The 72,089-nt window shown below is 42.3% G+C and overlaps 1 protein-coding gene across 1 annotated transcript; it reads left to right on the plus strand.

Annotated features, from left to right (window-relative positions):
* The first annotated feature begins 3,870 nt into the window (after nt 1-3,870).
* On the plus strand, nt 3,871-59,018 carry LOC126484809 (cell surface glycoprotein 1-like). Its single transcript, XM_050108405.1, has 3 exons — nt 3,871-3,955; nt 4,860-5,044; nt 56,445-59,018. Exons 1-3 carry the CDS (start codon nt 3,871-3,873, stop codon nt 59,016-59,018), a joined length of 2,844 nt encoding a protein of 947 aa, XP_049964362.1.
* Nucleotides 59,019-72,089: the final 13,071 nt, after the last annotated feature.

Here is a 72,089-nt window from a genome sequence, read left to right on the forward strand (position 1 = left end):
CGTCTTGAACATTTGGTTCAGAGATGTTGCTCCTTTGAGTGTTTTACATTAGGGCTGCACTTACACTGTATAACACTCCCTACTCACAAGTGACTACTCGAATGCACATCTGTTGTTTACAGTTTTAATTTTAAGCTGCCACTGTGGTTCCTGCGCTGGCATCCCTTACACACCAGGAATACAACCAGCCTGAAACTTTTTGAACTTACGGTGCATTTGCCGAGAATATTTATAGCCTTTCCCTGTTCTCTAAACAGACAATCATCAAATCATGTCTTGCACTGAGAACATCGAAAATGTTTCCATAGTTTGAGGGAGCATTTAACTTATAACTAATCTAGAAAATAAAATCCCATACACATTCTTTCGGATTGCTTCGATTTTTAGTTATCTATTATTGAACCGAAATCTATCAATTACATGTTGCCTCCGTGTATTTACCAGCTTGTGCACATTGTTCATGATGCCATCACTTACAACTCGTGGAAAATTCTCTAGATTTCGAGTCCTTTAAATACATAAGCTCATCGCGTTTTCAAACTGTTACATTCCATCAAAGGATCTCAAACAAATATTCATCAATTCTGAAGAGGAGTGGGTTCTTATCCTTGATGCTAGTTTTGAATGAAGTCATTTTGCATTTGGCTCTCGAAGACATTATCTATTGCGATGGCAATTGTCAAGCGTTCTGAAGGGAAACAGTCACCATATGAAATACGGTAGGGTTAAAAAATTAAGCAACAAACGTTTAAAATCGTAACATGTTGCTACTTAAGTGGGATGCTAAAATCCACGTTACAACATTAAATACTCCCAGCAGTCTAAAATAAAATACATGTTGTGATATAAATATAGCCTCTGTTCCACAAACCATGCGACCACTCGTCACATAATCAGCACAATAACGGTAAACAGCTTGCGTCAGTGTAAATATCATATGCACTATATACGCCGAAGTATAATGCTCACTTTGGGTACCTGATTGATGGGTTACAACGGCGGAAAAATTGCAAAGACGTAAACATGCGAAGGGTGTGAGCTTGAGGGTACAAAGATATGTGAATCGGTACCACATGGTTTGCAGACTGTTCGTTCTCAAAGGAAAAATTTATAGAGGTATACACCGAACTTAAAGAAAATCGAAAATAAATTAAAAGTAGTAATACTTACGTACATAAAAACATATACATCTAATAGTAAGGGACAGGCCAGAAGTTAAAACTGATGGTACGCACATAGCCATTGGAAACAACATCGAAACACTAGTGCAACGTAGAGAACAATCCTAAGCGCAAATATAGAGGTTCACATACGTAAAGCATGCACACACAGACAAGACGAAGTCGTAATTATGTTAAAAATTAAGTGAGTATCTATAGTAAATTTCACATATAAAATATGAATAAAATATCAGGAGGTTAAAGGTTACAATAAGAGAGTATCAGACGCAGTAAGGTAAATGATCTTATTAATTTATTCTGCACAACCTTTCTGTATTTAAGCGGATTCTCTTGTACAATTTAATAGTATTTTGAATGAGAATGTAAGAAAATAAGTTAGCCATATCGCAAGATACAGACGGAATGGGATTTCTTTAATTTTGACTGTTAGTTCAAGATAACTTTTACCTGTATGGTGTCTTTTAAATACAAAATATTTTTAAGTAACATATCTAATTTTTTGCTGGCTATGTAAGAATGGCTAATTTTGTAGTTAAGGATGGGAAAAATCGGGATTCCATTTTTTGGATTTTTGGCTGTGCATGTAAGGAACGAGTCTATGAGTGCATAACAAAGACTTTTCTTGATTGTTTCTCAGAGGAAATGAAATTATACTTCTTTATGGCTTTTCTAACAAAGGTATTAAATCTGTTAGTTGGATCACTAATCTTATAATTCCAATGGCAGAAAATAGTATATTTGTTAACGTAATAATCTTGACGAACAGCAACTAAACCGTTTCCTTTATCAGCTAGCTTGTTAATTTCGCAAACTGCCTGGCTTTCTTTACTAGAGCATCTCTTAGCTTCTCCATGTCGGCCTGTCTGTTCAGCACTAAGAAGAACAGTAACTGAGCTGTGTGTAAGGCAATTCTCTAGTTGCCAAAAACATTCATAACTATATCTTCCTTCATAGGGGCTGCCACATTACATTTTAAACCATTATTTAAAATCTAGATCTCACTATTAATAAAAGCAGTGCTAGTCACATGTAATACTTTTAAAAATTTAAAATTTCATTCACCCTTCAGGTTTAGGTGTGAAGGTCTAGGTTCTTCTTACCTCTTCAGTTTAGTACTTTTATTCAGTTGTCTTAAACACATTTCTTTGCATGTTAAATGACTACAGTTTTGGCTGTGTGTATAAATTCAGTCGAACCAGTATAATGCACTTTCTCTTGGTAGAGCTATATGGGTCAAATACAGCGTCTTATTTAGCTCCTCTTTCTGGCTACACTGTAGGCCTATTTCACATGCAAATCAAAGACATTCATGACGTATTTTACAATTTTCAGCAACACGGGATATTGAACACATTATCCTATGGATACCTTGCAATCACTGTAGATCACTTTTAACCGTGCAGACCACCTAGTTTGTAAAAAGGTTTAGTTGCCCAGCAATTAAACGCACAAGCCAATAGAATATAAAATCACACACGCCCCCCCCCCCCCACACACACACACACTCATGCACATTCGCACACACAAAAGTGAAATTGAAAATGCCCCTTCACATATGTAGGTTCTCGAAGAGTCCATCAAGTGTTTCAGTGTAATTTTAGAAATTGCAAGAGTCTCCTGTTGAACAGTGACTCAGTAAGTGACGAATTGTGTTGTTTTCAAAATCTCGTCACATGAAGGTTGAACTAACGAGTTTTCTTCAGTGATTACATTTTTAAACTAGGTATTGAAACGGAACTTGTTGTCCCGTTCCATATTTTTCTCAATAAATTCTGGAGCAGGAGAATTATGGCGAGAGTGTTTTTACTCTGCAGAAGTAAGTGCAAACCGAAGTCAGTGAGGCTACTGGCAGGCAGGAAAATCGAGTGATAGTATTAGAAAACGAACCCTCTTCTCGTGAAGTCGTCATTCCCTCAGAGTCGCAAATAAAGGAAATCCTAGAAGACGTCCGCAAGGAGCAGAGAGAAGCTGTTGCTCGTGTGAGCGAACAAGTGGCTACTCAGACTGCGCACATTAAGACGCAAGCAGACGAGATTGAGGAAGTAATCAATCAGGGGGGCGCCCTAAGGAGTGCGGTAGAATAGATCACACTAACGAATGAGGCAGACTCGGACAGTACAAAGACAGCCGCAATTGCGGAATCCGAAGAAGTGCAATCACTGCTGCAGGTTAAAAGGGTGCAAGCAGACAAACACACGCAATCGAGGACCTGATAGCTGACTTGCATAACAAGATGCGGGAAAACTAAAGCGCAGAGGACAGTGCGACTATTAGTAACACGGTTAGAGGAGCGGAATGCACCAGTGGTAAGCGCAGGCGTGGAGAAGACGAGGAATATCGTGACTTAGAAGAGAGACTTTTTAATCGGTGAGGAAATTCGGCGACACCTCTGCGGACGGCAAACAGAGGTACGAATTTCGATAGTGAGGAGGAAGAATGCAGGAGACACTTTGTATCTGTAGAATCTTACTCTCTTTTGCGAGACCCAAATCAAGACATAGCGTCCTCAAAGTGGTTAAAAAAATTTGAGCCCTCGCCACCTCACTCATGGGGAGATGTGCTCAGAATAAAATTTGCGTGCAGTCACCTGAGAGGTGAAGCAGCTACCCTAATGCAAATAGTGCTTCAGGGCTGTCGAACGTACGAGGGTTTTTAAACTGCTTTCCTCAACGAGTTCTGGTCTCGGAGCATGCAAAAAGGTATCTTGATGCGAGAAAACTATGCTGACAGTGCATACAAGAACCCCGTGGAATTTTACAAAGAACTCGTGAAAAGTAATCAGTTTCTCGAGACACCGTATGATCCCATGAAACGTAATAGAATTTATCTGCCTAGGCTTCCGAATAAATTGCGCAAAAGAAACTGCAATTGAGGGAAGAGGTATAGATGACGTTAGTGGTTTTCAGAACTTGCTGCAAGAAATAGGCACTGAAAGCAATGTAAATGAGCAGCAAAACGTAGGTTTCGAAGGCAGTCATGATGGGGATAGCGGACAGAGGCACTACCAGAATTGGAGGCCCCAGTTGGCTCCCAATAACAATCATGCTCGTGGTAGTGACAAGCGTGAGCCTGGACCTTGCAGCCCACGGCGCAGTGATAGAGGTTGGAGACGCTTTAGGGAAGATCGTCCCCGGCCCGATAATGGCAATGTGTTGCACACAACGGACGGGAGGTCGGTGGAGCCACACGACATTTCTCAAGGCAACAATATAAACGATAGTGTGGACGCGTGACTAGCGGTGACAGGAGCGGGCACATCTGCGATGCAGAATAAGGAAACTTACCATGTCAACGCAATGTGCCTGGAATACGAAGACATCCGGGACGTATTATTAGAGGAAACAACACTAGTGAACACAGTCAAATGCCCTACAATCAAAATAACAATTAACGGAATTGCAATTCCCTGTCTACTTGACTCAGAAAGCGAGGCATTGGTGAAGACAGAAGATGTGTTGGCACGGTGTAGCGCGAAGAGTCTGTGGGCGACGCTTTCTTTGCATAAAACAAGAGTGCATCGTGTCGTCGGGAGTAAGAGCGTAGAGACGAAAGAGCAAGCGTACATCGATTTTACTTGTCAGTCGTGCGACCTTACGGCCGTGTTCCTGATAGTGCCGTCACTAGCAGTTAAGGCAGTGCTTGGCCTGGATTTTCTGAGACATTATACGGCCGTTCCAGATTTTGATGGTATGTGCGTCCATCTGCGCGTTCGTAAAACAAGAATGAGTGTTGCTTTCGATGAGGGACGCGTAAAAGGAGTGGAATGTGCGTCCCTTGGTATACCCGTGATCGGCGAAGATGACGACCCCGAAGTGTGCTATACAGAGGATGGAGATCGGGATAGCAAGAAAACAGTAGAGGAGGTAATACGCGAGTAAACGGGGCATGTAGGATCGACAGAGATGAGGGAACAACTACGCGGGATTTACAAAAAATACCAAAACGTCTTTTCATATTTGCCTGGGCCCATAGAAAATTTCAAAAAAAGGAAGCGGAAAGTAGGGAACGACGACAAAAGGGACGTACAAGACAATTACTCTTTGAAATTGGAGATAAAGTTATCGTTAAAGCTCATAGATTGTCCAGGACACACCAGTACATTAGCAGCAAATTCTTCAGCGTCTATTCTGGAGCCTTTAGGGTGAGGCGTGTCGCTCATCAGAACACGACTGAAATAGAAACGATCAGGTCTCGTAGGCCTAGAGGTTTGCATCACATATCTAATATGAAGAAATGGATCTAGGAGAATTAGGCGCAGAATTGTCGCCTCTCGTAAACAACAAATTAGATTTATATATAAAAAATAGTACTCTACAACGTCACTTCTAAAGGATTTGGTACTCCTTACTATCTTTGCCTGGTCATGAGTTAGGAATAATTATAACGAGTGTCGAAGGAAGATATTTGTACGTTATGGTCGTGATTTGCTCTGGAGGAGCGATGATCACTTGTAAGGGAAACAAGAATAAATTACACTTGGAAATGTTAACCTTTCGCAATGTATAATGATGGGGAAACGCGCCGTAGAGGCGCTTATGTGAAATAATGGCTTGCGCCGATGTAGCGACGGGACCAGTTGTCGGTTGCAAAAGGCACCGAATTTTGTGTGTTGTTGTATTTGTGCTATAGTGGTGTGCAGAGACACAGCGCGATGAAGTGTTATTGACTTACGCAGTGATGACTTTGAGAGACCCCGAGGGAGAGCTGAACTCTGTAAAGAGTGCATGACAGACCAAAGCGAGGAAAATCAGACGGAGGCAAGTTAAGAATCCTGGAGGTAAACCATCCAGAGGAATGAAGGCAGGACTACATGAAGAGAAGCCCATGGAGGTAACAGAAGAGAGTACTGGTCAGTCATTAATGACATCTATTTGGCGAAATATGATGCTTGTAGAATAAGAAGTAAATGTAAAGTGTGCCCTTAGTTTTAAACCAATTGTATGTGATATTCCGTATCTGTGCTTGATTCTTTGTTCACTGAGTATAAAAGGCACTAAAGAGGATGAGTGCTGATGACGATACATGGAGATGAATTGCTAGTTACAAGAAATGGTGCAATGACTAAAGTGGAGGTATAATGTTTCTATGAGACTTTAAGTGAGTATCGCCATAGTGGTTTCCTTAGCGAACTGAACTGGACAAGACGAGGAGCAAAATGTCCGAATTGGTAACACATTAGAGTGTTCTGAGAGGTAATAACACCCAGTGCTATCGTTCCAGTAAGCTTAGATTTTGTATATTATTCTCTTGTACTGTGTAATTCTCTGCTTAGCATTTGATGGTGTGTTATTCTGCTCATACCCTCATGGATGAGCAGATACGTCACCTGTTTTGACTGTTTGTGTGTGGTAAAAGAACAGTAATAAAACATCTAACCGGTTTTGGAAGTAGATTAGAGGAAAGGATGACAGGAAGACCATATTGCGATTTGTAATAGTCTTGGATAATGATAAGTATGTAACTTAGACCCAGAGAATGTGAGATGTGAGCATGTCGAATTGTAGGACATGGAGATTTAGATGGTGTAGTGAAATGCATACCGATCCTCACAACCCATGATACCTGTCCTGACTGCACAATTTGGTCCTTTATGGGCAATCAATTACATTTAAAAAATAAATAGGCTAGATTTTGTAGGACGTCTCCAACATTGTACGACTTCTAGAGACGTACTTCCTTTATTTAATTGTTATTCAGAGATCAAAAGACCCTTATTGTCATTTCATTTAGTAAGTGTAAAGTGCCTCACATATGAGAATGGACATATTAGAGGCCTATGTTTGTAAGCAAACACGTAATATGTAAGAGATTTAGTATTGTTCTACTCTATTAATAACTGTTCGCCATTTATTGTAAAGCTCTGACGAAATCTGTAGATAAAAAAGTTTCGATGTAGGTTAAGTGAAAAAGTGTACTTGGTACAAACAGAGGAACTAAGGACCCCTAAGGTTTAAGGAAGTGACAATTGTTCCATTTAAATGTTGCAAGGTGACAGCAAGGAGAAAAGGGCAGCCTGTTCGGTCCGGACGGCAAGGACACGGGACGACCTGTTGTGCCTGTCAAACAGCTGATCCCAGGGACGCGAGCAACAGGCCAGGACTCATGAATGGAGTGGGGCGCTACCCTTCCCTCATCCTCCAAGTGGCAGTGGCGGCGGCTGAAAGGGAGACAGCGGCCGTAGCAGCGAACTTTGACGCATGGCCCCGAGCTACGACATGCTGCTACCTGCAGAGGAGTAACGGCCGGTCAGAGCGGCTAAACTCTTTCCACTACAAAGGAGACCTCTGTTGTTATCTCTAAGAGCCATCTTTTTAGACAGAGGTCTCAATGTCGCTCCGCCGGGACTCAGGAGGTAGTGACTTTGGCAGAGGCTATTAGTGCTACTGAACCTGATAGTTGGTGACGGTGAACACTTTGGCTTTTGCAAAGGTCAAGGGATAATGGACAAAATACTAAGTACTATTAAGCTCATTAGTAACCCTTGCTGGATGCAGGAACACTGAGAATAGGGAGAACACGCTGTAGAACTTTCAATGCAAAGACAGCGGACTTTGAACTTAGAAAGAGGGGATCAATAAGCCGATATTTAACTGACGAAAGTGTGTGTGTCTAGTGGTGAGGGACTTCACTTACGTTTTGGTGATTCATGACGTTGAGGAGTAGGCACAAACAGCAGTGCCAGCCCAGAAACTATTCGAAACTGACCATAACAGAACTTAGGCCCGTCAACTGTGGCAAAATTTCTGTTAAAGAGTTCGGAAATAGACTCAGGATAGTGAAAAGGTCAACTTAAGGACACTTACGTGCAGTGCAGCTGTTCGACTTACGGTTTTATTTAGATCACTGGAACTGATGTGCCATTAGCACAGTACATTCCACTAGTCAAGTTGCTCTAAGGCTAATACAAAAGGGAAACTAGTTTCTGACAGTGTGTTCACTGAAAATGGACAACTAATTTGCTGCCGTAATTCGGCAGAAGGAAATTGTCTAAGAACTACAAATTTAAGGAAATAGCATGGACTGGAATTATTACAGAGTGTAAAAGGAGACCTCCAAATTCCCTTGGAAGGAAGCCTTCCCCGGCGATTACCGTCGATGGTGTGTGTGTGGGGGGGGGGGGGGTTCCATAGTGCCGTGTGACTACTCAAACGTAGGGCATGCCAAACAATAACCGAACTAATATGACAGCTGGTCCTTTGAGAATGTGGTTCAAATGGTTCAAATGGCTCTGAGCACTATGGGACTTAACAGCGATGGTCATCAGTCCCCTAGAACTTAGAACTACTTAAACCTAACTAACCTAAGGACAGCACACAACACCCAGCCATCACGAGGCAGAGAAAATCCCTGACCCCGCCGGGAATCGAACCCGGGAACCCGGGCGTGGGAAGCGAGAACGCTACCGCACGACCACGAGATGCGGGCTTTGAGAATGTGCATGGGGATCTTCGTCATCCTGTGTTTTTATTTACGACTTAGTTAAATATGTTTGGTAGGATATAAAATGTTTATTGTCTTAGGTTGGTCATTTCATTAGTGTTTCCCTTCGTTGATGAAACGTGCAACAGGTTAGTACCTTGTTTACTGAGTAACAATTTTGAGCAGAGAGGAAAGCGGGAATGTTTTGCTTTAATAAAAAGAGTTATTTCTAATCTTAGAAGCGTAAACGATGGTTTGTTGTTTTCTGTCATTTATCAGCCTGAAAATTGGGCAGTGAGATGGAAAAAGATTTGCTGGCTCAAGGCAAAATGTTGTCTAATAACTCAATTAGAAAGTAGATCGACGGTGTTTCCCTCATTCCGGTCTGACCAAAACTAGATTTGTGTACTGACAAGGAGGCCATAAGCATGAAAATAGTAGATATAACAAAGTAAAGGGGTATCTGTTCACAACGTTTAAAAGGACTCTCACTCTGTGAGTTGACTAGATCAGGATAGTTAATTACATTATTTGTGTGACAGACATTCCTTGATTGCTAGTTGGTAAAGAACAAGTTAGATAAAATTTAATATGTCATAATACAAAGTTGTTTTTCGACGAAATTTGTGGCCTACATAATGTACTATATAATTCTGTCTTGGTTTAATTCGAGATTTGGAGGTAATCAAAGATTACTTATTAAGAGTTTCATTACGAATAAATAGTGGGCAGTATATCAGTTTCAAACATGCATTTTCTTTGTCAGAGTTTATGATTTGTAATGAGATATACGCATAACCGTAAATGTTTATGGAGCCATTCAAGACTGGGTGTTTTGTGTTATTAGTAGTGAGAGGCACTCACATGCATTGCTCATACTGTGGAATCAAGCAGTTAGGCCTGCAAGATGAGTGGTCTGCCAAGCAAGTGGATTCATTCTTATTTATCAAGTAACATGAGCTCTAGTACTCACAATTAAGTTACAAATTATTCTCCTGTTTGAATATTACGCAACGGTTAACGCACATCTGACTGTTAGTAATTTACACAACTCTGACTGTTCACTACGCACTGGCAATACCTCATTTTCTTTCTTACCCAACGGCTTTGATCAACACGTGGCCATCGCACTGAATATGAAAGGCGCACACATTATAAATTCTGGATATCATGACAACATACTATTGGAAGGAAAAGGCCACCAATCTTTTTCTTTTCACTGTCTATTTTATTCCGATAAATTCTATAACCTAAACACACCATTACATTTTCTACAACAATTACACATGAGAATCTCTGCCCAGAGGGCATGGCTTTGGATTGGTGATTCTCTATCTTATGGTCTCGTAATTATCTAACACTACAGTGCACTTTCTGGATAGGATGGTGGATTTTTTTATATATATCTCACACTTCAACTCTCACACATATCATCGAAAATTTCCTCCAGACCGAGTGGTACAAAAGGAACATGCATAACCCACTGCCTCAGTACCTATCTTGCTACTCTCCCATGCAAACCACACATACTTATATTACATGAAATATATCACACTGGCAACATACAATACGACACCAAGAATAGTCACAACGTTATAATCACATCACTTTCAGCTTTCTCACTTCAATTAATATTCATCCCAGTATCACACGATACTGCCCCACTTCGTAAATTTTCTTTCCTACTACGAACTCTGGAGGATATATGCACGTCTTCCTGTGCAATGCAAACCAAGTGGCGTTGCTGAATAGACGGCTGACTCACCTTGTTTCTCTCTCAGAGTATTGGAGTTTGAATCCAGCGTCACACGGAAACATAACACGCAAAGTAATATTAAGAACATATTCGTCACACACGCGAGCCCTCAATTGATACCATGGACGAGTACTTCTCTTTATCCTTTGTCTCACACACAGATTGAGACTCACACAGTACTCACCACGTGGAAGTACTCGTCTCTAATTTCAAGTCCTGCACACGCCATTTCTTAAATATTTCCAACTTATAGTACACACGCCAGTAATTCAGCTTAACTTTAGCACTCGGAAGTATTTCAACTTATTGCTACACGTGGTTTCATTGTGACCGTTGGTCACTTTCGAAGATTACTACGATCCCCTTAAAATTACCTGCCTGACATTTCATTCTCCCCACAAAAGTTCCCGAAATAGAGAAATTATTATTCCAAACTACTCTTAAGTATTCCACTTGCATACCATTCTATCCACTCTTTTGTCTTTACGGAGCACACTTAAGACAGGTCTTACCAACACAAGATCCAGCGCCAGAGTGCTGAAAACATGGCCGTTCTTCAGGTCATCTTGCACCTCTGCCGAAGTGGGGGCGCACCATGTTACCGTATTGGTCAGCCACATTTCAGGCGCTCAAAGCTCAGGTAAATTTCATCTCTTTGGTTCCACCAAAGGTGACCAAAGGACCGTCTCAAAGATGATCATATATTGCACATTCACTATCTGTGGTTAGCACACGACCACACATTCATTCATTTCGCAGATCTCACCAAATCGGATATAGGGATTTATTTTGTGAGAGTGCACATGTGATCAATTAAATAAATAAATTCTCATTCTTTCCTACACTGGTATCTGGCTTCGGTGTATTAAGTGAAAATGAGTTATTATTACAAAAAATGTGTTGTTCTGACAAGAATAACCAAGACTGTAGTACCTATTTTCAATGTCGGGCGGTACTGTACCCTTTCAGTAGCATTGGAAGTTTATTCATTTTTTCTATGTTTTTTACAACTGATGAATAGGTAATGGACATAGCAGAAAATCTTTTGAAGCCAATTTAGGATGAGTGTTTTATATTATTGATTGTGTTGAATACTTACTACTTTTTCAATGCATTGCATAGAACATATTCTGTTTTTGTTGAGATGCATTAACAGTCATCCCTGTTATCAGTACTTGATTATTATATCTTAGGATATTTTAGCTTGTTTATATAATGAGTACCAACCTGTATTGGATATAAGTGTGATTAATTGATTAAGGTATTTCATTTACAGAATTTTTGTAATGTTATGAATATTTGTGGCAATGGCCACTGTGTCAGTGGTATTCTGTTGTTTGGTCTTGTATATTTAACCATGTCAAATGATGTATCTTGAACTTGCCAAGCACAGCAAGAAAATTAATAATAACGGATTGGTGTAGCGTGGAGATTAGGGACTCCTCCTCCTGGCAACAACTGAAAAATGTCCAGGATTGTAATTCCATCAGCCGGCCGGTGTGGCCGAGCGGTTCTAGGCGCTACAGTATGGAACCGCGTGACCGCTACGGTCGCAGGATCGAATCCTGTCTCGGGCATGAATGTGTGTGATGCCCTTGGGTTAGTTAGGTTTAAGTAGTTCCAAGTTCTAGAGGAGTGATGACCTCAGATGTTAAGGCCCATAGTGGTCAGAGCCATTTGAACCTTTTTTGTCATTCTTTCTGATAGACAGCCCTGAGTCCATTCCCTTCAAAGATACCCGAGAGTGATTGAATGGAATTTGTTGTCCCGTTCCATATTTTTGTCAATAAATTCTGATACATGAGAATTATGGCGAGAGTGAGTCTACTCTGCGGAGTTAAGTCTGTGAGTAACAAGCAGAAGAGGATGGACCAAGCAGTGTTTGTTTATTTATTTACTGATTTTTCAATTAGTGTGTGCTATTTTTCCCTGCATCCTTTCCCTTATGCGACCTTGGACTATATGAACGAGATATTATGTGAAGTAGTTGAAAGCTTAGGTCAGAGGTTGTAGCACTTCATGAATAGATTGGTTCTGTAGTAGGATCGTTCAACCCATAAAAGCCGACAGGTTTGTCAAAGATAGTGTGCAGATCAGGTCAGAGAGGTCACGAAAGCACTAGTATTGGCTCCAGGTTCGTTTCAGCAGTTGCCAGACAACAGGCTGTATTGCGCATGCGCAGCTACGTAGGCAGCCTGTGCTTCGTGCTTGCTCTGCTCATACGCTTTACGTCGCATTTCTGTGTGAAATTTCGTGCGTGGTGGGGCATCACGTGACCACGTGCAGCACTGCTGCATGTTCTCGAGTGGACCTAGGGAGTTGTACCTGGAGCAATTGTTTTATCAATTCTACCTTGATAAGGAATGCAAATAAGGAAGTAGTTCTTGGCGTATTATTTATTTCAAAACTACACTCCACAGCTCGAAGTACAGTAACGTTTCGCTATGTGGTGACTTTGACAGATTTTTTAAATTCTTACTCTGCTATATTGTTATGTAGCATTTCCAATCAGGTTCACATCTACACAGCACTGCAAAAGGTAGTAAAATGGAATACAAATTTCTTGCAAAGGAAAAGAAATTCTTGTGTAGCTTACACCAAAATAAAGGACAATAAACTTCATGACTATTTCAAAATGTGTAAAAAATTAAGAAGGTTGTCTGTGAGGCAAAGAAACTATACAACTGATAGTTTATATTCTACTCCACAAATATAAAGACATGTGGGGAGTTAAAACGATGAAACACAGTGTGCTGCCAGTGTACAATTCAGCATAAAATGGAATTCTATAAATTTAAGATGTGAACAAGAATTAAGAAATAACTTCAGGCCTAGAGGAAGTACAAGGCAAGTGCCTTGTGATCGAAAAACACTGTTTCACAGAAGGTAGATTTGTAAAATTCTGCTACAGCTGTGAACATAGTCGAAACAAAATATTTAGTTCAAAACTACTGAGCAAATTGGTCTACTTAGTCAGCTTCAAGTCAATGTTTACGTATGTTCGTACGTATATAGCATTAAGAGATCTTACAGTGTCATAAAAGGAACAGGCCATCAGATACTACTCCAGCAGCATCGGAATTTCGTAAACATGCTAAGCATTCATCATTCCGCTTTAATTGCACATTTCTATGTCCGGATGCACTCTGAAGTACCTGATATTCAGCTTTCCTATTTGGTTTTCGTGATACCAATTTTTTTGGAGGTCGAGTACTGTATTCTCATGTTTGGTTCATTATTATGGTATAATGTCATTCGTCCCAGAAAATGAAAATTTGCTCATGAAATTGAACGAAATTGAAAGTTGCCAATAGTGCAGAATGAAACACTTCGTTTCAAATAAACTAACTGCCTCAGCGGAAAAAATTAATAGAAGCAAATTTCTCTAAAAAGACTGATAGAAATAGCTCCTTTAAGACATTATTGGTTAATTGCTAATAACGTGCAAATCATATAAAATCAGAAAACTGAAAGTACTAACTAATTTTGGTCTTTCATGATCATGAGAATGTACAGGGCTATTACAAATGATTGAAACGATTTCATAAATTCACTGTAGCTCCATTCATTGACATATGGTCATGACATACTACAGATACGTAGATAAACTCATAAAGTTTTGTTCGGCTGAAGCCGCACTTCAGGTTTCTGCCGCCAGAGCGCTCGAGAGCGCAGTGAGACAAAATGGCGACAGGAGCCGAGAAAGCGTATGTCGTGCTTGAAATGCACTCACATCAGTCAGTCATAACAGTGCAACGACACTTCAAGACGAAGTTCAACAAAGATCCACCATCTGCTAACTCCATTCGGCGATGGTATGCGCAGTTTAAAGCTTCTGGGTGCCTCTGTAAGGGGAAATCAACAGGTCGGCCTGCAGTGAGCGAAGAAACGGCTGAACGCATGTGGGCAAGTTTCACGCGTAGCCCGCGGAAGTCGACGAATAAAGCAAGCAGGGAGCTAAACGTACCACAGTCGACGGTTTGGAAAATCTTACGGAAAAGGCTAAAGCAGAAGCCTTACCGTTTACAATTGCTATAAGCCCTGACACCCGAAGACAAAGTCAAACGCTTTGAATTTTCGGCGCGGTTGCAACAGCTCATGGAAGAGGATGCGTTCAGTGCGAAACTTGTTTTCAGTGATGAAGCAACATTTTTTCTTAATGGTGAAGTGAACAGACACAATGTGCGAATCTGGGCGGTAGAGAATCCTCACGCATTTGTGCAGCAAATTTGCAATTCACCGAAGGTTAACGTGTTTTGTGCAATCTCACGGTTTAAAGTTTACGGCCCCTTTTTCTTCTGCGAAAAAAACGTTACAGGACACGTGTATCAGGACATGCTGGAAAATTGGCTCATGCCACAACTGGAGACCGACAGCGCCGACTTCATCTTTCAACAGGATGGTGCTCCACCGCACTTCCATCATGATGTTCTGCATTTCTTAAACAGGAGATTGGAAAACCGATGGATCGGTCGTGGTGGAGATCATGATCAGCAATTCATGTCATGGCCTCCACGCTCTCCCGACTTAACCCCTGCGATTTCTTTCTGTGGGGTTATGTGAAAGATTCAGTGTTTAAACCTTCTCTACCAAGAAACGTGCCAGAACTGCGAGCTCGCATGAACGATGCTTTCGAACTCATTGATGGGGACATGCTGCGCCGAGTGTGGGAGGAACTTGATTATCGGCTTGATGTCTGCCGAATCACTAAAGGGGCACATACCGAACATTTGTGAATGCCTAAAAAAACTCTTTGAGTTTTTGTATGTGTGTGCAAATCATTGTGAAAATATCTCAAATAATAAAGTTATTGTAGAGCTGCGAAATCGCTTCAATCATTTGTAATAACCCTGTAAATTAATTCAGTTTATGACTCCCGGCCACAGAAGAGACCAGCACCATCACGAAACATAAACACGGGTCACTTGGCGAAGGACGACACCCCCCTCCCCCCACTAAACTTAGCTTGCCCTGCGCATGTGCGGATCTAGCAGCTTGGGCGCGCCTGAAAAATTTTTCCGCGTAGCATCTGGCTACTTGCTGCTACTGCTCATACTGCAAACAGCCACGCTTCAAGTGGCCAGAAGCGGGAGAAGGCACTGCTCGTACGCGAATTCAGCTCTGCGCATGCGCACGAGCGCGCTGGCAACTGCTCAAACGAACCTTCTGTCAGGTTGACGAACCACCCCGTCCATCACATTTTGAACGAACAACGGTTAGGCGACGTGTTTGCAGGCCCCACTTGTTCCTAGACAGCGGTGCTGGACGGACGTGGAGACGCAGCTCTCGATTTTGATAATGTTAACAAAGACATTCTGATGTTTCAAAACAGCTAATAATAAAGTCCAGATGTTGAAATCTGGTGTGGGATTACCACCAAACACCCATTATGGAGATTAATTTCATAATTTAGCCAGATTTGAGTAAGAACTTCGCGTTTCTGCCTTGGTCAGGCCACGCACCATGGACCTTAAGCTCACACTATGTATAACGGAAGTTCACTCATTTAATGTATTTTAGTGTGGTCTTTCCTTTGCAGTAATATTCTGAGGGATGTTTATTTATTTTTCTTATGTTCTCTTTGTGTACTTGCTTTCCCGCTACGTGGTTGGTTGAAGTAACCGCCACATTTGTGAAGTGCAGTTTCAGTCTGAAAATGTACAGGAGACGAGTAAATAACCAAACGGTAGTGGGCGAGTGTGAGATAGGGAGGGAATAATCTTGGGCCTCCGTATTTTTTGCATTTCTCTTGGCTAGATCTACTTGGCCATATGTGTGGAATAGTATTAATGTGATAGTTAGTTAATGTTTCTTGTGCCCCCATAACTACTTGAGTAGCTGGCAACATTGCGTGTTACATAAAATATATGGGTTAAACTCTTTATGAAACGTCCCCTTAGAAAAATTATAAAAGACTGTACTTAAACTGACACACAATGTTTTTAGCGCAACGCAATGTGACTTTCAAAAATCCCTACAAAAGAATGGCCCTGACTAACATTAACCTATACCTTTCAGAAATCACTTACCTCACAAAAATCTTCGTTACTCGAACTACTGCAATACAGCGAGCGCCATTACTGCCAGCTAAATAAAAGATTCAAACTACTGAAGGCACTAACTACTCATAGGCATAGCTAGCAAATGAAAGATTTTGATAGATAACAAACAATATATTAACCTTAATAGTGTTCAAAGATCATAATATATAGCAGTTCATGACATCCAGTCTTACAAATTTACTGTCTCTGTCCAAAACTCCCCACATCCACCACTGCTGGCGGCTCACCTCCGACTGCGCAACGCTACGCGCTGTTAACAGCCAACTGCCCAACACCACAATAGCAAATTCCAACAATGCCACCCAGCTACAGACTGCACACAGCACAGTCAGTGATTTTCATAGAGAACGCTACGTGGCGGTGGCGTTACCAATATAAGAACCTAAACAGCCTACTTACATCTTGTAACCAGAAAAGTTCAGATTTCGATGACTATTAATGGAATAAAGACTTGCAAAGTTTTCCCGCCATATGATAGTAAATGTTCTCCCCCCCGATCAGTTGCGAGATGCCTGGGAGGAGAAGAGTTTGTATCTCTTTAATTCAGACGAATTTTGCATGTGAACGACACATGCACTCGACCCCCCCCCCCCTAATCTACCAGCTAATTAATTATGAACGCAACGGTAACGGAAGGAAATGATGGTGGACCCTGCTAGTGCACACTCACAATAATTTAATAAAAATCGTAATCTACTCAGAAATAAACAACAGGAAATGGGATTCTGCCGATATCTATGCGGAATAAATATTACAGTGATATTTATTGCACATCAGAACATAAATGCACATGATTGTCGACACACATAGTAGGTTAAAGGACAGGGTATACTGAAATATTATGAGAATAAGGGTTGGGTCGAGAACAAGGCGCTCCTACTCTCTGTGATGCAATAGATTGACGATAATGACTGGAGGTCCTAATGAATCAACATGTAGAACAGGGGACTACCCGACGCGCCACTGTGGCTGTGCCTCGAGGCTAAAGCTACTTAACCTTGTCAATGATAAAACCTGTTCAAACGTAGTACCGCCAACTTCGATGCTCTCAGTGATTCGCTTTTCAATTGACCGTACACAGGACAGAAGCAAATCTGCGGAAATATCAGCACAAGCGGTTGAAGTCTTTACGGCCCGTTGGCACTTGCTCGTACACCTTATCTTTTTAAATATCCACACAGAAAAAAATCCGGCGACGTTAAATACGGCGACCTAGGGCACCAATTAATAGGACCGCCACTGTCCATCCACCGACCAGCGTAAACATGGTCTAATACCTAGTGTGCTTGAGTTCCGTATTAAGATGGGCAACCGTCGTACTAAAACCACATACATTGTTGAACTTAAAGAAGTACCGGTAGTTACTGTCCCAAAAACGTTCGATATTTGCGACCACACAGTGTTGTCGATTAAATACGGTCCAATCAATTTGTTCCCCATCATGCGACACCGAACGTTAACCGACCAAAGACGTCGGTTCGACTTGTCTACGCTCCAGTAATGCATGTTATTCCGGTTATCAAATGGTTCAAATGACTCTGAGCACTATGGGACTCAACTGCTGTGGTCATAAGTCCCCTAGAACTTATAACTACATAAACGTAACTAACCTAACGACATCACACACATCCATGCCCGAAGCAGGATTCGAACCTGCGACCGTAGCGGTCGCGCGGTTCCAGACTGGAGCGCCCAGAACTATTCCGGTTGTCGCTATTATTATTTGTATATGTAGACCTATCGGAAAATACTACCTCCGCAAAGAACGTGGGAATTGGTTGCATTTGTTGATGCACCCGTTCAAAAAACACATCACCATAAAGTTCTTAATGCTGTGACACGTGGTATGGACAATACTTTATAACGATGCAGTATTCTGGCAGTCCTACCTCCGGACATACCGCAATTGCGGTGTAACTGCCTGTTGCTTATTCGTGGGTTGTGGTGCACTGCCGCTAATATACCTATTTTATTAGCTTCTTTAGTAACACGTTCGATTCGTCTCCTTTTGACGGTCTGTACGCTGCCATCAGACATAAAGGCGTTCATAACCTTGTAAAAGAACGAACTAGAGCGAGCTTGCACTGGAAAACGCTCGGCGTACAAGGAAACAGCAGCCTTAACATATCTTCTACATTCCCTGTAAATCAGGATCATATCAGCTTTTTCATCCATGGTTGCAACAGTCATCGTCCACTTGCTCGTCTGTTATCCAAATGATAGATAGGTGTGCAGGCAATAAACACTGCGCAAGTGTTGTAATAACTAGAGCCGCTATCTGCTCTACGCCTCCGCGATACGTGAACTCCTGTCGCAGAGTACTACCTGTGATGTTACGTCGAAGGTCGCTACACGGCCGCAGTGGCGTAGAGTTTGCCGTAGCATCTTATTAATGCACAAAAACAATAACGGGGTTTCCAATTGAAGATTTCAAAGTTGCTTCCCCCTACGCCCCCCCCCCTCCACACCACCCCCACCATGGCACACGCATAGGTTGGGGTGACAGGTCGAGTGTTGGTATCGTTCGATGCCCCCTCCGAGACAAACCAATTGCAATCATAACTTTTTTATCCGATGTGTAGTTTTGGAGATATTCCAACGTCGTCAGGTAAAATGAAAACGCTATATTTTATTTAAGACGTTCTGAAAACTGGAGTGATGAATATAAAGTTTTGCATCACCCCTGTTCCCGGAACTCCTGAAGATAGACATTGACTGTGGATATTGTATCACAAACACAGTCCCTTTGACTGTTCAGAGATATCACTAAACCCGCCCAAAGACGTAAACAACCATACATGAGCAGTGCCTATTAGACAGAGGGAGTCCGACAGCCTATCAGTTCCAGTCATTCCACAAGGAAGGAGGTACACAGCTCGTGTTGTCTGTAGTTCAGCCATGCCTAGACGGTCAATACCGCGGTTCGATCGTGTCCACATTGTTACTTTGTGCCAGGAACGGCTCTCAATAAGTGAAGTGTGCAAGCGTTCGGACACGAAGAGATACAGCGTCCACATCTTGTGAATGAGTTCCATCAGGATAACGACATCGCTCGACTAGAGTGGCCAGCATGTTCTCCAGACATGAATCCTATCGGACATGCCTGGGATGGATTGAGAAGGGCTGTTTATGGACGACGTGACCCAGCAACCACTCTGTGATCTACGTCGAATCGCCGTCGAGGAGGGGACAATCTGGACCAACAGTGCCTTGATGAACTTGTGGATAGTATGCCACGACGAATACAGGCATGCATCAGTGCAAGAGGGCGTACTCTCGGTATGAGAGATACCGGTGTGTACAGCAGTCTGGACCATCACCTCTGAAGGTCTCGCTGTATGGTGGTACAACATGCAATGTGTGGTCTTCACGATCACTAGAAAAAGCGGAAATGATTTTAATGTTGATCTATATTCCAATTTTCTGTACAGGTTCAGAAACTCTCGGAACCAAGGTGATGAAAACTTTGTTTTGATATATAAACACAAAGGCTTAAACTACCTCACTCGTTGTAAATTTTTCAAAAAGCCAATCGTCATGCAAGTGTAAAAATTCTCCGTCTTCTTTTTTCATTACGAATCACAAAAATTATTACTAAGAAAGTTATGATCTTTGATAGCAATCTTCTTCCTTAAATGTGGTATATCCGTAGAACTACTTTAAGAGACACCCTATGGTCACATGCGATGTTTATTTTCGATTTTCATACATGTTTTGTTTTAGGAATGTGTTTTCTAAGTGTACTAAAAGCTTGGTTTTTACTAGCGCTCAATATCTCTCATGTTATATAACAACCTTCCTCAGTTGCGATTGCTTCAACAGGTCATAACAACATCCTCAAATGAATGCAGGTTTCACTATGAAATACGCATGGTAAAGATAAGTCTTGAAAACAAAAATGCAGTCGACGGACTTTTATTAAAATATACATTGCCTTGCATCCAGAAGACATGGTTATATATGAATGCAATTTTTTAGGCGTATACAACATCGGCGGGTATGTAACCAATAGAAGTTCTAGGTAGAAGAGGCATTACTATTGTTACCAAGCTTGGTATGTCTGTAAGAAGCGTGAACAGTGCCAGAAGTTGCGTGACCACTGTGAAGCACACATAAATAACGCGTACGCATGTAAGACAGCGTTATCAGCACCTAAAAGAATTTCAAAGGGGCTAATTGTGGGTAGGCTGGTCGAATTGTACAATCTTCTGTGGTGCTTTCGGATGTGTCAATGGCCTGATGCTGGACTATGTGGTTAAGCAGGAGAAGACATACATTATGGGTTCAAGAGTATCAGGACGCCCCCAAAAAGCATACGTTTTTCATGTTATGTGCTTCGTGCTGTCACCTGCTGCCCGGTACTCCATATCAGCGACTTCAGTAGAGCAGAATTTGGCGCTCCGCCGAACTCACGGACTTCGATCATCATCAGGTGATTGGGCGCCACTTGTGTCATACGCCTGTACCCGAGACTTCCACACTCCTTAACATCCCTAGGTCCACTGTTTCCGATGTGCAAGTGAAGTGCAAACATGAATGGACACGTACAGCACAAAGGCACACGCGCTGACCTCGTCTGTTGACTGACAGACCACCGACAGTTGAAGAGGGCCGTGATGTGTAATGGGCAAACATCTATCCAGACCATCACACAGGAATTCCAAACTGCATCAGGACCCACTGCAAGCACTATGACAGTTAGGCGGGAGGTGATAAAACTTTTCTTTCATGGTCGAGCGACTGCTCATAAGCCACACATCATGCCGGTAAATGCCAAACTACGCCTCGCTTGGGGCAAGTAGCGTAAACATTGGACGATTCAACAGGGGAGAAACGTTGTGTGGAGTGATGAATCACGGTACACAACGTGGTGATCCGATGGAAAGGTGTGGGTATGGCGAATACCTGGTGAACGTCATCTGCCAGCGTGTGTAGTGCCAATAGTAAAATTCGGAGGCGGTGGTGTTATAGTGTGGTCGTGTTTTTCATGGAGGGGGCTTGCCCCCTTGTTGTTTCGCGTGGCACTATCACAGCACAGACATGCATTGTGTTTTAAGTACTTTCTTGCCGCCCATTGGTGAAGAGCAATTCGGGATGGCGATTGCATTGAATGGGTACAGTACTGCCCGACATTGAAAATAGGTACTACATTCTTCGTTATTCTTGTCAGGACAACATATTTTTTGAAATAACAACTCAATTTCACTTAATACACCGAAGCCGGATACCACTGTAGGAAAGAATGACAAATTATTTATTTAATCGATCACCTGTGCACTCCCAAAAAATAAATCCCTCTATCCAATTTGGTGAGATCTGCGAAATGAATGAATGTATGGTCGTCTGCTAACCACAGATAGTGAATGTGCAATATATGATCTTCTTTGAGACGGTCCTTTGGTCACCTTTAGTGGAACCAAAGAGATGAAATTTACCTGAGCTTTGAGCGCCTGAAATGTGGCTGACCAATAGGGTAGCAAGGTGCTCCCCCACTTCGGCAGAGGTGCGAGATGACCTGAAGAATGGCCATATTTCAGCACTCTTGCGCTGGATCTTGTGTTGGTAAGACCTGTCTTAGGTGTGCTCCATAAAGACAAAAGAGTGGACAGAATGGTATGCATGTGGAGTATTCAAGAGTAGTTTGGAATAATAATTTCTCTATTTCGGGAACTTTTGTGGGGAGAATTAAATGTCAGGCTGGTAATATTAAGGGGGTCATAGTAATCTTCGGAAGTGACCAACGGTCACAATGAAACCACGTGTAGCAATAAGTTGAAATACTTCTGAGTGCTACAGTTAAGCTGAATTACTGGCGTGTGTACTATAAGTTGGAAATATTTAAGGAATGGCGTGTGCAGGACTTGAAATTAGAGACTAGTACTTCCATATGGTGAGTACTGTGTGAGTCTCAATCTGTGTATGTGACAAAGGATAAAGAGAGGTACTCGTCCATGGTATCGATTTTGGACTCGCGTGTGTGACGAATATGTTCTTAATATTACTCCGCATGTTATGTTTCCGTGTGACGCTGGACTCAAACTAATACTCTGAGCGAGAAGCAAGGTGAGTCAGCCGTCTATCCACCAACGCCACTTGGCTTGCATTGCACAGGAAGACGTGCATATATCCTCCAGAGTTTGTAGTAGGAAAGAAAAGTTACGAAGTGGGGCAGTGTTGTGTGAAACTGGGATGAGTATTAACTGAAGTGGGAAAGCTGAAAGTGATGTGATTATAACGTTGTGACTATTCTTGGTGTTTTATTGTATGTTGCCAGTGTGATGTATTTCATGTAATATAAGTATGTGTGCTTTGCATGTAGCAAGATAGGTTCAGAGGCAGTGTGGTTTGCTTGTAGCAAGATAGGTTCAGAGGCAGTGGGTTATGCAAGTTCCTTTTTGTACCGCTCGGTCTGGAGGAAATTTTCATGATGACGGGTGTGAGAGTCGAAGTCTGAGATATAGCAAAAGATCTACCATCCTATCCAGGATGTGCACTGTAGTGTTAGATAGTTACGAGACCACTGGGCGGAGTTTCTCATGTGTAATTGTTGTGGAAAATGTAATGGTGTGTTTAGGTTATAGAATTTATCGGAATAAAAAATATAGTGAAAAGAAAAAGATTGGTGGCCTTTTCCTTCGAATAGTATGTTGTCTTGATATCCAGAATATATAATGTGTGCGCCATTCATATTCAGTGCGATGGCCACGTGATGATCAAAGCCGTTGAGTAAGAAAGAAAATGTGGTATTGCCGGTGCGTAGTGAACAATCAGAGTTGTGTAAATTACTAATAGTCAGTTTGCGTTATCCGTTTCCTTTGCGTAATATTCAAACAGGAGAATAATTTGTAACTTAATTGTAAGTACTAGAGCTCATGTTACTCGATAAATAAGAATGAGTCCACTCGCTTGGCAGACCACTCATCTTGCAGGCCTGACTGCTTGATGCCACCACAGTATGAGGAAGGCATGTGGGTGCCTCTCAGCATCTTTCAACACGATTAGTCACCGGTTCATAATGCACGGAATGTGGCGGAGTGGCTGCACGACAATAACATCCCTGTAATGGACAGGCTTGAACAGAGTTCTGACCTGAATCCTATAGAATACCTTTGGGATGATTTGGAACGCCGAATTCGTGCCGTACTCAGTTGGACGACCCTGTTGGTATTGGTGACACACTCGGCCACTGGGGGTGGGGGACGTAAAGGTGCGTGCCGGTTGGGTTCCATGATGAAGAAGAGAAACACACAAAGAACAACGAATTTATTGCACGTTACGAGGCTGACCGTAACAATTTTTTGTCAAACATCGTTGCAGGCGATGAAAGATATGTTTACTTCGAAGCGGAAAGAAAACAGCAATCCATGGATTGGGTCCACAACAAAAGTTCAAAACCGCTCCCTTAGCCGGTAAAGTAATGGCGACAGTCTTCTGGGACTCTTTGGGAATTACTCTGTTTGATGTCCTCTCTCATGGTGCAACAAACTGTTCTGGGAATAATATGGTGTATTGGAATCCTGAATGAAACGAACCTACTTTCAGAAGAAATGTATTGGGTTACTTGTTGAATTCATCTCGTATTTCACAACTTTGAGGGCACTCAATATTTATCTATGACTTTTTTCGTGAATATCTGTGACGAAGAGGATGGCACTACAAAGGCTGCACCAACCAATTCAATAGATAACCAGCACGAAGAAATTATGATAGAAGAGAACAATAAATTACCTTGAGACGTTTACTAACAAAGTATCTCACGCTGTGTACGATGCCAAGCGGGAAGTTAGTGAGCAAAAGTTCTGGGGTTTTCTTTGTCCTAAATATGAGTAGCTAAAACCGAAGGAGTTTCATGGTATGCAGTAAATCACTTAGCAACCAAGCCGGCCACGGTGGCCGTGCGGTTCTGGCGCTGCAGTCCGGAACCCCGCGACTGCTACGGTCGCAGGTTCGAATCCTGCCTCGGGCATGGGTGTGTGTGATGTCCTTAGGTTGGTTAGGTTTAAGTAGTTCTAAGTTCTAGGGGACTTATGACCTAAGATGTTGAGTCCCATAGTGCTCAGAGCCATTTTTGAACTTAGCAACCAATTTATTCATATCAGTTAAGACTTTTGTCAGGTGGAATAAACCGCGTTCACTGTCGGTGATGTTTTCAATAAGGATGAAGTATATTTAAATAACCGTAAGGAAATTCGAAACGAACGAGTTAAACGCCGTTTCCAATTGACGCAATAGATTGTAGCAATCTTTAAATGCAGAAAAGTTCTCGATAAGAGCTTTAAAAAGAATACGAAGCTGTCATGTTAAAGCCTTAGTAATGTTTGTATCGTGCCTCATCATTCGAATGTTTTGTGACCACAGATACTATGAAATGAATCAAACTTGTGAAACTAATAGTATGGAAATCAGAAGGAAAGCATGGATTGTGAGCAAAATCCCCGAAATGTCGAGTGCATCTGATGGAATGAAGATGCCGAACCTAAATGGGAATCACTGGAAGTAAAGATCTTATTCTCGTATAATATGATTTGGTAAGTGTTCAAACTCTGTAGACTGCAAAAATTATCGCAAGCTCTATAACAGTCTTGATAGTTAAGATAGGAGGGATTAAGATGCATACGGAGCCGTGATAATAATCATTTTGTCCTCGCTCTAATATATGCAGATCGGGTACAACAGGGAGTCCTAAACTTGTTTCAAAGTACCCTCTAGAACATCTTGTCATATGTATTACTTCAGTATCGAAAAAAAGTTCAATACATCGGTCGGGGAAACGCAAGACGATATTGTGCTATGAACGAGGAACACGAGACGCTGTGATCGGAACTGGGGCGTTCGCCTTTAGGTCAGCAGCAATCCGGGAGAGCCGTCATTGAGCAGGCAGCTCAATAGGGGGTCGGGGCAGTGGCAGGGGTGAGCCTGCGGTATTACCTTAATCGCGGGGGTCGGGCACAGCAGACAGCGGACACGGTGCAGGTAACCGGAGACGCCGAACCCTGAAGCCCATTGTAACGTCCCACCCTCCTGCTCACTCAGCATCTTCTCCCTAGAAGATAGCGCCGCGTTTTGCTGCGTACGGTGGGAAAATACCGATTACCCCAGTAGAGCTCATCCTATTCTGAAATGTGAGCGTCTATAAATAGGGTCTCGACTTTATAAATCATGTTTTAGTACTTAATTTGAGACGCTTCAATGTGCCTCTACTTATTTATTTAGCGTATGGCTAATACAGACATATCATGAAATTACATATACATATGTACATATTGACACACAAGAAACTTAAGTTTGTCTTTACAACTGAATATCCAGTCCTTCAATCCAGCGCACTGCATCTGGAGTTGCTAGCAGGAAATCCTCTTTGGCGCCGTGATAGACTCGAATCCTGCATTCACTGACAATGTGGTGAACAGTCTGGTATGGAGCCCCGCAGTCACAAGCTGGATCAGGCAGCTTGTTCCACTTAAAGAGAGCATCCCTGCATCGCCCATGTCTGGTACGGATTCTGTTGAGAGTAGACCACGTCTTGCGTGGTAAGTCGAATCCACTTGGAAGTTTAGCACCTGAGAAGATGTTATGCAGGTGCACATTTGTCACTGCTTCCCACCGACCTTTCCATTCTTCAAGAGGTTTGAAATTCTTAGCAACCATGTCAGCAGCATCGCACAGAGTTGGATGAAGTGATTTCAGTCTCTTGCGATTTAAAAGTGGCAGGTCGCTATGCACGGGTAGGTTAGAATTCATGGAGATCTTGTGGAATTCTCTCATAAGGGCAGTACATCTGCGTAGATCAGGAGGCATTATACCGGTTAACAGTGGAAGCCAATAAACTGGAGTAGATCTGATTGTGCCAGATATTATGCGCATTGTCGTATTCAGCTGGGTATCAACAAGCCTTGTATGATGACTATTCATCCAAACAGGTGCACAATACTCAGCACTTGAGTATACCAAGCCCAGAGCTGAAGTTCGCAGGTTGGTTGCTGAAGATCCCCGGGTAGTTCCGCATAGCTTATGGAGGATGTTGTTTCGAGTCCTCAGCTTTTGAGCTAAGTTAAGAAGGTGTTGTTTGAAGCATAGTGTACGATCCAGGATGACACCAAGATATTTTGGGTTCCAGTTGTGATGAAGAATTCTGCCTCTGAAACTTACCTCCAGTTTTACGTTCGCCAACTGGTTATTTAGATGGAAGCAACACACTTCTGTTTTACTCACACTGGGTTGGAGTCTCCAGATTTTGAAGTAATTGTCTAATACAGACAGGTCATTGGCTAAAATCTCTTCTGTTGTCTTCATTTCCTGGTGTTTGACGGCTAGAGCCAGGTCATCGGCATAGCAGTATTTTCTGGACGAAGTGTCAGGTAGATCAGATAGATATAGGTTGAACAGTAAGGGTGAGAGAACTGATCCTTGAGGCAATCCGTTGTTCAGCTTCCTCTCCTTACTTATGTTGCTTCCAGTGATTACCTGGAACTTCCGATCACTTAGCATGCTGTTAATCAGTCGAGCCATTGTTCTGCAGGGTATGATGCGGAGAAATTTGTAGATAAGGCCTTCCCTCCACACAGTGTCGAAGGCGGCAGTTAGATCAACAAAAGCCACAGATGTTTTCTGCTTCATTTGGTATCCTGACTCTATGAAGGATGTGAGAGACAATACTTGGTCGCAGCAGCTACGCCCTGGTCTGAAGCCTGCCTGATCAACTGGAACGTTCTCTAAGATAGCGCTACTTATTCCGTTATATATTAGCCTTTCAAAAAGCTTGTAGCAGCAGCTGAGTAGGGAAATGGGGCGATAGTTTTCTACCCTGTTGCTGGGTTTGCCAGATTTCAGAACAGATATTATCTTCACCTTTTTAAACTCAGATGGAAGTTGACCAGTCAGCAGGATGTCAGTGAAGAATTCTGCCAGCCATTTCTTAGCTTTTCCTCCCATATGGATCAGGAATTCTGGGTGGATACCATCGAACCCAGGTGCCTTAAGAGGTTTGAGGTCCTTCAGTCCAGAGTCAATGTCTGAAACTGTGAAGGGATGGGTATACTCAGATGAGGGAGATGCCTTCTTTTTAAGGTCACGAAGCTGTCGTCTGATATGTCTTGTATGTTTCTTGTCAGGAGGTACTCTTGAGGTGGTAATGATGTGGGAAGCAATTTGGTCTGGTGTTACTTCGGAATTTTTTCTGCATGCTGGTGCACTTCCTCCCAGTTTTCTCAGAAGACTCCATGCTTTCCTGCTCGAGTGGGTAAAGTCCATAGTTTTGACTGTTTCTGCCCATTTCTGCCTCCGAGACATGTGCAAGCTGGACAATAGTTCCGTAGCTATCTCTGGGTCACCACTTTGCTGGAAGTATTGGTACAGTGTTTCACATTCCTCATTCCATCCTGGAACATATTCTTTTCGGTATCCTCTTGGCATACACTTTTTAGCTGTTGCTGTTACTGCACCAATGAAGCGTTGATAGTTATTATGTGATGGAGGTATCCATCGAATGGTCTTATCCAGTTCCGTTGAAAACTTCATCCAGTCGGCTTTCTGGAAATTCCATCGAGCATGCGGAGTTGATCGTATGACAGGAACAGTGCAGCCAATTTGTATTATTACAGGTCTGTGTTGGCTGTGAGGAAAGGCCTCTACTAGGGACAAGGAACGCCAGGTAAGTGGGGACTAAACATCATTCGTTGATGCACATTTGAACTACAACTTATTAAAATTACAAAATTCTTCACAATTCACCAAATTAGCAAACTTAAAATTCCAATTTCCGAATTGAGAGTACCTCAAAACTAAGACTTCCATACGATGAAATTTACGAAATATTCTTTGCACGATTGAGCATTTGAGCGTAAAATTACGTAATCTTAACCTTGTAGGCCATTAAATAAAATGAAATAACACTTAAAATCCTTTAGCAGTGCGTGAAATACACTGATGAGTCGAAAAATTAAGACCAGCCACTTAAAAGCTTGTTGGTCCACTTCTGGAACGTAATTCAGCTACGATTCTGAATGCCATGGATTCGACAAGTACTTGGTAGTTTTCCAGAAGTCTGTGGCACCGGATACCTACGCGTAGGTCGTACACGTCCCGTAATTTATGGGCGGTTGGTTTGCGAGTGCCGAGCTGGCACCCGATAGTGTCCAAGTTGGGTTTCATCAGATTAAAATAAGCAAAGTTTTATGACCAAGACATCAATGTGAGTTCATTATCCTGCTATTCCAACCTCTGCAGCACGATTCTGGCCTCGTGTCACGGGCAGTTATCCTGTGCGAAGGTGCCATTGCTGTTGAGGAAAAGATCAAGCTGTTAAGCTGCCGTCGATTACTACCACAGGTCTCATGGAAGCCCAGGTCAGTGTCCCCCATAACATAATACTGCTCCCAATGGCCTGTGTCCATGGTGCACTGCATTTTTCGAACAGTGATTCGCTTAACAATAAACGTAATTCATCCAATCGGGCGACACTATTCCATTGCCGTGAGGTCCAATCTCGAAGAAATCAAGCCCACTGCAATCATAATTCACGATGGTTTTGGGTCAACTTGGGAACACGTAGGGGTCCTCCGCTGCGGAACGACATACTCAACACTGAGTTGAACGGTTTGCTCCGAAACACTTGAGCCTGCGTCAGCACTGTGTTCTGCCGTCAGATCTGCCACAGATAGGCGCCAGTCCTACTATAGAGAGGGGGCAAGCCTCTGATCCCTATGTTATGTTGCGAGGTACGGACGTCCAACTTCTTGTCGCCTACTCGCGGTTTCAGCGTTCTTCAACGACGATGCTCACGACAGTAACACCCGAACAGACGACCAGCTTCGCCGCTTCCGATTTTCTGGCTACCAGACACTGAACCACAACAATCGGGCGCTTGTCAAAGTCACTGAAGTCGGCGGATTTCCGCATTTGCGCCACTAATCGTCGCTAAATGATTCCCCATTGCACGCTCCTCTGCTCATATGCTCCTACCATGTCACGTGCCCTCAGCGCCACCAGACAGCACACAATCTCGTGGTCGATACTGGTCATAAATTTTGGCTCATCGGTGTAATTTACATAAACTCACACTAACATCAAACTGAACTTTAACTGGGCAAATTCAATGACATTTAAATCAATCCAATAATGTTTGAAAAAAAAAGGAATAAGGATTGGGACAAAGGCGGTATGTGCACACCCTGCATTGTTACCAGATGTATCCAAGATGGTGGCGATGATGTCATCTAAGATCGCGGCATGTATACTTGGCAACAGTGTATGACATCATCCTAGATGGCGGATTTTTGCAGAAGTTTGTATTTTGGTGGGAAGATAGATCAATTGAGTTACCTCAAGTAACATAACCCCCTCCCCCACAAAATGGTGGGAAGTTCATATTCCAACAGCATAATGCAATACACCACAGTTACCTCTTTACTATTGTAACCTCCCCACCGAAATTTCGAAAGACAGAAATAATAAATGGGAGCCAAGTGTAACCTCCCTGCAATTAAATCTACTGACAAAGACAATTGAATGTGAAAAATCGCAATCTGTCTCCAGTATAAGCTCCCACAAAAATAATGAAAGATAATTCAATGACAATGAAATTTCAGCGATAATGATAACTCAATTAGACCGAAATGTCGGTCTTTGGCCCTGTGCAAAAATCAGAATTAATTTCTTACCTCAGTATAACTGCATGTCAAAGTTTTGCTCTTATTGTTGGCCGCGGCTTGGAGGAAATGCATTGCAAGTATTATTTTTTTTTTATTTTTTGAAATTTAACTGAAACTTTTCTTTAAAGGAAATGGAACGAGATCGTTCCTTCAATTAAATGGTTCTTTTATTAAAATTTGCTTTGAAATCAAAATTATTATTGGGGCACTTGTTGAAAATTAATTACAATAAATAAACTTTACATTATCTGATGTGCGCAATGCAGCTTGGTTACCTTAATTAACAATATACCTCTTTCAGCATCTTGACCAGAGACCCATGTCGACGCCTGCGACTGCGTCCCGCTCGCGACCGTACTCAACTACTAGTGCTAACAGACTGCCATTCGCAACTGAACTCGACTACTGCTACCGACAGAGCGCAACAGACAACTGCACTGCCGACAGACTACCCACAGACTACTGCTCGCAACTCTCGCGCGGTCAAGCACAGACTAGGAACGACAAATAGCTCTCTGGTCAGAGACTCTGCAATGCCTCGCCATCGCCGCCACACAACATACGTGTTTCACTATCCTAAGAGAATGGCAGGAGGACAGGTCACTTGGACTATCTCCACTAACCTAAGTCATCCAACAGCCACCTCCTCCTAGAAAATGGTGGGAATAGGAATCAGCCTGTGCTAAACATAAGTCTTTATTATTTTGCATGCACCAGTTTTTATTTAAACAATCTGATGCAGTACACCCATCCAGTATGTTCACCCTCCAACTGACCTAGTACACAGTACTGCCACCAAAGGGTGCTCTCATCTGTGATGTAATCCAAGATAGCTGCTATGATGTCAGCTGATATCATGAGTACCATTATCCAAGATGGCAGGGTCCGGTGTCTTCACCATGAGGTCTGGATCTAGTACACAGTACCACCACCAGAGCGTGCTGTCATCCATTCTGTGATGTAATCCAAGATGTCAGTGTCGGGTGGGGGAAAATGGTGATAACCTATAGGAGACCTTAACCCAGTCAAGTGTTACATTTCAGCCAGTAGGATGATAGTATCTGATGACATCATTGTACGGGGTATAGGGGAGACCCTGCAGCTTTGGGACATCGCTTTTGCTCGGTCAGTCAGCAGCAGGAGCAGCAGAAGAAGAAGAAGAAGAAAAAGAAGAAGAAGAACTGTGAAGCATCAACAGCAGTCACAATGCAACACAGCCCTGCAGAACAGGAAGCAATGGAAAAAGTTAGTATCTCATATCACATCTCTCTTTCTGCTGCTCGACTCGCTGCAGCTCGCACCGTTTACACCGTCGCTCGCCACTAGCCCATCGCCATGTCCGGACGTGGAAAGGGAGGCAAAGTCAAGGGCAAGTCAAAGTCCCGCTGAAGCAGGGCTGGCTCCAGTTCCCGGTCGGCACAATCCACCACCTCCTGCGCAAGGGAAACTACGCGGAGCGCGTCGGCGCCGGGGCGCCCGTCTACCTCGCCGCCGTCATGGAATACCTCGCGGCTGAGGTGCTCGAGCTGGCCGGGAACGCGGCCCGCGACAACAAGAAGACGCGCATCATCCCGCGCCACCTGCAGCTCGCCATCCGCAACCCGCAACGACGAGGAGCTCAACAAGCTCTTGTCAGGGGTCACCATCGCACAGGGTGGTGTCCTGCCCAACATCTAGGCCGTCCTGCTGCCAAAGAAGACCGAGAAGGAGGCCTAAAGAGCGCAATTGGCACGCAGCCCCGCCCAGCAGCACTGCGTGCTCCCCTGCACGCAACGCGCTTTGCCGGCTCGGCTCAAACCAATACATTATTCTTATTATTATTATTATTTCCTTTCTCAGTCGTTATGTCTGGTCAAAAATGGAAAGTGACGTGGACCTTGATCAAGCGTGACTTCCTTTTAACTGTACGGTATATGTTAAATTGCATTTAGGAACTTTTGGGTAATTGAACATGTATCAATAATTACGTATTTCTGTAGTTGTATATGTAAGTTTGGATGTAGCTGTATTGCATTGATGTACTGGTGGATACTGTGTGGTATGACTCCTGTAGTTGATAGTGTAATTGGTATAATGCCAACTTTATCCTGATGCCACATGTCCTTGACTTCCTCAGCCAGTTGGATGTATTTTTCAATTTTTTCTCCTGTTTTCTTCTGTATATTTGTTGTATTGGGTATGGATATTTCGATTCGTTGTGTTAATTTCATCTTTTTATTGGTGAGTATGATGACAGGTTTGTTATGTTGTGGTGTTTTATCTGTTATAATGGATCTGTTCCAGTATAATTTGTATTCATCATTCTCCAGCACATTTTGTGGTGCATACTTGTATGTGGGAACGTGTTGTTTTATTAGTTTATGTTTTATGGCAAGTTGTTGTTGTATTATTTTTGCTACATTGGCATTTCTTCTGGGGTATTCTGTATTTTCTAGTATTGTACATCCACTTGTGATGTGATCTACTGTTTCTATTTGTTGTTTGCAAAGTCTGCATTTATCTCCTGTGGTATTGGGATCTTTAATAATATGCTTGCTGTAATATCTGGTGTTTGTTTGATCCTGTATTGCAACCATGAATCCTTCCATCTCACTTTATATATTGCCTTTTCTTAGTCATGTGTTGGATGCATCTTGATCGATGTGTGGCTGTGTTAGATGATATGGGTGCTTGCCATGTAGTGTTTTCTTTGTCCAATTTACTTTCTTCGTATCTGTTGATGTTATGTGATCTAAAGGGTTGTAGAAGTGGTTATGAAATTGCAGTGGTGTAGCTGATGTATTTATATGAGTGATTGCTTTGTGTATTTTGCTAGGTTTCTGCTCGTTCTAGAAAGAATTTTCTTAAATCGTCTATCTGTCCATAATGTAGGTTTTTTATGTCGATGAATCCCCTTCCTCCTTCCTTTCTGCATAATGTGAATCTTTCTGTTGCTGAATGTATGTGATGTATTCTATATTAGTGGCATTGTGATCATGTAAGTGTATTGAGTGCTTCTAGGTCTGTGTTACTCCATTTCACTACTCCAAATGAGTAGGTCAATATTGGTATAGCATAAGTATATATAGCTTTTGTCTTGTTTCTTGCTGTCAATTCTGTTTTCAGTATTTTTGTTAGTCTTGGTCTATATTTTTCTTTTAGTTCTTTAATATTTGTATTATCTATTCCTGTTTTTTGTCTGTATCCTAGATATGTATAGGTATCTGTTTTTTCCATCGCTTCTATGCAGTTGCTGTTGTTATCCAATATGTAACCTTTTTATTTAGTGTGTTTTCTCTTGACAATGCTATTTTTCTTACATTTGTCTGTTCCAAAAGCCATATTTATATCATTGCTGAATACTTCTGTTATCTTTAGTAATTGGTTGAGTTGTTGATTTGTTGCTGCCAGTAGTTTTAGATCATCCAAGTATAGCAAATGTGTGATTTGTGTGGGTATGTTCCAGTAATATTGTATCCATAATTTGTATTATTTAGCTTGTTGGATAGTGGGTTCAGAGCAAGGCAGAACCAGAAAGGACTTAATGAGACCCCTTGGTATATTCCAAGCTTAATCTGTATTGGCTGTGATATGATATTATTTGAATTTGTTTGGATATTAAGTGTGGTTTTCCAATTTTTCATTACTAAGTTTAGGGACTGTATCAATTTAGGATCTACTTTGTATATTTCCAATATTTGTAGTAACCATGAGTGGTGTACACTATCAAAAGCTTTTTGGTAAACAATGTATGCATAGTGTAGCGACCTATGTTTAGTTTTAGCTTGATATGTCACCTCTGCATCTATTATCAGTTGCTCTTTACATCCTCTTGCTCCTTTGCAACAGCCTTTTTGTTCTTCATTTATAATTTTGTTCTGTGTTGTGTGTGTCATTAATTTCTGTGTAATGACTGAAGTTAATATTTTGTATATTGTTGGTAGGCATGTTATGGGGCGATATTTAGCTGGGTTTGCTGCGTCTGCTTGATCTTTGGGTTTCAGATAAGTTATTCCATGTGTAAGTGTATTGGGGAATGTGTATGGGTCTGCAATGTAACTGTCAAACAATTTAGTTAGATGTGAATGTGTTGAGGTGAACTACTTTAGCCAGAATTTTGCTGTTTTATATTTTCCAGGTTTTCCAATTGTGAGTAGAATTAATTGCTCGGGTGACTTTATGTTGCAAAATTATCACTTCAGGCATTTGTGGTATCATCTTGTATGTGTCTCTTTCTGCATGTATCCACCTTGGATGCCTGTTATGTTGTACAGGGTTTGACCATATGTTGCTTCAGAAGTGTTCCATGTCTAATGTTTGGTGGATTGTCTATTTTAATGTGTGTGTTATCTATTGTCTGGTAAAATTTCTTTTGGTTTGTGTTGAATGTTTGGTTTTGTTTCCTTCTATTTTCACTTTTTTTGTATCTTCTAAGTCGTTTGACCAATGCTTGTAATTTCTGCTTCTTTTCATCTAATTGCTCAATGGCTTCTTGTTGTGAAATTTTACCTAACCTTTTTCGTTTTTTTCTGACATTTCATTTCTTATAAATTGTGTTAGCTGTCCGATGTCTTTTCTCAGTTTTTCTATTCTGATCTTTAGCCGGTGTTGCCATGCTGGTTTTGTGGGTTTCTTCCGTGTCTTGGTTGGTTCTGATCTCTGCCTAGTGTATATATTTAGTGTAGTGAGTGCTCCTATATAAACCAGTAGTTGTAACTCTTCCAGTATTATTATTGTTATTATACAAATTTGGCCGTTAAAGACCGTGAAAACAGTTACTTCTTGCGCTTCTGGGAAGTCTTCTTTCTCTCAGTCCACACTTCTTTCATTCTTGCGCTGAAGGCGGATTTTCTCTCTTCAGACCATTTAGTTCCACAAGTCTTCTTAATTTTCACACCGAAACCCGTGAATGAATTCAGTTTTTTTTTTCTAAAAAGGTTTCTGTTAAATATTGTTTCCTGATCTATGTCCATTTCTTTTAGATCTCTTTCTGTGTTGATAAACCATAAATTTTTATTTTTTAGATTTGCGATGTACGAAAATATTTGTTTTGTAAGCCTATTCGGGTTCATCCTCATGATGTGAGCATAAAAGGAGCATCTTCTTTTTCTAATTTCGTCTGTAATTTGGCTGCACTTCGTATACACTTCTTTGTTGCTTTTTAGTCTGTGTACAGGCTTGCCTTGATCATCTGTTATTTTCCTGTGTCAAGAACTGTCCTCACAATTCTTCTTTCACGATTTTCTATCTGTTCTGCGTATGTAAAATTTGCCAGTGTTTCTGATGCATATGGTATCTGCGGTCTAATGACAGTCTGGTAGTGTCTGAGTTTAATGTTTTTGGATATACATTTTTTTTTAATACATTTGTCTGCAGTAGTGAGTTGCTGTCTCTAGTTTTTGTATTCTAGCCCTGCAGGCTGGATGACCTTTTGCCACAGGCTGAATTAGTTCACCAAGATATTTAAAATGTTTAGATACCTGTATTGTCCCGTATTTCGTAGTTATTTTCTTTGGTGGATTTTTCATATTTGTAATGATTTCTGTCTTTTCAAATGAAATTTGCAAGCCTGCTTTTTCAGCAGTTTCTTTAAGTAATTCTATTTGTTTTATTGTGTCTTTTTGTGTGTAAGCTAAACAGGCGAGATCGTCAGCGAAGGCAAATCAGTTGGTTTCAATGGCTTTGTAGCACTTCCCTCCAATTTGGACTTTCTCAACTCCATGTTTTTGCGTGAGTTTTCCCCATTCTGCTATGACTTTATCCAGAACACAGTTGAAGAGTACCGGGAACTCCGCATCTCCTTGTCTGACGGGGGTTTTGACCTCGAAATGCCGTGAAATTTCTCCTTGGAATTTTACCTTTGATGATGTATTTGTTAATGTTCCTTTGATTGTGGTGATTGTTGTTTCATCTATTTCATATTCTCGATGTGTTTTGATGAGTGTGTCCCTATCGATTGAGTCATAATCCTTTTTGAAATCAATGAATGTTATGAAATATTTCTTGCTCCTTGTAGATAAATAGTTCATTGTTGTTTTGAGGTTAAAAATTTGTTCGGCGCAGGATCTTCCTGGTCTGAAGCCAACTTGATATTCTCCAAGTTTTCCCTCTATAATTGGTGATACACGATTGAGCAGGGCTTTTGATAGAATTTTGTATGGGACTGGGAGAAGCGATATTCCATGACAGTTGTTAACATCCCTTTTGTCACCTTTTTTAAACAAAGGGTGAATTAGGGCAGTTTTCCAGTGACTTGGGATTTTCTTGGTTTCCCATACTTGTTCAAGTTCTTTGTGTAGTGCTTCTAATGATTTTTCTCCCCCAAGCTTGAGCATTTCTGCTGTAATTGTGTCTTCTCCACATGCTTTCCTGTTTTTGAGATTTTTGATTATGTTTGTGATTTCCTCTCGTGTCGGAGGTGTTGAATGTGTCGGTAATGTTTCTGGTTGCGTAAAACTGAGTGTCTGGATGGCTGTTTGGCAGTTTAGGAGTGTCTAAAAATATTCAGCCAGGATTTCACAGTTTTCAGTATTGTTGGTGGCGATAGTCTTATTATTTCTCATAAGGTTTAGGCAAGGGGACTGGTATCCTCGGAGTTTCTGGTTGAATGTTTTGTACCAAGCTGCCGTGTTGCATTTCTTGAAATTCTCTTCGATTGAGTCCAGTTGTTTTTCATATTGTATCTTGGTGTTGCGAATAGTTTTCGAGGCATTCTTTCTGGCTTGCTTAAATTCATCAAAGTTCTTTTCAGTTTTATGTGAGTTCCACTTTTTCCAGGCTTTAAGTCTTTCATGCAGAACTTCATTACAGTTGCTGTCCCACCACGGGTGTCTCGCTTTGCTCTTTTTTGGAAAGGTTGTTTCTGTTGCTCCAATCAAGTTCTGAAATTCTTGGAGGTTTTGTGAAGGGGAGAATGGCTTTAGTTTTTTCTGAAAATCCTTGAGGTTAGAGTTGTACTTAAGGTTGTAATTTCTCAGGGTTGTAAGATGAAAATTTGTTTTATTTCTGTTTTTATATTCACCGTTTCTGCTTTTCTGTTTGTTTTGTGGGATCAGTTTAGTTTTTATTTTCGAGAGATAGTGATCGGAGTCGAGGTTTAGAGATTTTCGGACACGTGTGTTCAATATTTCTTTTTCACATTTGGAGGAGATGGCAACGTGATCGATTTGAAATTCTCCGATACTCTTTATCGGAGATACACAGGTTTTTTGTTTTCTGGGAAGATGTTTAAAACGTGTTGACATTAGCTTGAGTTTAAACTGCTTACAGAGCATAATTAACCTTTCTCCATTTTTGTTGATTCGTTTGTGTGCGGGAAAGTTGCCGACAATATCGCGGAATTTCTTTTCTTTTCCAATCTGAGCGTTAAAATCTCCTAGAAGTATTTTTGCATTGTTTTCTGGGATTTCTGATATATGATCCTTAAGGTTTTCCCAGAATTCATCTGTTTCTTCCCTATTTTTAGCATTATTTTTGTCATTTGTGGGAGCGTGAACATTGATTGATGTGTATTTTTTATTTGCACATCGAAAAGTGAGGAAAGATGTTCTCGATGATGTTGACCAAAAATGTTCGACAGAGTTCAGAATTTTTGTGTTTACAGCAAAAGCTGTGCTAAGCTGAGGGCATTTCTTCTTTACAAATTTTCCAGGTTTTCCTTTAAATATTCTGAATTTGTTTGATTCAAATGTGTTTTCATCTGTGAAGCGAGTTTCTTGTAGCGCCACAATGTGTATGTCTTCCGTGTGTAACTGGTCTGTAAGGCGCTTAAGTTTTCCCACTTTGAGAAGGGAGTTTATGTTGAGAGTTGCTATGTTGATTTTTCTGCGTTTAATTTTGTTGGATTTCCATGGTGTTGCAGACTCCCCAGAATCCATGGGTCTGCTTGCGTCGTTGCCGTTATTATTTGTTCATTGTTTCCACTTATTGGTCCATGTCTAATACTTCATCTTTGTCCAGCTGTAGCCATCGATGCATCCAAGCCAGCAGGGTCGAGTGCCAACGTGCCAACCTCTTACACGTCCAGACCTGTAGTAACCTCACCTGCCATCCTGTCGAGACATGCAGCGACCTCTAGAACCATGGCTGTAACAACCTCCAGCACATCTGAACCTATAGCGGCCACGTGGGATCCTTTAGCACAATTAGCCCAATTGCTGGAGCAATACAAAGAGCTGCTGTTGCCGATCCCACTCGTCAATTTGAGTGATGAGGACATGCAGTCTGCCCCCGACACATCGAACGCTGCTGTTGGTGTTCCTAAACAACATCAAGATGGGGGGACAGTACTGGTTACCGACCATGACCCATCCCAGAAGAACATCCCTGTGATATCGCAACCACAGAGTGCAAATACTGTGGATAAGAAGGCGTCAAGAGCACCTGAGATTTTCACTTCAACATACAATTTAACTCCCAGCAGAACGAAATGTGTAAATGTTGGTATACAACCACATCATGTCTGGGGTTTGCATGCGAGAATCGAAATTGTAAATGTATTGAGGGGTGTTAAAGTGCCAATTGCCGACTTCGATGGGGATGAAATATGTCGTGCAGAGTGCTACATCCATCAGCAGATGACAACAGAGTACTATTCATCTCTCCCCCAAACATTCCTCTTACTGTTGTGACACTTTCTACTACAACTGTGTGTGCGCATTGTGTGTGAAATAGGGTGACAACTGTGTTTATCTAAGGTATGCCTCAGTTATGAGGTTATATGATGTGGATATTATATTACATCTTGCACTGGAGAGACTGAATCGTTGGCTGCCTAGCGTAGACTCTGCATGCAATGAAGTTGTGAACTCCCTAAGTGTGCGTCGTGTACATACTGATGATCTTAAGCAGCACCTTTGTTTGCTCATGGACACTGAGCCTAAAGAGAAACAGATTTTTTTTGTGTGTGTGTGTGTGTGTGTGTGTGTGTGTGTGTGTGTGTGTGTGTGTATGTGTGTGTAGCCTGAGTACTGTGAGGCATCTATCAGCTTGCGTGAGATACTTGCGGAATTTATTGCATGTGAAAGAGCTTTACTTGGCAAATATTGTACAGGTGCGAAGACACATACAGATTGTAATGATATTCCTGAAATACTACATCCTAAGTATGATATTTAAAGAAATAAATAATTGATGTATATATAATCTCAAACTGTATTTGAGTTTAGTTTCATACCTCTCTCATTATAGTCGAAGTACTACAATTATTAATTTTCTTTCAATGCTATACCAGTTATTGAGATGATTGATCAAATTACTCTTCATGGGTACAATATATAGCTGTTTTCTCAGTGTAGCCAATATAGCTCAGGTGGTTAAGTGATGGAACTATAGTGGCTACACATATTATTGTCCTTTCCAATGTACCTGTCTATATATGTCAACTACTTGTCTGTACCTGGCATAGTTAATATCGTGGCATTGTGGGTGAAACATACTCATCACAATGACTTTGTTGTCTGTGACTGGTTCAAATGGTTCAAACGGCTCTGAGCACTGTGGGACTTGACATCTGAGGTCATCAGTCTCCTTGAACTTAGAACTAGTTAAACCTAACTAACCTAAGGACACCACACATTCATGTCCGAAGCAGGATTCGAACCTGAGACCATAGCGGTCGCGCAGTTCCAGATCGAAGTGCCTAGAACCGCTTGGCCACGCCGGCTGGCTCGGTGACACGGCCTGTGAAGATGTGAAAGAAGATCTTAAGAACAAGAACAGAAGTCTCCTTCCTGATAATATATGAGCAATTATTGTAGGTCCATCCATCACTCGGCGAACATATGTAGATGCAGTCAGATTTGAGCATATTTGTGTATTCTCAAAAACACTATTTCAAACCAAGTATCAGCTATTGCAGAAGATATTGCACTGTGTAGATGGCGTTACATACACTACGTTCAGTGAAAGTTGTGATACCGCTCCACCTGAAAAAGCAAAGCCAAACACTGTCTTCATATTTGGCAATGTTGCTGTGTAAAACCAAGACCAAATTCTAAAATATTTCTGTCTCTGTTATCATATGGTGGGGCTGATGTATTTTATGTAAACCAAACATATTCCTGAATCCCGAAACAGTTGTTTAGGGATAATGCAACCTTCATTACAGCCTTCAAACAAGACAATCAGAATTTAAAACACATTTACCAGGCACATGTCGGAACGGACATGTCGTTCATTGATTTTGTAAAGGCGTGTGACTAATTCACAGTATGTGTTTCTCGTCGTTGATAAAACACGAAAACTGATTGACGGTAGTTACAGGCGAAACTTTCAAGCGTTTTTGCATACATAGCACGGTAAGAGTGGTTAGTACATCAGTATACGCTGCGCCATGGACAAATTCGCGAGTATGTCTAGCTCTCAACCTGAAGAATGTGTGTACACAGACAGAACATTTGCCTGTAGAGGGATGTGAAAATTCAGGCTATTGTCCATAAAGTTGGAGGTATGCGCAGGGAACTAGAAACATTACCTGACTCTTGAGAATGATGAATGCGTTAAATAACTTAGTTAATGAAGTCTGTAACAAAATAGCCGACTTAACTGAAAAGGTCGATGCTATTCAGGGGAAAATAGCTGTAGAGCTTCCTGTTGTTGAGAAGGAGGAGCAGGCACGTAGTAAAAGCAAGAAGAAAATGATCGTATATATAAAACTTCACGCTGTGGAGATCTCTGATTATTATACACTGAGATGTCGATCAAGCAGAAAGTGATTCAAGTACGGAAAGGAGTTCGGGAGGAATTGCGGTTTCTGAGGTTAGGGCATATGGAACGACAGCAAACACTAAGAGAGACCTTTAAGCCGGTCACTGCATCTCTCCCACAACTCTCACCAAAAACAAAAACACATGATAATGAGGATGTTGCCATTGACAAATTCATTATCCGTCACACCCCCGGACAGATAGATGGAACATTCAGCATTAGCAGGGGAAGACCGTACATGTTGGGTACGCATCCTGTATCTGTAACTGATGACAGTACAGGTTGGTGATAGACGGTTTGAGAGAACACCCGGCTTAATGAATCTTATTTTCCTAAGACCTACCAAAAAGCTATAAATTATTCAGTTAATGATAGGGAAACGTACTGTGAAATATTGCGCATGACTGGTGTAGATAAGATCATGAAAAGCCTGACCAACAAGAAATATAAAACCACTATAAAAACGGTACTTGAAGGCAACAACAACAACGGCAGGAGCTGTTCAAAAAGATTTTGGGCTTGCGGCCGGTCGTCGTAAACTTCATTGCACGATATTTCGGCTGGACAACTGCCAACCACCTTCAGGTGAGCCGAACGAGGACTGACGAAGACGTTCTCCGCTCCAGCTTATATAGTACGCTGATAGTACTGCCGCTCATGCGTTGCAATTGCGGAGAGGAAATAACTGCACGACGTCCCGTGTTTAATTTCACGGAGAAGATTTTAGACGATGCGACGCTGTCGGTTTTGGGCAAAGGTCTTAACTTTGCACCTACGCCAAGTGCAGTACCTCTTATAAGTTTCGTAAGTGGTGTTGAACCTTCCTATGGACGCGGCTGAAGAAATAAGAAGGGAAACTGGTCGGGTTCTTCTGAAAGCTCATCAACGCAGTAATATAACCGCTGAAGAAAAGGTTGCACTGCAGAACCTACGAGAAGATCCGGAAGTAGTGGTGCTTAAGGCTGATAAAGGTAACTCTAACGTTTTGTTACCTTGTGGGTTGTATTTGGAGAAGATGTATAGTCTACTTAGTGATACTATGTATCGGAGAATTGATCAAGATCCAACAGCACGTGTGCAACGGAAGACATGAGCACTTTTGAACTCTTCCTCGCTAGCTCCAGAGACCAAGCGGTTAAGACCATATAGCAGCGTACCACCGAGACTGTATGGTCTTCCTAAAGTGCATCGAGAAGGTCTGCCTTTACGGCCTATAGTGAGTAATATTGGCGCACCCACATATTTAGCCAAACATCTAGCTTCTTTGTTGAGACCATTTGTTGGCAAATGTTGACACCATACACGGAACTCTGCTGATTTTATTAAAAGACTGGGGTTCTCCACTTAAGTAGTTCGGATCTTCTAGTGAGTTTTGATGTAGTTTCGCTTTTCACAAAAAGTACCTCTTGCGGATTCCTTGATTTTGATTGGTCAACGGTTCGAATCGGACATTACTGTTCCGACATACTCTTTCCTCAACTTATTTAATTTTTAACCAGGAATATTTTGAACAGTCTGACGGTGTCGCCATGGACAGCCCTTTGTCTCCTCTGGTGGCTAACCTCTTTATGGAGGATTTTGAGGAGAGAGCACTTGAATCAGCGGTCTGTAAACCGTTTTTTGTAGATAAATCGATGTCACTTTCATAGTATGGCCCCACGGAGAAGAAAAGTTACTGGAGCTTTTTCATCATCTGAACTCCATCCACGAGAATATTGGATTTACTACGGAACCAGAGAAAGAATGCTGCCTTCCATTCCTGGATGTTTCGGTAAAACGGAAGAGTGACGGCACTGAGGGACATTTAGTCTATCGCAAGCCCACTCACACTGATTCGTATTTGCATTCTTCAAGTTGCCATCACCCAGACCATGAGTGTACTTAAAACCCTTGTACACAGGGCACAGTGTCGGATGCAGACAATTTGCCTAAGGAACTGACACATTTGAAAACAGTGTTCAGAGACAATGGGTACTCGGCCCAGCAATTTAACAGGGCCTTTTCAACTAGCCAGGAACCGGGAAGTGGATAAAGAGGAGGACGCGCCAACCAAGTCCCTAGCTTTTCTTCGCATTGTTGGAAATATCTCCTCCTAGATAGCAAGGATTCTTAATCATTTTAATGTGAAAGTGGTTTTTCGTCCGCCATCTAAGATTGCGGATTTGCTGGGATCGGTGAAGGATGATTTGTTACTGCGGAAGGCGGGAATTTACAAAATAACGTGTCAATGTGGTATGGCCTATATAGGACAGACAACGCTTACAGTGGAAGAGCTTTGTACAGCATATCAACGTTGCACTCGCCTACTGCAACCCAGTAAGTCTGCAGTTGCGGAACACTGTATTTCTAACGAACATTCAATGGAGTACGACAAAACTTCGATTTTGGCCACTGCAACAACTTTTTGGGACTCCATTATCAAAGGATCTGTTGAAATACGCATTGCGGGAAATCTAACGAACCGTGACAGTTGTTACCAATTGAATAGCGCATGGAATCCCATCATCTCCGAATTTGCTCGAGACGAAGACGCCAGAAGATTTAGATAGCTGCGGCCAGCGACAATACCGACGGCAGCTGAGTACTGCAGTTCCACCAGCGAGAGGGCTGCCGCCGGGCGGTGCGGCCCTTCTGTCTCCGCAATTGCAACGCATCCACGGCAGTACTATCAGCGCACTATATAAGCTGGAGAGGAGAACGTCTTCGTCAGTCCTCGTTCGACTCACCTGAAGATGGCTGGCAGTTGTCCAGCTGAAATATCGTGCAATGAAGTTTACGACGACCAGCTGCAAGCCCGAAATCTTTTTGAACAGTTGATTCGCCGGGAAAATTTCAAATTTTACAACGGCAGCAGCAGCGGTGATGGTACTGACATTGAACAATCGAATCCGCAGTATAATGACGATCCCAACGAGCTGATTGATCGACTACGGCTGCTCATGGTATAGCTGCTGCAGGTAACACAGCTCATTCGAATGAGGTTGTCTCAACTTTCAGGTATCATCGAATAAGTCTGGAGACAGTAGTTCGAAAACTACATAAACCAGCATGCAAAACATACCCTCGTAGACGTGTCGTGATTAAAGAGTTGGATGACTTATGCCAAGCTGATCTTGTAGATATGAAAGAATATTCACATGAGAATAATGGATTCAAATATATTTTAATGGTCATTGATACTCCAAATCTGCCTGGGCATTACCTGTCAAAACGAAAACGGGTAGAAATGTTGCCGATGTTTTTGAGCGTTTGCTACAACAGGGACGAATCGATGTCCAGACAAATTCCAAACACATCACGGTGGGGAGTTCTACAAGGGATATTTCAAGACCGTGATGCAATGGTACAGAATACATCAGTACTCAACATTCACTCATCTGTTGGCAAGTACTGTGGAGTGTGTGAACAGAACAATAAAAGGTCGAATGGCGATGCGTTTTAAACTTCGCGGCTCATACATATGGACAGATATCCTCTCAGAAATAATTGCTCAGTATGATCGAACCAAACATACCACGATGAAAATCAGACCCATCGATGTCCGTGGTAATGGACTCATGGATACGATGCACTATTGCATTAAAATGCTGGATCCACGCAGACAGATATTTAACGTAGGTGATTTGGTGCGTGTCTCAAAACACAAGCGGCATTTGGGAAATCATACCTTCCAAACTGGACAACTAAGAGGTGTTGCAGAAAAGCTCAGAACCGGATGTTCTCGTGGAGAGAGTCATAAGACATCGGGGGAATAAAGCACTAAACAAATGGCTTGGTTTCCCTGCTACACGAAAAAGCTGGATTGATGCTGACGATTTGCTATGTAATGGACGTGCATAAACCACCGCAGTAGCATAACATGCGCGCTAGGAGACGCTTTAGAGGAGGTGATGGCATTCTAGACAAACGCCAGTGGAATTACACATCCCTGGGTAGAACTACTGTGGACCTGAGGCAAAGCTTCAGAAACGCTTGGCATGAGGTGATAAGGGGATTAATCTGCTCGACGAAGCGTGTATGGAACACAACATTGCATATCCTGCAAATAAAGAGCTATCAAGTAGTCACATTGCATATAGGATTTTAGCTGATAAAGCTAAGGCGATACGGAGAGGAAAGGATATTAGTATAGGTCAACCCATCACAGCATTTGCAGTTGATAAAACCATGTGAGGAATAATGGAGTTGGGTTTGGGATGATGAATTTCAAGCGAGATATGAAAGCTGGACGTTGTGCACTAAACAAGGAGGAGGAGAAGGACGGGAAGCAGGGTATTTGAAGAACTGTATCCTGACATCGATCTATGCAGCTAAATACGCAATGAAGCAGGAAGATGCGGAAGGAGGAAGAAGGGTTAAAGCACCTCGAGTTCCAGTATTCGATCTGTGGGTATTATGGGTCTGGCAAACCCAGGTTCCCAGCTGTTAGTAGACGTGTTTCCGATTTTCTGCTATCAGTGCTATCTATTTATTACTATTCTATATCTGTCAGTATAAATGAGGATCTCTTACTGTAGTATGCGTGCTGTATGAATATTTTAAGATAGGAGAGCTCTGAGAAAGGAATGAGCAAGTTTGGAATCTTGAAAACAGGATGCGATAATACGATTGTTTAACCAATGGCTTCCCAATATACGCTAATATGTTAATATTGATGATATATGTCTTTCTTGTTCTTTATAGCTGAGTATGTAAAGTGCTGTCTGTGGATTTCGTAAGTAGATTGATTCCCTTCAAGGTGGAAGAAGAGTTGTGGTTTACGTAATTTACATGGCCCTGAAATAGTATTATGGCAGTCAAATGACGAGCAGTTTTTCAGCAAATGGAGAATGAAACAGAAATATGGATGATTATTAGTGTTTGAGGTCGCACAAAAACGAGGTTATCAGCGCCCGAGAAATATGGATCCTTTCTGTAGTCTTGATTGATGATGAGCCAAAGCCTGAAAAATTATTCTGCGTTAATACTTTTCCTAGAAAAGCGACGTTTGTGTGTTTTGCTGATGCTGTGAGCACTACAGCTTACTGTTTTCGCTGGTGCGGGATGCACTGCAGCCTATATGATTTGTACTGAGGAAATTTCCCTCTTGAAGGCAGAGGAAGATTAAATATTTTTGATTGTGGGACCGAAGGAAAGCTTGGTTTAAAGTAATAAGGATTCAGCAAAACATTTGACATTTAAACTACAGGAGGATTCGGATCTTTTGTGTCAGTTGTAAGTTCAATAGGATGTTAAGATGAAACTGTTTTACAGGATAGAGGAGACAATTTTGCCATTCATGAGAAATGAACCCAGAATAACCACCACAGGCGAAATATCTGATATGAAAGCGAAAGGTAACTTAAAGAAGGAACGAAATGGGTAAGAAAATGTGTAACCTGTATAATGAAAATAGTTTTACCCTTCTCAGAGTCATCTCTGTGATTAATTCTTGAGATAACGTAATTTTAGATGAAGTTTTCTTACTGTTTCATGTGTGAATATATGAGTATGATAGATGTATAATTGCGAGTCTCTTATCAGGTGTGTCAACTGGTATAAATGTTTTGCATGTAAATAACCATTGTTCTTTTTACTATGTATGTTTAAGCAAAGTTCTCCATATTTATCATGTGACACGACATATGCGGCGAGCGTCAAGAAGAGGACGAATTAGAACAATGTTGTAGTGGTGTAAACACTTTGTTGAAGTATCATTGAAGTAGCTTGTTGGATTAACTAGTGGTGGATTGAAGTAGAATTTTGAGTAATACATGTTTATGGGTAGTTTGTAGTATAGAGAACAGGTGTGTGTGTGTGTGTGTGTGTGTGTGTGTGTGTGTGTGTGTGTGTGTGTGTAAACATGTGAACCCTATGCTGCCCCCACCTATACTTGCACAAGGCATAATCCTATTCATTTTAGTGAATTAATAAGTAGCATTTGATTTATTAAAATACAAGTGAACCACGTTAGTGATGTGGATTTAGGTATTATATCGTCAGTTCATTTAATTTTTATTTTTGTACTGTCAAGTCATTTAACTTTTATTTTTATATTGTCGATTCATCTAACTTTTTATAAAAAAATTAAGTCTCACTTTTGCTCTTAAAAATTGTGAAAGGCAATACTAAGTGGCATTATGTATGACATTTTGTAATCACATAACTTGCATGGGGGCTTAATTAAATTATATATAATGCAAATAATTTTAATTTTAGTAGCTGAATGTCCGGCTATGAAGTCTCGTAAACGGTTGGCCCTGACTAGTATTTGTACGCAATCTGACTGCATAGAACAACAAAGAATGAAAGGGAATTTCCGTTAACAGAATTAATTAAGTCCCCAGCAACTATAAAACATACGAAACAACGAAACACAAGTGTAGCTGTTCTGTGTGTGGAAGTGTGATTCAACGTACACATCTGGCACGGTTCTTACTCAATAAGACCAGATATTTCAAACACCATTTATACTGAAGTAATTAAAAAACCAGAAATACTATAATTGCACATAGAAACCAGAAATACAGTCTAATGCAAGAACACGAGCCAGATGCTTTGTTGACTGAACCTGTGACCATGAGGCATTATTGTTTAAGACATTGAAATAAAAATTTTTTTTTACCTTATATATATTGACGAAAAGCACACTGATCATTACAGCAACCCCTATCCAACAACATCTGGAGTCTAGCCCATCAAAACAATGCTACAAGTTCTGAACAAGCACTTACTATCGCAACTTCTCAACTACGACTCGCTACTGCAACATCTCAACAAGCACTGCCTACTGCTACTTCTCAATAAGCACTCTCCACTACGACTTCTCGACAAGAACTGCCAGTGGAGGCGGCTGAATAATACTCTTTGGCGCAATCTCTGGCGCTGTGGCTCAGGGTAGCCACCTTTCATTTCCCCCTCCTCCACGGGCCAGAATTTGGTGGTATTTTTGCCAGCATTGGTGGTGAAAATACCACCAAATTCGTCCAAAAAAAATACAGACAAAAATAAAAGATAATAGTAATAAGTAAATATCACATAACCAATTAAATTTTGGCTTTAGACTGACCCTTCAATAACCTAATATATAAAATACAATAAGGAATACAAATGCTTTCATACATGTGATTTTACATAATAGTTTACGCAAGTATCATTCAATCAATGGCACCAGCAATGATAAATAGGTGTACGCAAAAGTCTCATAACATTTCTTGAACAGTAAATACGCAAAAAATTCTGTTTATACAAATATTCACATAAAATCTTGTCAATATATCAATAAACAAGAAGTTAACAGTTCCAGCAGTAGCACCCAGCAATGGTCAACAGGTGCAAATAGCAGTCTCATAACATTTCATCAGCATTAATTAAACAGCTCCAACAGTGGCACCCAGCAATGGCGAGCAGGCGCAGACACCAACAAGTGACATTTCAGTAGAAGCAGTCCATCAGTGGCACCCAGCATTGTTGAACAGGTGCAGGTAACAGTCCATAATATTCACTATCACTAATCTGACAGTTCATCAGCAGAAATTAAACATTTCTAAGTGCCGCCCATTAATGTTGAACAGGTGCAGGCATGAACAACATTTTGAATGCATACACAATTGCTTTTACAAATTTATTCTCAATGCTCTTACACTAAACATACAATTTGTAACAAACACACATATGATATCAGATAATTGTCATATTAACTATTACAATACACAAATATCGGTGAACCCCTAATATTTATGGGTGTCAGTGCAAGCCACAACAAACAAGTAAAATAATATTTAGGAGATAGGTCGGTACCAATTATTTGGGATTAGGAAAGGAAAACACACAAACACTCATCTTTCATCCACATTAAGTACTACGGTGTAATTGGATAGTGTTAACTGTGTAAATGCAATTCTGTCAAAGATTTAATGTTCGACATGTGTATCAAGTAATAGTGGCAGCAATGTACAACAGTCAATAATAGTTGCTCAACGTCATAGTCATCATGTCAAGACCAATGTTTGCCAAGCCAAATCAAAATATACGGTTGCTGAATAACTGTCAGTGTGCCAAGATATGCAAATACTTCCTCTCAAAAAAAAAAAAAAAAAAAATAAAAAATAAAAAAAAAAAATAAATTATATACTGTTTAGTGATTCAACAAAGTTTGTGTGTAGACAATCTTCCTTCTACTTGAATGTTCTAGCCTGCCATCTTAATCCTCCTTGTTCCATATAAACCAAAAAAAAAAAAAAAATGCTCCTCACTCACTTTACCTCTTATCCACCAAAACTCCATCAACTTCACACAATCTCAATACCTCAATAATACCTCTTCAATACGTCGATACACATAAACCTTATCACCAATATCATTTCACTTCCATAACAACTCTTTCCTCTAGTCAGTCTCCTCTAACAAGTACAGATAAAAACCTAGTGCAAACCTCAGTTCATCATCCCATACAATCCGAAGACACAATGTCCACACACAACCTCTGTGTAGTCCACCTGAGCCAAATCTTCTACTCATTATGAATTATAAAATACATTTTGGTTACCTCATCCATCATAAAATAAAAGAAATGCATACATGACATGTAACAGCCTTCATTTTGAATAACTTTCAGTAAGTAGTTGCGAGTACGTAGTATGAAAGATCACAAAAGACTTTGAATGAATAAATCTTAATATTTCACAGTGTGTACACAACTTCAAGAATCATGGCAAATCAGAAGCAAACATGTGGAGTATTTCTTGTGTGAAGTGTCACTTGCTATTTCAATTGCTCACTAAGAATGCAGTGTAATAACTGTCAATGGTCTAAACCTAGTGTTGGTATGTCATGTCGTTAGCTTCCTTCCTATTAGCATAAATTTATACAGCTTCCATAAAACCTCCAGCTCATGTGACTTCAATGAAGTTTCTTGTACTAATGTCGTTCGTCGAATTATAGCAGTTCATTTTCTTATCTTAAAAATATAAGGCACTGAGCGTAAGCAAAACATGCAATAGCGAGTAAATATACCAGTAGAGAACAGAATGTCAAGGACAATCCCTACAACGAGGCTCTGCCAAGCAAACAGTCTATAATTAATACCATAGTGCGACCTAAGCTCCATGTTTGTACACCGTATATCAGCATTTCTATATACCAAATTAAAGAGTAGTTATGACAACAAACCTAAATGTGTAAATATGCAATCCATACACAAAGCAGCAAATATGTATCTTACATAATAAACAGGTCATTAGCATCATATCAGCATAAGCAAATAAATGTACATATGTAATCTTAATAAGTAAACATGAAGGCGCAAGCAGATAAATCACAAAGTATAACTTACATACATAACCATATCAGCACCACTAATCAGGTGACAATTATAATGTAAATAAATAAGCACAGCTGGTACATAATAAAAAAAATATGACATCAGTGAAAAAGCAGTGCAGCCAAGCGATGCATAATATACGCAAGTAACAACCCTGTTCATTAATCAAACATTGACAAAAATCAGCAAATGTACGCAAGCACGTCGCTTCACAAGTAAATTCATAGAACATGAAATAGCACAAAGTATGAATCACGTAATCGCGAGCAACAAATTACGTCTAAACTAAGTACGTAAGTGGAAATACGTTACCTGAAAAATAAACTCAATAGTTACCTTTTTAGTTTATAAGTTTCTTCTTCGAAATTACATTCTTCCTGAAAATTTCTCGATACCAAGTCCTCTTAACGTCGGACACACAGAATTTACCTGAAGTTCTTAAATATTTTATACAATCGTATCCTGAAAAATACTGAACGTTAATAACATAATTTATCAAGTCACTATAGCTTTATACTGAATTTATTCGGAGAAATTATACTGGGTATTTGCTTACGGCTGTCAGTGCATTCGCACTGAGTGCTCGATCAGCTGTAGGTACGCGTGACGTAGGAAGTAATTGTTTGCGGTCAACGACTGCCTTGTGCGGCGCGCAGACCTGACTGTTGCTTTGAGTATGTGCCGCCGCCGGAACACGGCGCGGTATCCTTGTACTCTCCGTGTGTGTACGTATAACTGTCAGTTTCTCAGAAGTATGTCATTCCACAAAAATTTTAACGTTATATACACTCCTGGAAATGGAAAAAAGAACACATTCACTCCGGTGTGTCAGACCCACCATACTTGCTCCGGACACTGCGAGAGGGCTGTACAAGCAATGATCACACGCACGGCACAGCGGACACACTAGGAACCGCGGTGTTGGCCGTCGAATGGCGCTAGCTGCGCAGCATTTGTGCACCGCCGCCGTCAGTGTCAGCCAGTTTGCCGTGGCATACGGAGCTCCATCGCAGTCTTTAACACTGGTAGCATGCAGCGACAGCGTGGACGTGAACCGTATGTGCAGTTGACGGACTTTGAGCGAGGGCGTATAGTGGGCATGCGGGTGGCCGGGTGGACGTACCGCCGAATTGCTCAACTTGTGGGGCGTGAGGTCTCCACAGTACATCGATGTTGTCGCCAGTGGTCGGCGGAAGGTGCACGTGCCCGTCGACCTGGGACCGGACCGCAGCGACGCACGGATGCACGCCAAGACCGTACGATCCTACGCAGTGCCGTAGGGGACCGCACCGCCACTTCGCAGCAAATTAGGGACACTGTTGCTCCTGGGGTATCGGCGAGGACCATTCGCAACCGTCTCCATGAAGCTGGGCTACGGTCCCGCACACCGTTAGGCCGTTTTCCGCTCACGCACCAACATCGTGCAGCCCGCCTCCAGTGGTGTCGCGACAGGCGTGAATGGAGGGACGAATGGAGACGTGTCGTCTTCAACGATGAGAGTCGCTTCTGCCTTGGTGCCAATGATGGTCGTATGCGTGTTTGGCGCCGTGCAGGTGAGCGCCACAGTCAGGACTGCATACGACCGAGGCACACAGGGCCAACACCCGGCATCATGGTGTGGGGAGCGATCTCCTACACTGGCCGTACACCACTGGTGATCGTAGAGGGGACACTGAATAGTGCACGGTACATCCAAACCGTCATCGAACCCATCGTTCTACCATTCCTAGACCGGCAAGGGAACTTGCTGTTCCAACAGGACAATGCACGTCCGCATGTATCCCGTGCCACCCAACGTGCTCTAGAAGGTGTAAGTCAACTACCCTGGCCAGCAAGATCTCCGGATCTGTCCCCCATTGAGCATGTTTGGGACTGGATGAAGCGTCGTCTCACGCGGTCTGCACGTCCAGCACGAACGCTGGTCCAACTGAGGCGCCAGGTGGAAATGGCATGGCAAGCCGTTCCACAGGACTACATCCAGCATCTCTACGATCGTCTCCATGGGAGAATAGCAGCCTGCATTGCTGCGAAAGGTGGATATACACTGTACTAGTGCCGACATTGTGCATGCTCTGTTGCCTGTGTCTATGTGCCTGTGGTTCTGTCAGTGTGATCATGTGATTTATCTGACCCCAGGAATGTGTCAATAAAGTTTCCCCTTCCTGGGTCAATGAATTCACGGTGTTCTTATTTCAATTTCCAGGAGTGTATATATGATGCATTCCCTTAGAGCGCCGAGATTTAAGAGTTTCTACTTCGACAGTGTTATCATGAATAATTTTGTAAATCCTATATGGACCGTTATAAAGCAAAAAAAAATTTGTGACAAGCCTTTTCCATTGTGAGACAAACGGTGAGAATTAACACCTTTTGACCAACTTACAAGGTTTTTAAACGAGCAGGACGTTTAGCTGATTTCTCTCTTCTAGAAGCCGCAGATGCAATATTTTGTAGAGCCAGGTTCACAACTTCAGAATGCCGCAGTTTCCGTGTAGGCAGAAAAGGAACGATTTCAAAAATGCGATTTGTCGGTGCTTTATTTTTTAATATCAATATAGGCGGTAAAGAAGTTGAATCATTAGGGAGTTCATTCAGAATGTTTTGAAAAATATGAAGATACTGATCCCAAGTTCTGTGATTCTGATGACAAAGTCGACACAGTTTATTGATTTCCTTCATCCATCTCTCTGAAGCGTTAGATTGAGGGTGAAAAAGTGAAATGAAAATTGGTTTAATCGTACGACGCCGTAGAGTACGAAGCCAAATTTTAGAGCGAAACTGTGATCCATTATCTGATATAACCTTATCAACATGACCGACTTCTTTAAGAAAATGTTTGATGAAAGCATTGGATCCTGAACGAGCTGTTGCTTTGCGTAAAGGTGTAAAACACACATTTTGATGTCAATTCCACTGCTACCAAAATGTACGTAAAACCACTAGTAGAACGAACCACTGGACCGAACAAATCGACTGCAGCCATCTCCTTTAATTTCGCTGGAATGATAGGAAACAACGGTGCTCTGTGAGAAATAGTTGGCTGCGTAGCCTTTTGACATAATTTGTATTTGGCAAGAACAGATCGAATACGTTTTTCCATATTACTGAAGTAGCAATTTTCTCGTAATTTATGAAAACATTTTCTGGGACCAAAATGTGCATAAATGAAATGTGTATACCAAATCAATTTATTGACCCACTCATCAGGAATACAAACTAACCAAACAGAGTTGTCGACCGATTTTCGTTAAAAAAGAATATCATTACGAACTAAATAATACTGTCTAATCTCTACGCTTTCCTTTCTCCTCCACTTCTCCTTAATGTCCTTCCAGATTGGATCCTTGTTTTGCTCCTTAGCGATGTCCTGGAGCGAAGACGAAATAAAATTTTCAAACGCAACACCTTGAATATACATCAAACAATAATTGTTTTCTTTCCAGTCCCCTTCAGCACTGTTTCAAACGCATAGGTGCACGTGATAAAGCATCAGCAATAATATTCGATGAAATCTGTATGTAAACAATACTAAAGTCAAATTCCTGTAGATACAGCGCCCATCGTGACAATCTTACATGAGTTAATTTTGTTGACATAAGAAATTCCAGAGCTCGATGATCGGTGTAAACCTTAGTATGTCTGCCATACAAAAATATGCGAAATTTTGTGGAAGCCCAAACAACAGCCAAGGCTTCAAGTACCGTAATCGAATAATTCTTTTCTGATTTAGAGAGAACACTACTTCCAAATGCAATAGTTTTCTGTACTACAACGTCGTTTTCTTCTATCTCTTGAAATATGTGTGCACCTTGGTCTTTGTATGATGAGTCCGTCGCCAAACAAAATTGTTTAGTTAAATCCGGGTGTGAAAGAAGTGGAGCAGCAACTAAAGCATCACGAAGTTGTTCGAATTCTGATTGAGCTTCCTCATCCCAACACCAGTTAGAATTCTTTCCAGACAGTTCACTTAAACGAGGTGTGGCCAAATCGTCCAATCTAACAAAGAGTCTAAGAAAATTACAAACACCAAGGATACTAAGAACGTCACGTTTTGTAGTAGGAACAGCATAATTACGAATTGCGTCTAGTTTCTCTGGAACAGGAAGAATACCTTCTGTAGGAATAATGTGACCAAGAAATTTCACCTGAGAACGACCAAATTCAGATTTTTCCAAATTCACTGTAATGCCTACTCTTGCAAAAATACGTAATAATGAATCCAAAATTTTGTTATGCACACTCCAAGAACGTTTAGCAATAAGAATATCGTGAACATATGAAGTAATATTGCCACGAAGATAAACAGGTAAAATTTCGTTTAAACTACGAATGAATGCTGCTGAAGATACAGTAAGTCCAAACGGCAATTTCCGAAAGTGGTAACAGCTACCTAAGGCTAAAAAGGCAGTGTATTTTCTACAACCAGGGTGGAGTTCTATTTGCCAAAAACTTGCGCGCATATCAATCGTGGATAAAACTAATTCCATAGAAATGTTGAAGTTCATCTAAATTTTGTGGACGGTCAGTTTCAGGAATGATATTATTTATCCGTCTGGAATGCAGAACCAAACGAATTGACCCATCCTTTTTAAGAACGACATGTAATGGGCTGGTATAAGGACTGACTGCTGGCTCATTAATGCTTTGATCTAATATGTATTGAAGTTCACTCTTAACCTTGTCTCTATACGCCAAAGGAATAGCGTACGTTTTCCCCCGAAATGGTGTGTGTTCTTTTACTTTAAATAAATATTGTAAGCCTTGTATAGTTCCTGTGTGATGACTAAATACTGTAGCATGTGAAGTCAAAATTTGGTACAGTTTTCTTGCAACGTCATCTGGCACTTCAGCTTTCTTAACCTTTTCATTAATTAATTCTTCGCTATTAATAATATCATCCATCGCGTCTCTGTATCTATTGTTATCAGGAATGAACACATTGTCGTTATAATGCTCAACGAAAACATCAGAAGTAAGAACCCTTAAACATTTTGTATCTGATTCAGATCTTGTTAAACACTCAAAAAATTTCAAACATTTCGGCATTCCGGCAACAGTCAAATTCACACTTCCTTCTTTAAAGTTTAAAATTGCCTTGTGTGTGTTATGAAACTCCATACCTAAGACAATTTGTGTATTGAGTAGTGGAACAATAATAAAATTAGCAGAAAATTCGTATCCTTGACAAATGAAATTTAGGTTGGTCTGTTGTTTGACTTTCACACTTTTTCCAGAAATAGCGCCTCGAATTGTAGTTTTAGAAACAGGTAACACAGGACAAGCAATAGTTCTTACACATATACGAAAAACTGATTCACTGATGACATTCAATGGGCTCCCAGAATCAAACTGCAGTGAACTTATTCTTACCCACACATACTTCAATAACACGATGTAAAAATGCGTCTACATTATTTTCCTTTTCCTCTAGCAAAATGTCACGTGTCTTCCAGGCGTACGTAGTGTAAAGTCATAGTGTCATTACTTTCTGAACCGTCTATATTGCTGCCAGAAGCCGAAGCTACAAGTCATTGTCGATTGCCTGCGTCACGTCTTTGATTATTCGTGTCATTTCGCGGATCAATTTCTACGATTTGCACTTGTCTCTCTGAAGTTCTGTCACGTGGAGGATGCCAATTAGGTCCTTCTTGTCTGTTGGATACAAATTCTTGGTTGTGTCCGTTATTAAAATTTCTATTTTCCTGTCTGTCTGCATGACTACATGTGTAATTTCGACTGTCACTTCTGAAATTACTGTTATATCTACTACCCTGGTTATTTCTGTAGTAAGAATATCCCTTATTGTATGAATAATTTCTGTCTTGATGATACCGATTACTGTTTCCGTATGATTGATCATTCCAGTAGGAATTTCCGTTATTATAATTGTCTCTGTAATTTCTGTTAGAACGTTTGTTGTTGTCATAAGGCTGGTATCTATTGTCCTGTGTTTCGTCTGTCATTCCCAAAATTACCCATATAACGTCCGTTCCGATCACTATCCCTTTTCTCTGAAAATCTATTGTAATTACTGTTACTGAAAAAATTACAAGAAGTCCCGTCGTCGTTGTCATACTCAAGTTCTTGTAGCAACGTCTTAAAAGTCTCAATGTCGTCTTTACATCTTCCAGCTAAAGCAATTTTTCTTATCGATTGTGGCAGCTCCCGAGAAGCATCCCGAGAAGCATCCCGAGAAGCATCAATACCCCAAATGAGATGCGATATATTGTCCCATCGAGAATTAACGATTAACTGAAAGAACTGTATATGGGAATATTTCGACTTAGCAAAGATAATTCGTTTTTCGAGAAGTCGATCTATTGAAGAAAACCACCTGTTGGAAAAGTCAGTCCATCGAAAAAATAGATCTACCGAAAATATGTATCTTAGAATAAGGTCGACCTATTGAAAAATAACACCATATCGTTGAGACCGACGACCCAGCCGGAAGACTTACCGACGACCCAGCCGGAAGACTTACCGACGACCCAGCCGGAAGACTTACCGACGACCCAGCCGGAAGACTTACCGACGACCCAGCCGGAAGACTTACCGACGACCCAGCCGGAAGACTTACCGACGACCCAGCCGGAAGACTTACCGACGACCCAGCCGGAAGACTTACCGACGACCCAGCCGGAAGACTTACCGGCGACCCAGCCGGAAGACTTACCGGCGACCCAGCCGGAAGACTTACCGGCGACCCAGCCGGAAGACTTACCGGCGACCCAGCCGGAAGACTTACCGGCGACCCAGCCGGAAGACTTACCGGCGACCCAGCCGGAAGACTTACCGGCGACCCAGCCGGAAGACTTACCGGCGACCCAGCCGGAAGACTTACCGGCGACCCAGCCGGAAGACTTACCGGCGACCCAGCCGGAAGACTTACCGGCGACCCAGCCGGAAGACTTACCGGCGACCCAGCCGGAAGACTTACCGGCGACCCAGCCGGAAGACTTACCGGCGACCCAGCCGGAAGACTTACCGGCGACCCAGCCGGAAGACTTACCGGCGACCCAGCCGGAAGACTTACCGGCGACCCAGCCGGAAGACTTACCGGCGACCCAGCCGGAAGACTTACCGGCGACCCAGCCGGAAGACTTACCGGCGACCCAGCCGGAAGACTTACCGGCGACCCAGCCGGAAGACTTACCGGCGACCCAGCCGGAAGACTTACCGGCGACCCAGCCGGAAGACTTACCGGCGACCCAGCCGGAAGACTTACCGGCGACCCAGCCGGAAGACTTACCGGCGACCCAGCCGGAAGACTTACCGGCGACCCAGCCGGAAGACTTACCGGCGACCCAGCCGGAAGACTTACCGGCGACCCAGCCGGAAGACTTACCGACGACCCAGCCGGAAGACTTACCGACGACCCAGCCGGAAGACTTACCGACGACCCAGCCGGAAGACTTACCGACGACCCAGCCGGAAGACTTACCGACGACCCAGCCGGAAGACTTACCGACGACCCAGCCGGAAGACTTACCGACGACCCAGCCGGAAGACTTACCGACGACCCAGCCGGAAGACTTACCGACGACCCAGCCGGAAGACTTACCGACGACCCAGCCGGAAGACTTACCGACGACCCAGCCGGAAGACTTACCGACGACCCAGCCGGAAGACTTACCGACGACCCAGCCGGAAGACTTACCGACGACCCAGCCGGAAGACTTACCGACGACCCAGCCGGAAGACTTACCGACGACCCAGCCGGAAGACTTACCGACGACCCAGCCGGAAGACTTACCGACGACCCAGCCGGAAGACTTACCGACGACCCAGCCGGAAGACTTACCGACGACCCAGCCGGAAGACTTACCGACGACCCAGCCGGAAGACTTACCGACGACCCAGCCGGAAGACTTACCGACGACCCAGCCGGAAGACTTACCGACGACCCAGCCGGAAGACTTACCGACGACCCAGCCGGAAGACTTACCGACGACCCAGCCGGAAGACTTACCGACGACCCAGCCGGAAGACTTACCGACGACCCAGCCGGAAGACTTACCGACGACCCAGCCGGAAGACTTACCGACGACCCAGCCGGAAGACTTACCGACGACCCAGCCGGAAGACTTACCGACGACCCAGCCGGAAGACTTACCGACGACCCAGCCGGAAGACTTACCGACGACCCAGCCGGAAGACTTACCGACGACCCAGCCGGAAGACTTACCGACGACCCAGCCGGAAGACTTACCGACGACCCAGCCGGAAGACTTACCGACGACCCAGCCGGAAGACTTACCGACGACCCAGCCGGAAGACTTACCGACGACCCAGCCGGAAGACTTACCGACGACCCAGCCGGAAGACTTACCGACGACCCAGCCGGAAGACTTACCGACGACCCAGCCGGAAGACTTACCGACGACCCAGCCGGAAGACTTACCGACGACCCAGCCGGAAGACTTACCGACGACCCAGCCGGAAGACTTACCGACGACCCAGCCGGAAGACTTACCGACGACCCAGCCGGAAGACTTACCGACGACCCAGCCGGAAGACTTACCGACGACCCAGCCGGAAGACTTACCGACGACCCAGCCGGAAGACTTACCGACGACCCAGCCGGAAGACTTACCGACGACCCAGCCGGAAGACTTACCGACGACCCAGCCGGAAGACTTACCGACGACCCAGCCGGAAGACTTACCGACGACCCAGCCGGAAGACTTACCGACGACCCAGCCGGAAGACTTACCGACGACCCAGCCGGAAGACTTACCGACGACCCAGCCGGAAGACTTACCGACGACCCAGCCGGAAGACTTACCGACGACCCAGCCGGAAGAATTACCGACCCAACCGGAAGAATTACCGACCCAACCGGAAGAATTACCGACCCAACCGGAAGAATTACCGACCCAACCGGAAGAATTACCGACCCAACCGGAAGAATTACCGACCCAACCGGAAGAATTACCGACCCAACCGGAAGAATTACCGACCTAACCGGAAACTAACTACTGTGCACAGTCAGTGTTACGACTCCAGTGAGCGACCAAATGGTGTAAATTGGTTGGCGTCTAAATACTGCGATTGTGACTCATTGAGTAACTGATTACAAATAATCCAATCGCTGTTATCTCCACAGAACTATGTTGTTTAAAACTCCAGTAGAGGATGATGAGAGAATTATACATCAGGGATACTACTCTCATGAACCTTATACTTCAACCACATTTAACAAGAACGATGAAATCGCGATTGTCATCCTGCACCATGACGCACTCGAGGGTCGAAGCAAGGGTTTCATATATCTAGAGTGGTCATTTAAGAAGACTGACGGCAGTGACACTGTGGACTGACGGCAGTGATACAGTGGAATCCAAGCTTACACGTAACGCTTTAGCATTCCTGTTCCAAGAGATACACTGTGTAATCAATGGGTCTGAGATCGACCGTACATACAATGTGCCGACTTCACAAGCACTGCAAGCAGTGCAAGCAGTCATCCACCATGAGGGCGCGAGATGCCGCACTTCGAACACCCTGTGGGTCGAATTTTAGAACAAGTGTTATGTTCGAGTATAGTGACTTTTCTGGAAACTAGAAATCTACTCTCTAGGAATAAGCATAGGTTTCCGAAAAGACGGTTGTGTGAAACGCAGCTCGCACTATTCGTCCACAAGACGCAGAAGGCCATTGACAAAGGTTCCCAGGTAGATTCTGTGTCTCGACTTCCGCAAGGCGTTTAATGAACAAAGGAAGAGCATATGGACTATCAGACCAATTGTGTGATTGGATCGAAGAGTTCCTAGATAACAGAACGCAACATTTCATTCCCCATGGAGAGAAGTCTTCCGAAATAAGAGTGATTTCAGGTGTGCCAGAGAGGAGTGTCTTAGGACCATTCAATATGGTGGAAATGGCTGAGCACTATGGGACTTAACATCTGAGATCATCAGTCCCCTAGAACTACTTAAACCTAACTAACCTAAGGACATCACACACAGGATTAGAACCTATGACCGTATCAGTCTCGCAGTTGCAGACTGAAGCACCTAGAGCCATTGCTATTCACAATATATATAAATGACCTTGTGGATAACATCAGAAGTTCACTAAAGCTCTTTGTGGATGATGCTGTAGTGTATCAAGAGGTTGTAGCAATGGGAAATTGTACTGAGATGAAGGAAGATCTGCTACGAATTTATGAATGGTGCAGGAAATGGCAACAATCTCAGTTTAGACAAGTGTAATGTACTGCAAATACATAAAAGAGGGATCCTTTACCATTTAGCTGCAATACAGCTGGTCAGCAACTGGAATCAGTTAATTCCATAAATTATCTGGAAGTAGGCATTAGGAGTGATTTAAAATAGAATGACCATATAAAATTGTCAGTATAGCAGATGCCAGACAGATTCACTGGAAGAATCGTAAGCAAATACAGTCCGAAAACAAAGGAAATAGGTTACAGTATACTTGTTCACCCACTGCTTGAATACTGCTTACCCGTGTGGGATCCGTACCAGATACGGTTGATAGAAGAGAGAGAGAGAAGATCCAACAGAGAGCAGCGCACTTCATTGTAGGATCATTTAGTAATCGCAAAAGCATTATGGAGATAAACTCCAGTGGAAGACTCTGCAAGAGAGATGCTCAGTAGCTCGGTATGGACTTTTGTTAAAGTTTTGGGAACATACCTCCACCGAAGAGTCAAGCAGTATATTTGTCCCTCCTACATATATCTCATGAAGAGACCATGAGGATAAGATCAGAGAGATTAGAGCCCACACAGACGTATACCGACAATCTTTCTTTCCACAAACAAAATGTGACTGGAAAAGGGAGAACCGATAGAGGTACTCAAGGTACCCTCCGCCATACACCATCACATGGCTTGCGGAGTATGGATGTAGATGTAGATGCCCACCTCTGGGTGCCCCTGTCTATTATACGATATGCGTACATTTTGGACCTCAATCCTACAAACTCTGCAATCAGTAAAGCATTCCCCTCGTCCGTCAGAAGACCAATAACCATTTTGTTCTTAGGAACAATACTGCAAGGATTATCGTTCTCATAGAAAACGTGTAGAATTCTTTACCGTGACACCTAATTACATCATATGCATCACAGTTCTTTATTCAGTAGATAAAGCTCTCTGTATCCATTTTAAGTAATGCTGGATCTGCGAAATGAGGTCTCGCAAACTCAAAGTGGAAGTGGTACATAAAGAACATGGAGATATCGAGTATACACATCCCCAATTAAATAGGCTTCATAAACTCTACTGCAATCTTAGACATCTCTGCAGCAACAAAGTTTTCATTGAAGATGGTGGGATGCTTAAAATTGGGCCTGGTGATACAGTTTCCCACGCCATAACGCCCTTCCCATGCAATTCTAATCAAAATATCGTTTCATTTCTTACATTTTGCGTAGTTTTCCCGAAAATGGAAATGTTCAGGAATTTATAAAAATCTTTTCCAAAATCATTACTCGCGACCGCCCGCTTTTCGGTATTTACTTCAACCATGGGGATTGCTTGAAGGAGATAGCCTTGGTGATTCTAACAAGCTTCATCCCTAAGCTGAGGCACTGCTGGAGACTATGATAGTGATAATGAATAATATACTTCTGCTTATCTCTAACAGTAGCCATCAGTTTAGGGATGGTGCTTCCTCGCGGAATTTGATTCTCCGGACATAACGGCAACTAGGGTGTCTTTCCATGCAAATTATTAGGTTATTTGATGTCAGAATCGGCCGCAAGACTCATTGTTTTTCCACCTAATCCCTTCAGTTCTTCTTTGGGCAACCATCGAAACCCACCAACTGCCAGTGGCTGCATCATGACATGCCCGGACAAGTTTTTCACAGTTAAGTACATAATGTAACTCGAATCAAGGGATGCATTAAACCTGACACCCATCGGTGGGTTATTTGCCTTGGCATATCTGTGGCGGCACTGGCAAAGTCCCCTACAGATCCTGCGCTCAAAAAAATAGAAGCCCTTGCAGCATCAATCAAAAGTTAGATGCTGAGCCTCATTTTTTGGGCATAGCGTTCCAGGACAACCCAGGTGCCACGTAATAAAAGGCGGGGTCCAGAGAGTACATCGCCACACTTACACCCAAGAACGTTTCGAAAACATCTGGAAGCAAGCACACATCTGTGCCCATTTATAGTATTGCATATTCTCCCAAACTGGGTATGTTGAATTCCTGCCAGAAATTCATGGCACGCTCATAGTCTGATTTAGTTATGGCATCGCCTGTGAGAGTACTGATGCAGGTATGTTGGGAAACCTGGTTTCATCGAGTTTTGCCATACTGTCAACGTACTCGTATGGGAAACTCCTTTGCTAGTCGCAAGTCGGCCTCATCAAGAAATGCAGTTCGAGTGATAAGCACATCAGTCTGAGGTAGAGTTTCAACGAGTTACAGGAGTGAAGTCTGCATAAAGCGTGAAGAGTCAAGGAAGTGGAGCGTAATTTTTGGTGTCATTGGTTTTGAGAAAGAGATGTACTTCTCAACACTTTCATGCAGGACACTGACATGATCTTTCTTCATCCCGAAATTAGCCAAGTGCTCAACCAGAAAATGAGGTCATGCCCACTCAAATTATGAAAAGAGACAGGTATGTGCCGTTGTAACTTCAAGATGCATGCATATGAGTTGCACCACACAACATTCCCGCAAGCTGGCAATGATCTGTATAGGTCAAGGCAACCTTCATGAACAAAATGCATAACACCCACAACCGTGGTGCTCAAAATATTGAGCAGGCGAACACACAGAATAGATCTCTGACCAGTGGTGTCAATTTTTCTTCATCGAAGAACCAGGAATTATCAAAAGCCTTACGATTACCGTTGTAGAGAGCGAAGGTGGCCAGGCACATCTCAGGCATGCAAACAGCCTACTTCAGCAGATTTGGGCTAGCATAATGCACGGATGCCTGTTGCACAAGTCGATTTTGAAGGTAGATTTAGTATCGTGCAGTGTTCCCTTACAAAACCCAATGAACAAGATTTCGATGACTGTTTCGACTTTCAAGACGATAATGCCAGAGAACACAACGCCCACCACGTTGACATCAATTTTTAGCAGTTTATATTCCACATCTCTTTAAAAAGTAATGGACATTGATTAATGTGATATAGAAAGCGAAAATTTGATTGATTAAACATCTAACTCGGCATAACACTTTCATGAGAAGTGTTTTTGTAGAATGAACCAGAGGTAGGTCCAGAACACCCATATTAGAAATTGTTATCAGTAGGATGATCTGCAGTAACTACTTCCAACTGGTGGAGATGACGAGGGACAGAGAAAGATGGTCACATCAACAAAGGATTACCTTTACATTGAAGTGACAAAAGTCATGGGGTACCTCCTAATATCGTGTTATACCTCTTTTTGCCCAGAGTAGTGCAGCAACTCTGCGTGGCACGGAATCAACAAAATGTTGTAAGACCCTTGTGGAAATATGAAATAAGCCTGTATGAAAATGTGTACTATGCCTATATAGCCATCCATAACTGCAGAAGTGTTGCCCTTGCAAGAGATTGTGCACCAACTGCCTCTCGATTATGTTCCATAAATGCTCGATGGGATTCAAGTCTAGCGATCTAGGTGGCCACATCATACCCTCCAATTGTCCACAATGTTCTTCAAAGCAATTGGGAACAGCTGTGGACTGTTTTATCCGTAAAAATTTCATCGTAGTTTGATCCCCAAAAAGCGAAATATAACCATTTCCAGTCAGTAATCGCATCAGTTAGACCAGGGGACCCAGCACAGTCAATGTACACCATTATGGAGCCACCACCATCTTGCACAGTACCTTGCTGACGACTTGGGTCCCTGTCTTCGTGGGGTCTGCGCTACACCCTAATCCTATCATCACCTCTTACCAGATAAAATCTGACCAGACCACGGTTTTCCAGTCGCCTATGGTCCAACCGATATGATCACTCACCCAGGAGTGCCAGTGCAAAGGCACTGACGTCGGATGGCTGCTGCGGTAGCCCCACTGTCCAAACGAATACGATCCTCACACGCCCGACATTTATTTATGCGGTTATTTAGCGCGTTACAGCTGTTCTGTTTGTCAGACATCTCTATGCGAACACCGTTTCTTTCGGTCGTTAAGTGAAGGCCATCGGCCACTTCGTTGTCCGTAGAGAGGTAATGCTAAACATTTGATGTTCTAAGCACGCTCTTGACACTGTGGGTCTCTGAATATTGCATTCCGTAACTGTTCCCTACGTGGAGTATCCCATTGTCCAGAGCTAATTACACTGAAGAGCCAAAGATGGTTGGTTGGTTGGTTATTTGAGGTTTAAGGGACCAAACAGCAAGGTCATCAGTCCCTTGTTTCAAATATGCTCCATTCCGCTAATGGGACATCTCAGTAAAGTCAGAACAATAAAACGGAAAAAGGGAAAAACGTAAAAGGGCAGTCACGTTGTCATTGGTAAAAAAACAAAATGAGGGAAGTCGGCAAGAGAACGAACCCAACACTGTGCTGAAGCAGCATAGGCAAGACCACCTGTGACTTAAAAGGTACAACTGCTAAAATGTAGAAAGTACGTATGGGAATAGAAAGACTAACCAAGCCTTAAAAAAAGGTAAAAAAGTAAAAGGGGAAGAAAAGAGGATTTCGGTCAGGGAGGTGAATCGGCAATCTCCGAACACTGCCTACAGTGGGAGACACCCAAACACTCACCGCCCTGCCCCAACACCAGAGAGATTAAAAACCTTAAAACTGAGAATAAAAACCACTTTCCTGGAGGAAACAGAACCAGAGAGACCATCCGGGAATCGTCAGCTAACATCAAATGTAAAGTGTGGGGGAGTCTGTACTTCGACGCTGCCAAGATGGCCTTGAGCCACCTTATCGGCGGGGTCAAAGGTCACGCGCTCAGAGAGCTGACGTAACATGCTGTTGCATACTCTATGTCGACAGATTCTAGATGTACCCTTGTCCGGTTTTCAGCTACGCTACAGATCAATTTATTTATGAAAATACAATGTACAGTCTCCAACAAATTTTACATATTCACATGTACCTTTACCTTTAATCCATATAAATACAGTTTCATTAACAGATATTTTACGTCTATTACGTGTATACAAGGAGAAGGGTGAGCTACAGACTGGAAGGCTCCACAACCACATAGTGGGGGCGGCTCATCACGCAAAAGAAAACCATGGGTCAGCCTGGTATGGCCAATGCGGAGACGACAGAGTGTGGTCGAGTCCTTTCGGGAGAGGCGAAAGGAGGAACGCCATGGGCTTGGTGTCACCTTAATTGCACGAAGTTTATTAGACAGGGGAGTAGCATCCCAAGACTGTGCGAAGTGGGATTTGATGTGAAGCCGTAAATCCGCTGCAGGAGGGGTTACAGAAAACGGGGGGTAAGTAACTGCTCACCCAGCCAAACGATCAGCGAGCTCATTACCTGGGATACCCCCATGGCCAGGGACCCAAGGAAGTCAATGGAACAAGCAGCGCGGTGAATATCAGCGAGATGGTCATGGATGGCAGAGACCAAGGGATGGCGCGAAAAACACCGGTCAATGGCAAGAAGGCCACTCATCGAGTCCGTACATAACAAAACGCGGTTGTGTTGGGACTGTTTAATAAAGGTAAGGGCCTGGGCAATTGCCATCAATTCCGCAGTGAACACCCCACATGTAGGTGGCAGCAGATGACTTTCCGTTCTAACAGAGGACGTGAAGGCATACCCAACATGATCAGCAGATTTAGAGCCATCAGTGTAAAAAACAACAGCATCCCGAAACTCCCATAAAATTTGGCGGAAAAAGGAGCGGAACACCACCGGGGGGATGGAATCTTTCGGACCTCGGCGGAGATCCATCCGAATTCGAGGCCGAGGAACTAACCAAGGAGGGTGGAGGGGAGGGAGCGAGGAAGACAGGACAAAGAAGGAAGCTGAAAATCACGGCAAAGAGACGCAAGGCGCAGCCCAACCGGTAAACCCGCCCGAGGGCGGGAGTCGGGTGGGCGAAGAGCCAAAGAAATTCTTACACCAGCAACAACACAACATGGCATGGACTCGACTAATGACTGAAGTAGCGCTGGAGGGAATTGACACCATGAATCCTGCAGGACTATCCATAAATCCGCAAAAGTACGAGGGGGCGGAGATCACTGCTGAATAGCACGTTGCAAGACATCACAGATATGCTCAATAATGTTCATGTATGGGGAGTTTGGTGGCCAGCGGAAATGTTTAAACTCAGAAGAGTGTTCCTGGAGCCACTTTGCAGCGATCCTAGACGTGTTTGGTGTCGCATTGTCCTGCTGGAATTCCCCAAGTCCGTCGGAATGCACAATGGACATGAATGGAGGGAGGTGGTCAGACAGGATGCTTACGAGTCACCTGTCAGAGTCGTATCCAAATGTATCAAGGGTCCCATAACACGTACTGCACGAGCTCCGCACCACTACAGAGCCTCCGCCAGCTTCAACAGTGCCCTGGTAACATGCATGGTCCTTGGGTTCATGAGATTGTGTCTATACTCGTGAACGTCCATCCGCTCTATAGAATTTGAAACGAGATTCGTCGGACCAGACATGATTCTCGTCATCAGCAGTCCAATTTCAATGTTGACGCGTCCAGGTGAGGCTTAGATCCTTGTGTCGTGCAGTCACCAAGGGTACACGAGTGGGCCTTCGGATCCGAAAGTCAATACCGATGATGTTTCGTTGAATGGTTCGCAAACTGACGCTTGTGGATGCCCCAGCATTAAAATCTGCAGGAATTTGCGGAAGGGTTGCACTTCTGTCACGTTGAACGATGCTCTTCATTCTTCGTTGGTCTCGTTCTTGCAGGATCTTTTTCCGGCCGCAGCGATGTCTGACACTTGATATTCACGGTACTCTCGTGAAAATCACTTCATCGTTACGTCGGAGATGCTGTGTCCCATCGCTCGTGCGCCGACTGTAACACCACGTTCAAACTCACTTAAATCTGTATAACGTGGCGCAGTAAACGATGTAACAACTGCTCCAGACACTTGTTTATGTAGGCGTTGCCGACCGCAGCGCCGTATTCTGCATGTTTACATTTCTGTATTTGAATACGCATGTCTATACCAGTTTCTTGACGGTTCTGTGTACAATTTCGTTTACTCTCTTAATTCCCGTCATGGGGCCATAAGGACCTGGGAAACTTTTCATATAAATCACCTGACTACGAATGACAGCTCAGCCAAAGTATTGCCCTTTTATACTGTAAGTAGGCTGTATAGGTTTTTTTTATTGGTAACGCCACGTAGCACTCTGTATGAAAATCACTGGCTGTGCTGTGTGCAGTCTGGCTAGTTTGGATTGTTGTCTGCCATTGTAGCGTTGCGCAGTTGGAAGTGAGCCGCCAGCAGTGGTGGATGTGGGGAAGTGAAATGGCGGATTTTTGAGAGCGAATGATCTGGACGTGTGTCCATCAGAAACAGTACATTTGTAAGAATGGATGTCATGAACTGCTATATATATTATGACTTTTGAACGCTATTAAGGTAAATACATTGTTTGTTCTCTATCGAAATCTCTCATTTGCTAACTACGCCTATCAGAAGTTAGTGCCTTCAGTAGTTTGAATCTTTTATTTAGCTGGCAGTAGTGGCGCACGCTGTATTGCAGTGGTTCGAGTAACGAAGATTTTTGTGAGATAAGTGATTTGTGAAAGGTATAGGTTAATTAAAGTTAGTCAGGGCCAGGTTAATGTTAGTCAGGGCCATTCTTTTGTAGGGATTATTGAAAGTCAGTTTAAGCACAGTCTTGCACAATTTTTCTAAGGGGACGTTTCATATGTCGACCCTTAGTCGAGGGTACCTCACTGGAATCTTCTCATTTTTTTCTTGTAGTTTGTGTAATTAGTGTAGCTATTGTTTATTGCTAGCGCGTAATCATAGAGAGAATTTCCTTTGTAGTTTTAGATGTAATTGTAATTTTTCGTTGTACAGTAAAACAGTTGCGGCATGCATGCAGATTTGCACAAAGTATTTCGCAGCTGCGCTTGCAATTAACTAGATATTTTCAGTGCTATGCTAATTTTTATTCTTATTTTGCTCTTCAAATTGTGGTTTTCTGTGTTATCGTGTGAAATACGTGATAATTATGGCGTGAGAAAAACGTAACACTATGCTCCAAAGTAAACTGTGAAATAGTGACGTGCGTAGCTTATCAGCACCACTGTGTAATGAATTAACAGACATTCTAAGTACTAATTTGGCAATTGTGCTTAGGGAAATGAAGCGGGCGGCAAATAATGGCGTAGACAGTGAAACAAATAGTGAACAGGGAAACATTATCGATCGATCGGTAACAGCTCGCCTCAGGAATCCGAAATGACAGGACAATCTCGCAAATACTGTAGATTCAGGTTTTGGCTCCTCACCGTTTTCTCAAATAAGATATTTTTTGCTTGTTAAAATGTGGATGTTGCCGGTGCAAATTCACTGCCGAAAAGCACTGAGGAACATGTTTCAGACACCAGTGCATTGTTATTACAATTAATACAACAAATGGGACAAACACAGCAAAAGCTTCAAAAGTTAGACAATGGGACAAAATCTTCAAAGGTTAGACACCACGCTTGAACAAACACGTGAAGATTTAACTACTTAGTTACATAAAATCGAATCTAAATGTCAAAAACTCTGTAATGACGTAAAAACACAAATTTGTCAGCATTTCCAACCCATTTTTTCGCGGCATGAAAATACATTTCAGAATCACGAAGCAGCCATAAAAACTACAAACTACTGTTCATGAAAATCATGAGACCTTGCAAGCTAAGTGACTCAGATGCATCTACCGATTCGGTTACACAACTCAGGAAAACTTAAAGGACACAGTAGATACAATTTCAACACAAATGGACGCTATGAAACTTGGTTCAGAAAAACATATTGAGGAAATAAGTACACTATCTGAGAATGTAGCCGAACTTTCGGATCAGTTGACTAACTTATCTGGAAAGGTAGATGATCTGAATGACAAGACCTGTAGCCATCACTAACAGATGAGTATGAACAGATTAAGAAATTCAAACAAAATCAGAATCAAATTAATACGCAGTACAAAAGAGAAATCCGGGAAGTACAAGATCAGTTGGCAGAAGTAATACAAGAATTACATATTTCAGAGGACACTCGCGCTCCAACACGGGAAGAGGGACTTAGGAATACGGAAAAGCCACAAAATAATAACACAGGGCATTTCGGAAATTATGAAAGAAATTGGGAAGGTGCACAGAATTTTGAGATGGAACCGCCGACACGACGTAACAATGACCGATATGCGACTCGCCGACACGACGATTTTGACTGTAAGCTGTTCATTACTACACGTAAATTCAAAACATTTAAGAATTCTGGCAACGAAATTCATCCACAAGCATGGCTTCAATTCTCTCCTTGTTTTCCTCCCAACTGGTCATTAGAACACAGATCAGAATTTGTGTGTGGCTACTTAGAGAATGAACCAGCTGAAAGAATGCGACCGCTCATTCACGATTGTCCCAGTGAAGGAGAATTTTATCATGTCTTCCTCTCAGCATATTGGTCTCAAGCCACACAAGAGCGAGTAAAACATAGCATCATAATGAAACATTTCGAACAAGCTGAATTTTCCAATCTTGTGAAATATTTTGAAGAAATGTTGCACAAGAATCAGTACCTGTCAAACCCTTCTAGCCCCTCAGAACTCATCCGCATTTGCTTAATCAAATTGCCTGAACATTTACAACATACTATTTTGGCAGGACGTTGCAAAGACGACATTGAAGCTTTTCAGGGACTGTTACAAGAATTGGAAATTGACACAGACAATCGCGGAAGGCAACAACAGGAGCACAACAATTGCAGGTCACATCTGTCACAATTCCACGATGACAGAAATAATAAATGGACACGACAAGGCTATTCTTACAACGTAAATCGTGACCAAAACAGATACCACCTGTATGACAACCGTTGGCAGAGTAGTAATAATTACAGGGAAGGATCACCTCTCCGCAGTAGTGACTATCACGGAGACGATCAGAGAAACAGACAATATAGGAACCAAAATAATTATTATCAAGGGAGACAGAATAACTTCAGACGCAACAGTTCAGCGCGCAGTTACGATCCAGGGAGAAATTTCCACTACGTGACCGACAAGAAAGAAATTATGGAATCTACCGACATGACAGACTATATAATCGTAACGACAGACCTGAATTGCATCAGAACTAGCGGGATTTGAACAGGGCAGGGCCCTCTCGACAAAGTGAATTTGTAGAAGTTAGGTCTCCTAATCCTAATAACGACACGCGCCAACAAAGAGACAGACTCGCACCGCAGGCAGCCACGTGCGCCAGCTGGCTCAGAGAAAAATAACATGCACGCTTACCTTGAGAAAAATTCCAGTATTCTTTACCGACGTATACCACATGATAATTGCGTTGAAGTTGAAACTCTGCGTACTAGGAAGAGTAAAGGATTGCACCACATTTCACATGTATAACCGTTTGAGAGATAATCTGTTTTTTAACTTAGTCTTTGCTATAAAATTGTTTCACTTCACGTTACTAGCACACTTCGTCAGACTTAGAAACTGTTAACAGGCAACTATGTCTTACAGCTAACTATCCAGTCTAGAACCTAGGGAACATTCAGACAGTAATTACGAATGCATTGATATAGTGAAGAGACGACACAGCGTTGTGTGTACATTCTTGCTTGTTAGTCGCACAATTACATAACAACTATAAGGCTAACATACTTAGAACATATACTAGTACTGCTAATGAGATTTTAATGCAACATTTTGGTTTACTTGAAAAGACATTCCTCATTTGAAGTATTTTCTGTGGGATTAAAGATTACTTGGCATTTGGCTTCTTTGACAGCTACACGATTGTACCACGACGTTAATTTGTGACAATTTACGTTGTTGATTTTGTGCTGTATCTGCTTTCAATCTACACAATTTTTCTGTTTTCTTCTGGAAAGTAAAACATGTTTCGGTAGTAACTGTGGTATAGCTACAATGAGACAGCCTTTTCCGTAGCACAACAATACGTTAAAGCATTGTACTTTCCCGATCACGGTACTGTACGTAATAACTACGATATCTATACGCAAAGCATTTCACTTTTGTTTATGATGAGGTGAGTACATTGATTTCAGCAGAACTTTGCTTACAGAGGATGATAACTACGACACTTCCACAGAATTATCTTACAGCAAAACGCACATTTGGCGCTACAGGACACACATTTGAGTGATTACTTTTGTACTTAAAACATTTTTAAAGAATTTTGAATTACAGAGAAAGTTTTCCGTGATACATTTCATTCCAATGTTGTAATCTGCAACACCTGAGGGTATAATTACATTAATCCTCAGGGGGTACACGCCTACATTGTGTGCTGTGTGTCTGGCAAGCACGAGGAGCCTTAGCTAATATGGTATTTGCTAATACAAATTTACACATCAGTACCATATTTCTTTAACACATTAATTACACAGCTATCTGATCATTTAACTGAGAGAGACAAAAATTTTTTTCACTACATCAGTGACACATGTTTACGCAATTACACAGTTGGATAACTTCACACATACGAAACTGTATTTCGTCTGTACTGTGTGAACTGTTCATATTTTTTCGGAACTGTTGTGATACTATGAGAGATTTGAATGATGTATTTGGTATGGGATCACGATTTTTAAAGTATGTTGGAGGTAGATGACACTATTGAAATGAGCAGAGAATTTTTTTAGGTTTTGGAATTATTGGAGGAAGCTACAACGATTTTGAGATTTGACTGAGGTGTTATGATATTATTACGATGTGTATTATGTTGTTCAGGTATGTTTATGATCAATAAGCTGATGCTATATGAGGAATTTGATTATGCTATGTATTTATTATGATGAAATATTGAAGTGTCGAATATGTGTATGTGTAATAAGATAAGGACTAATGAGTAGTGGGTAGGGACTGACTTGTGAAAAAGGTTGTTGGAAACCAAACACTGTACTTTAAGAGTT

This window comes from Schistocerca serialis, chromosome 6 (genome assembly GCF_023864345.2).
Source record: "Schistocerca serialis cubense isolate TAMUIC-IGC-003099 chromosome 6, iqSchSeri2.2, whole genome shotgun sequence".
NCBI classification, from domain to species: Eukaryota; Metazoa; Arthropoda; class Insecta; order Orthoptera; family Acrididae; genus Schistocerca; species Schistocerca serialis.

Bases quoted from the DNA above. Each gene is read 5' to 3' on its own strand.
- LOC126484809 (XM_050108405.1), top strand. From the start codon at position 3,871: ATGCAAAAAGGTATCTTGATGCGAGAAAACTATGCTGACAGTGCATAC. The intron at 3,956-4,859 runs GTAATCAGTTTC...CGGCCGTTCCAG, and splicing joins TTACAAAGAACTCGTGAAAA to ATTTTGATGGTATGTGCGTC. The intron at 5,045-56,444 runs GTAATACGCGAG...TATGTATCTTAG, and splicing joins GCAAGAAAACAGTAGAGGAG to AATAAGGTCGACCTATTGAA.